This window comes from Symphalangus syndactylus, chromosome 11 (genome assembly GCF_028878055.3).
Source record: "Symphalangus syndactylus isolate Jambi chromosome 11, NHGRI_mSymSyn1-v2.1_pri, whole genome shotgun sequence".
NCBI lineage: Eukaryota > Metazoa > Chordata > Mammalia > Primates > Hylobatidae > Symphalangus > Symphalangus syndactylus.
In genome coordinates, this window is record NC_072433.2 from 132,275,728 (window position 1) to 132,347,816 (window position 72,089).

The following is a 72,089-nucleotide window of genomic DNA, read 5'->3' on the forward strand; positions in this document are numbered from 1 at the left end:
AGCAAGTGCCCCTCACCCTGGCTTCCTAACACCGCGTCCTTGCAATCATTTTATTAATCATCCATTACGATTTGTGTAGCACCCATCTCTCCCGCATGACTGTGAGCCTCCTGGGGAGGAAGGTCCACATCTCTTTGGTTTTGTTAGACCCATTCCAGAGCCTAACATGTGACGGGATCAATCCATACTCACGGATTGGCTATTGACATTATCTGTGCAGAATGGAATGGAAAAAGCCGCGTTGATGAGCAAAAGGGTAAACACAAATACGAATCATCGCTGTCTTCCATCTTGAGCTATGAGATTTTTTAAAAACCTAAATGACAGGCATTTGCCAGTAATCTAAAACCACTGGCTCCAATCTGCGGCTACAGATGTCACTAGGGGAAGGGGACAACATTATTTTAAGGAAGTCTGATTTTGTGGGCCAGGTATTATATTTATTTAAAATTATTATTATAAAAATTTCCAAACACTTAAAAGTAGGCAAATAGTCTAAGGAGCTTTAATAAACCTACTAACTACATTCAAGTTTTCAATACTCTGCCATGCTTCCCCAGTTTCACATCATTTCTTTCCTGAACACTTAAATAATCATCATTTTTATAAAACAGACATTTTCTTACCTAATAGCAAAAGCATCCCTAGAGAAAATAGTCTTGTACATACGAATTGGACTATTATTTTTAACAGTATAGGCTGTTCCCATTGCTGGTTTACTAAATTTAATTGAAGAGTGTTATGGAATTCACAGAAGGCATTTTTGTCAGTGCATTTTCTCAATACACGCATATTAAATCAGGTCATTAGGCCTTAAATCTTCAGGATTGCTATCTTGAAGAGTCCATGACATCTTTTTCTGACGTCATACTTGGGAAGATTAGAAAACTCTGATTTAAAACTTCATTTCAGCCACAACCCGATTTCTCCCCCAGCCGATTCGTGATGGAAATTGCATAGAGAACAAATTGGGGAGGCTGAGGATTCTTCTGCTTTGCCTGGTTTCTCTTGCTACTGTCCCATCTGGGTGTTCCCAGGATCAACTGGCATCAGACAAGGATGGCTAGAGGGGGCTAGCCCACAGAACATGGTCAGGGTGAGTACAGCTCGGAAATGGCTTTAGTTTCTGAGTTGTCTGGAAGGATGGACTTAGAGGTTGAGTCCATGGGATAGTTTGGGTCCCAGATAACTCAGCTTTCATCCCAATCTGCTGTTTGCCAGCCACAGGCCATTGCTGGAATCAGTTAACCCCTCTGAACTTCAGAGTTGCCACCTGCAAAACGGGTATAAGAATCCCAACCTCACTACCTACTCTCCTACTCTCCTTAAAGACCCAGTTAAGACCATCGAGAACAGCAGTCCCCAACGTTTCAGGTACCCAGTTTCATGGAAGACAATTTTCCACAGGCCTATAGGGAAGGATGGTTTTGGGATGACACTGTTCCACCTCAGATCATCAGGCATTCATTAGATTCTTGTAAGGAGCGTGCAACCTAGATCCCTCACACGCACAGTTCACAGTACTGTTCCTGCTCCTGTGAGAATCTAATGCCGCCGCCGACCCGGCAGGAGGTAGAGCTCGGGCGGTCATGCTTGCTCGCCCTCCGCTCACCTCCTGCTGCTCTGGTTCCTAACAGGCCATGCACTGACACCAGTCTGCAGTCCAGGGCCCTGGGACCCCTGATGTAGAAAGCCTTTTGCAAGCTCTTAAGTACTGTGCATGCTTTCCTGGGCACACAGGAGCTCTGCCTTTGCAGTCGCCTCTGTGCAGGACCCCCATCCTTGGGGATCTTGGAGCTGCAGCAAGTCCTGACGCTTCTGCCACCCACTTGCACTTTGCTGCTCTCTTGTCAGTATCTCCATGGGAGCTACCTCCTCAATGGTCCAGAGCACCTGGCTCTAAGGCAGAGGAATCCAATCCACCAGCAGCTTTTCCTAAAAGGCCAAACCACTTCGTGGGCTGATCGTTTTTCTCTGTAACAGGGCCAAATGGCCCCCAAATGGCCGGCCAGCTGGGGCCAAAAAGCCCCTTCCCAGCACACACCCCAAGGCTCCACATCTACAACCCTTACCTGGCAACGGCCTGTGGAAGGAGGTGCAGGGCTGATCTGTGTCCTGTGGTCAAATGCAGTGGTTCTCAGTCCTGGCTTTGCTCTAGAATCCCCTGGGGAGTTTCCCAGGCCTCATCTCAGAGAGGCTGGGTTGGAATCTCTGGCATTGGGGTCTGGGCACTGGGATTTGCTGGAAGCTCCCCAGGGAATTCGGATGTGCAGCTGGGGCTGGGGACAAGCATCTCATCCATCGTTCAGGTCAGCCACAACTTGCTGGTTAAAGTCGGTGAGAAATGAATCAACCAAATTACCCATTTGACAAACAAAATTTTAAATAAGTTTATCTGGTGCCACATGGAGATTGAGCCACAGAGGGCAGACAAAACCTCTGCTGGCCTCCTCCCCTCCATGGAAAAGGTCTTGGTGGAATAAGTCATGATAACAGCTCAGCCGGTTCTTGTACACATGCAGCTTTACCTGGGGAAGCTGTTGCTGGCTAAAGACAGGGCAGGCTTTGTCCCTGGTCTACTCTAACTCTTGGGATTTGGACCATTTCTGTGAGCATCCTGATGGGACAAACATCATTCATTCATTCACTCATGCCCTCAATTGTTTCCTGCATATCAGGAACTGTGTAAAGCCACAAATATATATAGATTGCTAGGACCTGGTGATCATCTTCAAGTGGGAAAAAATTATGGGAACACAACAATAATTAGAGCTAGTATTTACTGTGTCTTCTTCTTTCTAAGCATTCTGTGAAGAACTTGCCAGAATTGACTGTGTCTCCCTCTTGCTAAGCATTCTGCGAAGAACTTGCTAGAATTTACTGTGTCTTCTTGCTAAGCATTATGCGAAGAACTTGACATGTATCCTCTCATTTGATCACTCCGGCAATTCTATTAAGGAGGATCATAGTGTTGATTATGATAATAGTTCTTATAACCATTTCATGATTCTATCATCATTTTCTGTAGAAAAATCTGAGGCTCAAAAATGTTAAGTAATTTGCACAAGGTCACATAGCAAATAGTGGCAGAGCTGGGATTCCCGCCCAGGCCAACTCCAGCTGATGCTCCTCACCCAGCACATCACTGCCTCTCACAGTGGCATGACCCAAACACTGGCCCACTGGCATCAGGAAGCTGGGAATGAAAGAAGAGGTTTTACTCCTGGAAGCAGGAGACTTCCCTCCAAGTCTGCATGTTGCTATCGACTGATTTTCAAGTTCTGTTTGTGCTGACTCCAGCAGAGATGGGAAGAAACAGTGGTGCACTGGGAAGTGTTTGACAGCCTGGCACCCTGAAGAAAGCTCTGATTAGCTGAGTTTGCCGTTGTCCATTTGCCATTTCCTGATCATAGAATGGTTCATTATTCTGCGACCATGAAATGGTTCTAATAACTGTTATCATAATCGGCTCTATGATCCTACTTAATAGAATTACTGGAGTGATCTAAAGTGTGAATACCCCCACCATGGTTGATTTCGAATGGCCAGCGTCACATCACTGAACTCAGAGATGGGGAGAGATGCACATGGTCTGCTCTCGCCAGCTGGTGTGAGTAGGCTCCAGCACTCCGTGGCTCTTTCCATTCGCAGGTCTTTTGAGGACCATTAGAGATTACTTGTCCCTTTTAAAATTGTGGCTCATCCAACAGTTTATTAGACTGAAATCCCTATAACAAAAGGGGCCATGTTTATTCTTACCATTGCATCTGTCTACAGCTCCTGGCTTAAGCCTGGTAAAAAGTTAGTCCTCAATCAATATGTGTAGAGTTAATTCACTTCCAAGAGCAAGGGTCTTTTATTAGGGAAGCCCAAGATTTAGACACTTACACTATAATAGCATTATCTCAATAGATGCAGACAAATTAATGATGAAATTAAACAACCATCCATGACAAAAACAAACAAATGAGCAAACATAATATTTTTAAAACTAGAAATGAAAGGGAAAATTGTAAAACTGATGAAGAGTATCTTCCATAAACATCATATTTAATAGTGAAAATTTAGCAGCATTTCTGTTATATTCAGAAACAAACTCAGGATGCCAACCATCTGCCATTGCCCGCTTTTGACATTTGACTAGCAATCTCCATCAATACACTACTATGAGAACAAGGAAGGGAGGGGGAAGAATTAGAAAGAGAGAGACAAAGCTGTTATTATCAGTGGACAGCACAATTGTCTGCAATGAAAATCCAAGAGAATCTACAAACTAATAAAACAAATAAGTAAATTCTGTAAAGCTTGTGAATCAGAAGTAAACCTTAAAAATAAATTCATTTCCATCCACCAGTCATAACCATTTAAGAATATATAAGATCCCATTCACAATAGCAACAAAACTAAAGCTTAGTTATGAGTAATTTTCACAAAACTTTGAAAGACGATTTTTGAGACAGTTGTAAAACTGTATTGAAGGATGTAGAAAACCAAACTAGATGGAGATAGATGGGAAGACTTATAGATGGGAAGACTCAGTTTCACTGAGATGTCCTTTCTCTCTGAATCAATTTCTAAATTATATCCATTGGCAATAAAAATTCCAGCAAGACTTTTTCAATGGCACTTGACAAATCCATTCCAAAAAAAAGCAAAGATTTAAAACCAGAAAAAATATGTTTCAGTAAAATTAAACAATAAGATGAGGGGACTTGCTACCAAGTATTAAAACTTAGTACACAAATTATAGTAATGAAGGCAGATAAATAATTTTTTAAAAAACAGTAAAACATGCCCATATATTTATTCTTCAAGAGCTATTTATTGAGCAGCTACTACGTGGGAAACACTCCTCTGAGTGCTGGGTATATGATGGGGGACTGGCCACAGTCTGTGCCCACAGGGGGCTTCCATTCTCAAAGTGGGAGGTGGTTACTGATAATGAATGAATGGATATGCCAGTTAGGCCTCAGTATTGCTGAGAAAATTAAATCAGGATGGTGGAGAGGGAGGAGTATGTTTGTTTGGATGGAGGGTGTCTGGTAAGATGGCATTTGAGAAGTGTCCTGAATAAAGTGAAGGAGCAAGCCATGCAATATGCCCTGGAATGAGGTGAGAACACAAGTGCAAAGGTCCTGGGGCAGACTGGCGCTCAGTGTGTTCTAGGGACAAGGTGGCCAGTGTGGCTACAGCAGGATGAAGAGGAAGAAAAGCAGAGCAGAGGGCAGAAATGAAGTGGGGGGTTGAGCTGGAGCCCCACACAGGCCATGGGAAGACCATGGGAAGACCATGGGAAGGCTGTCGGAGAGCAAAGGCACAGCCTGCTCTGGCTTTCATCACTTTGCTTGCTGAGAATGTGGAGAGGGAAGGGTGCTAGTGAGGCCTGCCATGAGGCTACTGCAATGGTCCAAGCTCAAGAGGGTGATGGCTTGGCCAGTGTTATAGTGGTGAAAGGCAGAAGTAGTTAGACTGGGTTATGTTTCACAGACAGGGTGAGTGGTATTTGCTGTTTTATTGTACCTGGGAAGTGAAAGCAGAAGTCAAGGCTGACTCTGGGTTTTTATCCTGAGGACTGGAGTTGGCTTTAGCTGTGATATGAGGCGCTCGAATAAACAGGCCTGGGAGGATTGAAATGAAAAACTTTGGACCATCAGAGTTGCCTATTAGTTCTCTAAGTAGATACTGAGCAGGCGGTTGTATATACCCGTCTAAGGGACACTGGAGGAGTGGGAGGGAGAGTGGATTGAAAGACTGTGGAATCTATGAACAGTTGAAGGAAGGGAATGAGGTGGACATGTCGGAGATTGTAGTTGGTTATGAGATGTTTGGAACTGAAGGGGGTACAGTTATTGGTAACCTTGTGGTCTTAATTTGACCATGGAAGGAATAAATGAGGCAGTGTCAGGAGGAGAGCGTTGGAAGAGATGTCTAGGATCTCAGAGTCTGGGGTGAATCACTAAGAATTATGACATAATCAGGTGGGGGGAGAGTGTGAAACTTGGCCTGTGGAAGAGGTAGCTTTATAAACCAATGGGCTAAATGCTGGGCTTTTAAATAAATAGTCCTGGGGAAATTGGTTCTCTAACAGGATCAACAAATTAGATTTTTACTTTAGATCATTTACAAAAATAATGTCCAGATAATTAAAAATCTACAAATGCCTAAAGCAATGCTTTAAATCCTCTAGAGGAAAATGTAGGAGACTATCTTTATAATATTGGGGCAAAGAAGAATGTTATAAACAAGATTCAAAACTCATAGGCCACAAAGGACAATATTGCCAGGGATGATGCTGTTGAAAATTTAATATTACTACAAACTAAATAAAGCGAAGAGGTAATTCATGTGCTGGAAAATATTTGCAATGTATACAAGTGGCAAAGAATTAGGATTCAAACTATATATAAAGAACTCCAACAGATCAATAAGAAATGAAAAACAACACATCAGAAAAAAAGGATAGAAGATATGAACATGCAATCTACAGAAGAGAAAACGATACCATACCACCAGCAGGCAGGGAAGCGCCAATCATAACCAAAACGAGGTACAATTTTCCACTCATTCAATAATTTGGCAGAAATGAAGCTGGGAAGAGGGTTGCGGATCACACTCTTTGTGAGATTTGGAAGGTGGCACAACCACTCTGGAAAACCAATGTCAGTCTTACCTAAAGTCCGGCATGCACCGACCCTCCACCTGGGACGGCACTTACAGGACTTACCCCAGAGGAGTGCCTACTGCTCACGTGTGTGCAGCAGCAAAAAATCTGAAACAATACAAAGGTCCATCGACAGGAGTGTGGATAATTAAATCAGGGTCTATTTGCCCACTAGCACATTCTACAGTGGCCAGCGGGAACAATAGAGCTACAGTATCATCAAGAATGAATCTGGAAGCGTCACGATATGCAAGCAAGGACATTTGCAGAATGAAATGTGCAATTAGAAACCATTTATAAAGAGTATAAAGCATGCAAAACAAACACCATTCCACATTGTTCATGGATGAATACACTTGTAGTCTAGATGTAAAGACATGTGTGGGCACGGTGAACATTGAAATGAAACCACATTTGTGGTTAATGCTCAGAAAGGAAGATAGGACCATGGGGCCAGGGAGAAGAATAGAAATGATTTCAAATACATCCGCAATGTTTCTTATGTCTTAAATCATAAGGGAATAAACAGTGGCAAAATGGTAACATTGGCTCAAGCTGGGGGATAAATACATGATTATTGGTCACTTTATTCTCTGTACTCATCTGTATGCTTGCAGTATTTTTTTCTTTCTTTTTTTTTTTTTTTGTGAGATGGCGTTTTGCTCTTGTTGCCCAGGCTGGAGTGTGCAGTGGTGCCATCTCAGCTCACTGCAGCCTCTGCCTCCCAGGTTCAAGCGATTCTTCTGCCTCAGCCTCTCAAGTAGCTGGGATTACAGGTGCCTGCCAGCACACCCAGCTAATTTTTGTATTTTTAGTAGAAACAGCTTTCACCATGTTGGCCAGGCTGGACTCGAACTCCTGACCTCAGGTGATCCGCCCACCTCCACCTCCTGGGATTACAGGCGTGAGCCACTGTGCCTGGCCAGTATTTCATAATTTTAAGAGAGACAGCACTTCTTTCTTATTGAGCCCATTCTTCCCTGCAGCTTTGTATTCTAAGTTTCTATTCTCTTCTCCAGATGTACAAAAGGTAAGTCCACTCCCTTTGCATGAAACACTTCACATATGTGAAGACGTTCTCTGTTCCCTTCACCACGGGCTTCCCAAGCTGAGATGTTCCTATGCCAGGGAAAAACATTCACTGAATGTTTTATTCAGTGGAATAAAAGGAATAAATGGATATTCCTTTTATCCCATTAGTGGCCATGGGATCAAGAGTAATGACCTCCTTTCTGATATTGGTAATTTGTGTCTTCTCTCTTTTTCTCTCTGTTAACCCAGCTAGAATTTGATCAATTGCATTGAGCTTGCCAAAAGATCTCTGCAGGTTTCATGGATTGCCTCTGTTGTTCTCCTGTTGTCAATTGCCTTGATTTCTGCTCAACTTTTTATTATTTTTTTCTTCTGAAAAATATTCACTCCTCAGTGCACAGGTGAGGTCTCCCTCCACATCACCTTTCTCTGTGGACATCCAGGAGACCATTCTTTTAAAGACAGTGCCTGGAAAACAATACAACACCTGGGTATGTTCTGTAGCTGCCCAGGGCCCACTGGGGACACTAGATGTCTAGGAAGCTGTGCTAAGATGGGAGTCGTTCTCATAGCAGCCACAGCCCACTCTTTGCTCAGAATAAACTTGTTGCTAGTTAAACACTCACAGTTGCTTTTTAAAAAATACTTGATTTCAACACAGGTCATCTGCATTCTGTGCTAGTGCAATCAGATTTTAGATGTAGATGAAGGACTGTACATTTGTCTCTGTGGAAGTCTGAGCCCTTCATGTCTACTGAGATTCTTTATTTGATAAACATTTATTAAGGACGTCTTAAATGCCAGGTCCTAAGTTGTGGGCTTTTATAAATGCACTGAGCACAACTGGCTACCATCTCTTGAATCATTACCGTTCTCACCCATTTCATGAGATTTTCTTCTGAGTTTTGTGAATCTAACAGTTTGATGCAATAGTCTGTCTTCAGCCAAGTTTTTTGTTTGTTTTTGTTGTCGTTGTTTTGTTTTCTGAGACAAAGTCTTGCTCTGTCACCCAGGCTGGAGTGCGGTGGCACGATCTCAGCTCACTGAAACTTTCAACTCCCGGGTTCAAGCAATTATCCTGCCTCAGCCTCCCGAGTAGCTGGTACTACAGGTGCGTGCCACCACGCTTGGCTGATTTTTTTGTATTTTTAGTAGAGACGGGGTTTCACTGTGCTGGCTAGGCTGGTCCCAAGCTCCTGACCTCATGATCCACCCGCCTCAGCCTCCCAAAGTGTTGGGATTACAGATGTGAGCCATCACACCTGGCCTCAGCGAAGTTTTTATAAAAAGAGTGAGTAGCAAAGGCTAAGTGCAGAGCCCTGTGGCAAGCTATGAGGGACTTCTCTACGGATGAACTCTCATATCCTAATACACTCTGCGTGCATGTGTTTGCATCTGTACACACTACATCTCTCATACAGAAATGTTTTAGACGGCCAGTTCTAAAGAAAACCTTATGAAGCGTCTTGACGTATTTTTAAATTGTTTGCTACTTTAGTAGACAGAAAAAATATATTTGTTGAACACAGATTTTTCTGTGTCTATTATGAACTTTAAATGATACTATTAACGAAGAAGGGCAACCCTCCAAGGGCCCTGTTTTGGGGGGAACATTTGCCCTTTTTACTTTTAACTCGGTTCAGAGGCTGAGGCGCCACCATAGTTTTTCATTTTTCATCGTCCTTCTCACTTGACAACAAAATCTCCCATTGTGATGGTCTTTCCGTCATTTACCTCCCCTCTCTCCTCCTCCTTCTGTATTTTTATTTTCTTATGCTACTCATGTCTTCCTGTTGTTTTCCCACTAGGCTGCTTTATCAGTATTTAGTTTGTAAATATTGATTTTCTAAATTGCTGTGCTCGTAATGTTTAGCCAGGATACTCCATTTCAATGAATCACTTGTAAATTCATTCATTCATTTGTTCTCAGCCCTGGCTGCACACAGAATTGCCTAGGAAGCTTCCAAAAGTCACCTTGGCCCCACCACAGACCAATAAAGTTAGAATCGCAGGAAGCAGGGTCCAGGTGTGGATATTTGTCAAAAGTTTCCCAGACAATATTGTCATGCAGCCAAGGCTAAGAAATGCTGATTTCATAGATATTACTAAATGTTTCTATGACCAAGTAGGTGAGGGTCTTGGAGGAGTGGTAAGGAGGACTTCCTGGAAGAAGAGAAACATGTGTGGTGGGTTGGATTTCCCAGAGAGGAATACAGCAATATGACCCACCCCATAAGCCCCTCTGCAGCATGACCTTGCCAGTCTTCCCTCTTGAACCTGGCGTGGGCCGGTCCTGTGACTGCTTTGACCAGTAGAATGATGGAAATGACACTGTTTCCACTCTGGGCCCTTAATCAGGCTCTGCTGCCTCTCCTGGCAGTTCCTGTCTTTCAAGGTACTGGTCCATTTCACCTAAGTTATCAAATCTGTGGGTACTGAGTTGCTTGCATTATTCCTTTTATCCCATTAGTGACTATTGGATCAAGAGTAGTGACCTCATTTTCCTTTCTGATATTGGTAATTTGTGCCTTCTCTCTTTTTCTCTTTGTTTGCCTGGCTGGAAGTTGATCAACTGCACTGAGCTTTCCAAAGGATCTCTGCAGGTTTTATGGATTGTCTCTGTTGTTCTCCTGTTTTCAGTTGCCTTGATTTCTGCTCAATTTATTATTTTTTTCTTCTTCTGGCTTTAGGCTTGAATTTCTCTTCTTTCTCTAGTTTCTTAAAGTGGAAGCTTGTGTTGATTTTTTTATCTTTTTCTTTTCTTCTATTTTAGTTTTTGGAAACAGGATCTTGCTCTGTTGCCCAGGCTACAGTGCAGTGGTGCAATCCATAGCTCACAGCAGCCTTGAACTCCTAGGTTCAAATGATCCTCCTGCCTCAGCCTCTGCAGGTAACTGGGTCCCAAAGTGCAAAAGCAGAAGCTTCTAGGACCCCTTAAAATGGAGACTTGGAATGGACACAGCCCCCTGCCAGCCCTCTTATTAGTCAAAGTGGGTCATAATCCCAGCTGGATTCAAGGAGAGGGGACTGCGCAGGGCTGGGAATCCCTGCAGGTATGGCTCGTTGACAGTCACCAACCTCGGGAACCATCACTGTAACCCTTTTCACAGCCCATCCACCCTTGGCTGGAGCCCAAACAAGAACCTGGAGTCTTCAAAGAATGACAGGTGGGAAGCGGACACATTGACTCCTCTCTGATTCCAGCCTCAGGAAAATGAAGTCTGGGATCTCTCTCCCGACTAAGGTGTCACCCCCACAGCAGCAGCAACAGCAGCAGCAGCAACCGGAATTTGTCAGAAATCAGAATCCCAGGCCCACCCCAGACACAGAGACCCGGAATATGCATTTTAATGAGATCCCAGGGGACTCAAATGCACCTTAAGGCACGAGGAGAAAGAGCTCTAGACTCTCCACCATCTCAGAGAACTTGCAAACCACGTTTGCAGAGCGAAACCCAGAGAACGATGGCAAAGGCTGCCGCCACCATTGCTCAAAATAACTCCTAAGGGGACCCTGGAAGTGAGAAGCAACCTTTCTGTTCTCAGACATACGTCCCAGCATATAAGGCTCGGACGCGGCAGGGAGAGGGGACAGCTTGCTTTCAGACAGTGCATTCTGACCACTCACGCAAAAAGGGCCCCTTCCAACCCAAGACTCTGGGAATCCAGGAAATCCCGATTTAGATATGCAGCTTTGGAAACTGGCAGCAAATGGAGAATGGAATCCGGAAGGCCCTTGCCGTTGTGAACGCAAAGTCTAGACACTGGAAAGGGAGCCACCGAGGCAGGAAGAAGTGAAAGTCCCTTTCTCAGCGATCTACCTTCCAGGAAGCAACAACCCAGCAGGTCTCAACAAAGCCCCGAGGCTGTGATTCAGCTACCCCTGGGGCAGGTCCAGCGCACTGTTATCACACTCTCCGAGCCTCATCCAAATGCTCACACACCCAACCTAGTGCTTCCTCGCGATAACACCAGTAGCAGGGGCAGCCCAGTGTCATCCTGCACAAACAGGTGGTGTTTACGTACGGCATGTCACCGAGAGCCATCTGACCAGCCATGCCAGCCGGGAGCAAAGGGGGTTGATAAAGGCAGCTTATCACAAACGATTAGCAAGTGTTATTTTCTTTCTGTTTGTTTGAAGTTCAGTATTTGGACAATCGCTATGAACCACAGTGTGGCCAGGGCCAAGTTGAACAATGGCGGGCAGAGATTGCTCCGTGAAGATGAAATGACATGAGCGAGCCGGTGTTGTGCGGGGGAGACCCGCGGCAGGGATTTGTCAGGCTGGGTTTTGACGGGTGGAGACAGCATGAGGATTAATGAACCGCTTTGGCTTTAGACAAAATAACCATGTAAAATAAGGCAAAACTTCTGTGTGCACCAGATCCAGGCTTCTCAGCCTAGGCTACATGTTAGAATCACCTGGGGACTGTTGCCACTTTGCCATACAGCGGATGCCCCCAAAGCAATGAAACCCCAGTCTCTGGAGGTAGGAGTCCCAGGTCTATTCCTTAAAGGTCCCAGTGTGCAGCCTGGTTTGAGAAGAGGCTCCCTGGGGCGAGGCTTCCCCAGCTTTCATGTACATTCCAACCACTTGGGGAGCTGGTTAAAATGAAGATTCTGATTCAGCATATCAAGGGTGGGGCCTGGGGTTCTGCATTTTTAACCTCCCCCCACCACCCACCCCCAGCCGGGATGCTGGCGCTGCTGGTCCAGGACCACACTTGGAGCAGAAAAGAGAATTGACTGCTGTCCAAATGTCCCCAGCATCACCTCCAATAATCTGTGAGGCTATCAGAGGAGCACAGGGGTTCTCGTGGGTGGGGGAGGTGATGGCCAAGTTGCTAATTGACGGGAAAGAGATGAGCAGAGCTTGGAGCGAGGGGCTCCGCTGCAGGGGCTTGAGTTGTCCACTGCCAGGGAGACCACCACTGGGCGGAATGAACATGGCTGGGTTTTGTGAGTTAACCAGGTGTGGATTAGAGAAGAAAATCTTGGCCAGGCACGGTGGCTCATGCCTATGATCCCAGCACTTTGGAAGACTGAGACAAAAGGATTGCTTTAGCCCAGGAGTTCAAGACCAGCCTGGGTAACATAGTGAGGCCCCATCTCTATAAAAAAATACAAAAATTAGCTGGGTGTGGTAGCATCCCCCTGTGGTCCCAGCTGCTCGGGAGGCTGAGATGAGAGGATCCACTGAGTCCAGGAGATCAAGGCTGCCACTGCACTCCAGCCAGGGCAACAGAGCAAGCAAGATCCTGTCTTAAAAAAAAAAACAAAATAAAATATCATGACAAAATTTTAAAAACACATCTTTATTGGGATATGATTCACACACTATAACATACTCCCATTTAAAGAGCACAGTGCCATGGTTCTTAGCATATTCTGAGAGTTGGGCAACCATCACAACTGTCTAGACTTATAACATTTCTCACCTATGAGGGTGCCATTTCAGGCCACCTTCGTCCCATCACCTCTGGGAAGATTGCATGCAAGAATACCCCAGTAGGAATCGTAAGAGTTGAGCCCCTGGTTGGAAGCACAGGGTGTCATCACATCCTTCGTAATGGGAGGTTGTGGACACAAACTGTGTCACTGACTCCAGGAAGCCCTCTGTGATGCCCCCAGGCCAGATTACATTCACTTACACCATGTTCTCAAAGCACCCAGCTCACCTGCCACACTCATCATCCTCGCCAACCAGGCTGGGGATCCCACCAAGTCAGGACCTGTGTTTTTCATAAATGTAGCCCCAGACCAAGCCTCATTGCGGGCCACAGTAGGTGCAGTACATGTGTGGGCTGCAAGCTTGTGCCAAGACCCTGCTCTGCTATAGTGTGAACGTCTGGAGATGGGTAGGGTATGGTCTGCCCTTGTCCTCTATGATTTTAGTAGAAAGAACACTCAATTACCAAGAAGTCTGCATCTGAAGCTCGCAGCCAGCACCTCAGTGTCCTCAAATGTAAACTACAGACGGCATCGGCCTGGGCCATTAACCATCCAGGGCTTCTGTAACCTGGGACAGCTGAAGATTAGATCTCCTAAGGATGGAACTGGAGTCAGTGAGTGGAGTTCAAGGTTGGAAAATTCTAGCTGGATATGAAGAGATTCCCCTGAGGTTGGAGGTGTCTTTTAGGTTGGTGAGTCCCCATTGCTGGAAGTATTTTAAGTAAATGCTGATCCAAGATATTACCTAGGAAAAGTGGGTGACCTTGAGGATCTGCTGTAACCTTGCACTTCTATGGTAAAGTTTTTGCTTCAGGAAAAAGATGTATTCTTACCATGCACTGACCATGTGATTCTGAGTTTTAGAGGCAAGCTGACCAGGAGGAGACAGGTCTCTGACCACAGACAGAGTGAGAGGACCTCAAGAAAGAACAAGTTCATCTTAACCAGAAGCCCATAAGGTGCTCTTATGGCTCTAGGCAGTGTTTCTGAAACATCTCAAATACTGATGGCTCCCTCCTGATATTTTCACTAAGGGGTTTTGTTTAGGGTAGCAAAACTGAAATCTATATTTTCCAGAGAGTCTCATTAGTGGAAGCAACCGGGTGGAGATTTTGGAAACACATTTTAAAAAGAGAAAGACATGGTTGGTTTTGTGCTCTTCCCCTTTTCCGTTCCTCATGCCTGGATTGTGGAATCCATCCAGTGACAAGGACCATGATGGTCAATTGTCAAGGATGGCAGAGCAGGAAGTCCCAAGGACATGGATCCATGATGACACTTTTAGGTGAGCATAATGGCCCTGAAGTATCTCCAAGCATTTATGTGGGGAAAAAGTTAAAAAAAAAAAAAAAAAAAGCACTGATGCATTGACTTGTTCAAATCACGGTTGAGTTCTTAGTTGCAGCTCGAGGCATTCCCAACTGAAAGCAATCATCTTTCCTGGCCCCTCCTATATGCAGTAGAGATGGCAAAGATAGGAACAAATAAGTTTAGCCACTTTCTGTCAGATCACACAAGAACGCCCCACCCTATTCACTATTCCAGGCAGACAGCAAATGACAGCTGTCTGCCTGGAATGTGTCAAGCCTCCCCAGCTTTGTCACTGTTGAGACATTAGGCTGGCTGCTTCTCTGTGGTGGTGCTGTCTTGTATGTTGTAGGATGTTTAGCAGCACCCCTGGCCTCTACCCACCAGATTCCAGTAGCATCCCCCGCTCCCCATTTGTGACAGCCAAAACTGCCTCTAGACACTGCCACATGTCCCCTGGGGGAAGCATTTGAGAACCATCATTATAGACATTGTGGGAATTTGGCTTTGACTGTAGGATTTTGAGCAGAGGAGGAACCAGACCTGACAATATTTTAAGAGGATCTCTTGCTCTCATGTGAGAACGGACCAGGCAGAGGAGGTCCAGAAGGGTCAGACACAAATGAGGGGACTGAACTAGCACAGGGAAGGGGAGGGGGCCTGTCCAGGAGGTATCGGGAGTTGATGGGAAGGGGTGGATCCAAGATAGATTCTCACGGTGGAACTGGCAGTGTTTTCTGATGGATGGGGAAGGGAAGTGACCAAAACAGGAGACTTGCGGCAACTTCGAGCTTTTGGTTCCGTGCAGATGCCATTTTCTGAGGTAAGAAAGGTCAGGGGTGGACCAGGTTACCAGGTGCAATCAGAATCTGCAGAGACTGGTGCCGCAGCGGTGCTGATGCAGTGCCCATGGGGCAGTGTACATTCTTCACCTTCCATAGCCAAGATCTTTACTTCTGACCCAGTTCTTGGCATCAAAGATCCACCCACGTGCACAGGCCCCATGAAGGCAATCACCACATTTTACCACATGGTTTGTCTTTTCAGAAAATCCCTGAACATTCCCCTGAATGAGACTGAAATCCATTTTTCCAGATCTTTAGGGGCAGTCAATTAATGTATAAGTCAAAGTACTAGTCATCTATTCATAGACAATTCTATCACCAGGCTCCAAAGGCATGAAGTGAACACACCAGCCTGTGATACAGAATTCACATTTTCCCATTCCCATCGGAATGCTGTCAGGGAGGAGTGGCGATCACAGGCAGCACCCAGGGCTGGTGGGACATTGCTGTGTAAACCTCCACCCATCAACAGCCACGCAGCTGCCCACATGGTCCCCAGCATGGAGCAGACACCTCCTTTGTTTACAAGTTGACACATCTGGAATACACCCAAAGCAGGCACCAGAGATAGCCATTCATTTATCTGTACCGCCTGTTTTCAGTAGTCAGACTCTCACGAACAAACCTCATTTACCCACACCAAAAATAACATGAACGGTTTAGAGGAATGCAGGCCCTACTTGGTGCTGCACAGCGTTTCACGCAAGCCATCACAGAGGGCCAAACCAGGACCCTTCCTAGGTGATTTTATGAACAAGGCCGAATATTGATCCTGAGAGCTTCCCACGGGCTTTACGATGAAGACCAGCAGAGTCCAGCCAAGAGCGTTTTCACAGGCAGATTCAATTGTGATCAGAGACGCCCTCATCATGCCTTTCTGCTTTTGGTGATTAAACCAAAGAGAATAAAGACATTTAACCAGACGTGAACTGGAAGCAGATTCTGGTTCAAAACCCACAGAGAGAAGAGAAAAACACAGCAGATTGCTGGACAGAGCTTGAAGTGCCTCGCTCCACCTGATTTGACGGTTTCCTTTAAGTTATTCTACCAGCCAGGGTGGACTAGATTTGCCACAAGAACACACAACCCTCTTTTGTGCGACCTTGATCTTGTTTTTCTACCATGCTTCTGCGGAGAGCAGTAACTCCACCAGCATTCAGACATCGCCAGCCGCCATGGCAGAGACAAAAGAAGTGGTGGTAAATTGCATCCCGGACATAAAGCCTCCAGCCTGAGAGATATCACTTCTCCAAACAGTTAGTTGCCTTAACCTCAAAGCCACAGAGAAATTCTCCCTGGGCCCGGACATTGGCAATAGCCCTGATGGTTACGGCGGTGACTCATTTTCTTTGGCTGCCCAGATGCACACAGGCTGGTGGCTATTTTCAAGGCTGCATTATAATTATTTTATAATCGTCATGATCAGTCCTAATAACACATATTTAGTGAGTAGTTCCCAGGTGCAGGACACCTTGCCCCATGCTTTCTTCCCATGAATTCATTCTTTCATTCATTCAACAATTATATACGGGGTGCCTACTGTGTGTGCAGCGTTACGCTGAGCAACTCACAACCACTATTCTTCTTTGGAACCACCCTGTGAGACGGTGTGTGAGTCAGGATTTGTAGTTGCAATAACAGAATCCACTTGAGGAAGCTGACACAGAAAAGGGAATTTATTCAGGAGTTCCTCTCACATGGTCTGTGGGATGTGTGGAAACCAGGAGCAATGCCTAGATCCCACTGGAGCGAGCTCCAGCAAAGACGTCACGGCTGAGGCCTCTGCAGGTGGCATCACGGCGCTATGATCGGCCGCGGCAGTCGTGACAGAACCCACAGAACCAGATCCCTCCAGCACCACCCTCGCCTGAGCCTGCACCCACGCTGCCTCCTCCTGAACTGGGGCATGACATGCTCCTGCCTTCCTGCAAGAGGCATTGGGAAACCTTGGAAGCACGAGGCAAAGGGAGATGCTGTTTACCTGCTGCTGGGAAGCCTAAACAAGGCAGGTGCTCAAGACAGGAAGTCTGTTCCGTGGACGACACAACTGAGCCTCAATGAGCTTTAAAACAAACCAACAAAACCACCAACCACCCCCACCCACCAGGTTCCCCAGCTAGAAGGGGCGCAGCAGGCACAGTCCAGCCCTGTCCTACTCCCAGCTGATGCCAAGCGGCACAAGGGTTCAGATGAACGTGGCGTCAGGTCATCCTGCGTGTGAGCGGCACAGAGGGCTCAGATGAATGTGGCGCCAGGTCATCCTGCCTGTGGCACACATCCCGGTGGGGATTTTCACAGCAGGTAATTAGATGTGTGTCTAGACGGACCATTTCCGCCACTGTCGTTGCGACATCATGGGTTCTCCAATCAACAAGGACAAGGAGCAGAGGGCGGAGAGCCTGGCTGGAAGGTGACACCTCCCTCCTCAGCTATTCTCAGCCTTCGACCCTCAGGGTCCCACGTTCCCCGGCTCCCTGGCTGGTCCCTGTCCGGTCTCCCCGGCTCCCCCTGCCCCTCCCTCTCTCTCAGGGAACTGAGCTGCTGCGGTGGACAGGAGGGAGGTGCTGTGGTGGGAGGGTCTTGCTCTCAGGTCTGTGCCTGGACTGCCTGGATTTCTGATCTCACTCCCACCACACTAATAAGTGAGGATCTTGGGCAAATTCTTCACCTCTCTGAGTCTCAATGTCCCCTTCTGTGAAATGGGATAAAGTAACCCATGTTTAGCAAAGTTCTGATTGTTATTATTAAATGGGATGGGAACATGACAGCTATTTCCAAGCTCGGAGGGGCTTTCTGCAAATTTGCTATTTTAGGGTAACCCCTCTAAATGAATCCGTTTCAATTTTGCTACAGGCATTTGCTAATGAGCCCCCTGGTAGAATAGTTATGTTAATGAGTAATGCCGTAACCTGGAGAATGCAGTGAATGACACCTTAGCTGGGGACATATTGTTGTTATTGCCAAACCCAGAAAATCTACATGTAACTTTGCCCAGATGGTCAGGAACGTGGATGCTGGAGCCAGGCCTGAGTTTGAGTCCCGGCCTTGCCATTTTTGAGCTGTGTGACCTTGAGCAAGTGTCTCAACATCTCTGAACTTCCATATCTTCATTTGTAAAATGGAGATAAGCCTAGCCTGTGCCTCGCGAGATTTGGAGGCATACATGAGGCCATTTGTAGAGCCAGCCACACACTGAGAGCTCAGGGGAGCCACTGTGCCCAGCATTTTTTTTTTTTTAATCAGCAGATCATTGGTGCAGGAGGAGCGAGTGGACAGGCAGCTCCCAAGCAGATGGAGGAGAGAGGGGTGGCTGCGAACTTGGCTGTGAACACACAATGGAGGGGGTGCTGATGCAGAGGTGAGAGGGTCTTCTCGTCCCTCTGCAACCACAGGGAGCCACGGAGGGCCCACAAGCCCACAGCACCCAGATTGGGCTCTCGGAAGTTCCAGCCAGAGCACCTGGTGTGGGACTCATTTCACCTGAGCAAGGACTTCAGGTGGAACACTCGGCAGTACTGAAAATCGCAAGTGAAGTTCTGTAATTACGAGAGCCCAAGCACCTCCCCACGCCTCTCTCAAGCATCCTAGTTGCCTGCATTAGCAAGCTAGAGCAGGCTTGGGCTGCAAGCCTTGGGCAAGCCGCAGTGTCTAGGAAGAGTTTAATAATGGCGGTGTGGTTTCTTGCCTTTATTTTTATAGCAGCTTCTGATGGCAATGAGAAATGACTATTTTCACGAAGGTCTGTGCTGTAAAATTGTTCTTTTAAAATAAGATAAAGTAAGAAGAAATATTAGGTGGAGGATAATAGTATAAATGAACATGCAGTGCCAGTGGAAACTGTGATGTGGAAGTTTGGAGAACCGTTTTCTTTCAAACAGATTGAGGGAGGGCAAATAAGACATAGCAGCCATTGCAAGGATCTAATCGGTCATCAATATGTTCATTTACATTTTCAATTCTCCCCTACTGCATGAGTTTTATTTCCCACCAAAGCAATAAACACACACCTGGGTGAGTGGGGGGGGGTGGGGGGTGGGGGGTGGGTATCAATAAGAAACTCCTATAGGGGACAGGAGTGTTTTCGACTCTGACCGTCTGCCCTGATTGGAGACACTCGGAGACCACAGGTTGCTCTCAGCTCTGTGGACGTCCAAGACAGCAAAGCTGGGGGTGGGTGGCTGAAACGGGGATGTTGAGATGATGGCACTGATATTTTATTTCTAAGACCCCCAGGTCACCAGCACCCAAAGGCCACTGCTGTGTGCAGACCAGATGAGGGTTATTGTGGGGTGAGTAGGAGTTTGCAACACACATCTTTTCTCACTGACTCTTGGCCATCTCCTGGTCTCCCCAAGCCCAACCCCATCCTTGGAGAGGTGCACCCATCAGGGACGTGGAAGTCGGAGAACTTGGGAAGAGTGAAATGCGGGTGCCGGGAGCCAGTCTCAAGGAACGTGGCTAACAGAGGCTCACATTGCATTTTAGGGCAGCAAGCATCTATTCACACTGTCACCGCAGCAGTAGAATGAAGGCCACACCTGAAGAAGTTTGTTATAATCTGGGGCTTCATTCTAACTTTGTATCAATTATCACACACTTCCAGAAAACAATACAAACTCAATACCTAATCTCCGATTAATTACTATGTTAATATATCTAAAGATTATCCTCAGAAATGCCAGACAATGCAACCAGTGCTTCAACACACTGTACTAAGTATTTACTATGGAACACCACACAATCAGTACAAAGTTAAGCCTCTCCAAAGGCACTGCTGAGAAAAATGACCACCTCCTACTGTTAAAAAGACCAGCTCGCAGGGCATTCGCTCACCCAGCCAACAATCTCTCCTCAGTGTCCGCCGCATCGCAGGCACTGTTTTAGGTTGAAGATACGGTAGTGCACAGTGCACGTGCCAGGGAGGGAACACGAAAGGAATCAGTTCACAAGTAAACAGGAAAATGAACACCGCCACTCCGACAATGAATAAAACAGGATGTGGGAAGGAGTGACCCGGGCCCCCCTGGCAGATGGCTATGGCCTCACTGCAAAGGTGAGATTGGAGCTGAGAAGTGAAGGATGAATAAGAATCAGCCTGCAAAAATGTGGCACGGAGGGCCGGACTTACCGCTCAGACGCAGGCCAAGCAAAGCTGCCGAGAAGAAATCCCGCGTCTTCCAAGACTGGAAAGAAACAGCCCTCGGCATCTCCCCCTGACAAGCCCCAGCCAGGTGTGTGGAGTTTCCACTAAACCCACTGTTCTCTCGTGAGCTCCGGGCGGAAGCCTTCATCATCCTTCCCTAGAGAGATTGAAGCAGACAGCACTATATGGAAAAGGTATTTTCTCACAGGCATGAAAGTCACCTGTTAGGTGAGGTCGTCCTCACCCCTGACGTATCTCTGGAATTAATCTCTCTCTGTTCTCTTGATAGAACTCAGCACCTTATCTTTGCCTGGATTGCTTACACGCTAAAACAGGTCTTTTTAAGAAGCATGATATTGAGAACAATTGTCCTAGTTCCCATGTCTTAGACATCCTCGTAAATGCCTGCTGGGCATGACCTCCTCTTTACACGCCCCTTTCGGAGAGGGACTGAAACCTCTCTTTTCACAAACAAGGAACAGCAGGCGGCAAACGGCAGAGCTGGGATTTGAACTCAGGTCTCACCAGCTGCAGGGAGGCAGGGCCGTTAACTTTATACTGAAAGATATGCATTTTAAAATTGAAAACAAAGTATGCCAAGAACTCATGGAAAGCCAGAGAGGAAACAAGCAGATGACACGGAACAGCAAAAGGACAGATACTAGAAAATGCAAAATCAGAAAATAAAAAGTCTATTTTATTTTATGTCGAACTTGGGTTTTTTGCAGTCTAAGCGGCAGGAGCAATTCCTCTCTTTTCGCTAATGAGACTTCTCTCTGCTGGCAGTTGGAGGCATTGCTTTGGACGCCACATTTGACAGCCCCCTCACTGGCCTTCCGGCCTCCACTCTGGCCCCTGCAGACCACCCTCCCCGGCTGCCAGGATGTCTTCCTAGAATGCAAACGTGGCCCCGCCACTTCCCGCTGCACATTTTTCAACGGTGCCCACTGTCAGCTGGGTCAAGTCCCAGCAGGCCCCAGGCAACCTCTGCAGCCTCTCACCCCCCATCCCTCCCTGCGAGGAGCCCCCATCCGTCTCTGCTGGACGCGAGGTTTACTCTCCCACGCACCCCTCTAGAATCCCCCTGCCCTGACCCCTCTTCTCCAACTCAGGAAATTCTTGGGCTCCTTGGAGGGTCGCTGTTACATCGATAGCTTGTTCTTTGCCCCTGTAGCGGCGTTCCCAGGTCTGTGATTGGCTGTGCATGAATCTGTCCTCTCGGTTCCTTCCAGAGCGCCGTGAGAGCAGGGCCAGTGTCCTGTTCATCTGTTTCTCTGATGGCTCATTGGAAAAGAGCATGGGAGAGGCCAAAAAATGAAAAACAAAATGACAGAACAGCTTGGTAAGATATCTCTTATGGGGGTACAGGATCTAGGGGAAGTGCATAAAGAGTTACCAACCAAGTGTGTGGGATGGGCACGTCAGGGAAGGCTTCCTGGAGGAGGCGGTAGGCAAGCTAGAGGTTGGGCTGGAGCCAGTCAGTTAATGTGGTGGAGAAAAGAAATTGAGGCAGGGCTGAGGGTTTGGAGAGGCAAGGAACTCTGCGTCTTTGAGCATGAGGTAGAGGATGGTGAGAGATGGCCTTGGATAGATAGATCATGGTCTGGGGCCCCTGTTACAAGCTTTAGGCTTCATGGTGAGAGGAGCAGGGATGCCAACAGTTGTTTTCTTACAAGGAGGGAGTGGTGTGGTTGGGTTTCCATTTCAGAAAGGTCACTCTGACCACAGAGGGGAGGACAGATTAGGAAGAGAGGTGGCTGGCTGTCATGTTTGGTTGTATAGGTGGGGCACTGCACAACTTTAGGGGTAAGATTTTCCCCTCTCTGGTGGCCTGGGTACTTGAGAGTGGCTGACATCATCCGATGGCAGAGACTGTCATTGGACAGTTGTCATGGTAAGTTAGCAACTGATGCTGCGCACGGTAACAAGCAGAGTGCTATGGACACAGAGAGAGGGACATGTTGGTTCAGAGAGACTCACAGATGCGTCAACAAGGGCTCTGATCCTGCAGCTTTGAATGAGGCCTGGAGTGTAACCTGTTTGCCAGCTGGGTACCTAAGGGTGGCATCTGTGGACCACCTAGAGGTGGATTTATCGTGAAGCTAATGCAACTGAAGCTTCAGGACCTGAATTTGCATAGTCCTCTTCCAATATGTCCCCAAGGTCATATGTTTTTGTGAAATTTGCAAGATATTTTCATCACAGTTGGCTAAGACAGCTGTCTCCTCCTGCTCTGACTTGCCCTCCGTCACCTCTGCTGGTGGCATGGGAGGGGCCATGATTTGGCTAAGGGGAGGCTGATACCTGGATCCTGGGCTGTGAGCAGTAGCCTGGCATCAGCAACATTGCTGGTGCCATCAGGATACAGACACCAGGTGTGGTGGCTTCCAGCATGTTCCTCCTGCCCCTCTGTCAACTTCCCTGGGTCATGACATGGAGGTGCAGCAACAAGGGTGGAACATTGAAGCCACCATCCCGGTGATGCCAGCAAGAACACGAGCAGGCGAGCATGGAAAAGGTTGGAATCTGCAGAGCCTGGTCTGTGGAAAATTCCTCCAAACAGATACACATGGCTGTAAGCAGAGGACTGGATTCTCTTGGACTCCATGGAAATGGAAATTCATTCCCATCAGGAGTACCCTCAGCAATGCAGTGCATAGGATGATAAGTGTGCCACAGCTCATAAAAATCACTTTGGTGGGAATGGTATGTTTGATCAAGCTTCAGTATCCCACTATAGTTGAAACTTAGAAAGGGATTATGGAATATTCGAATAAAGAAAGTGAGAAATCGCAGACTCCTAATTTAGATGTATTTGAAGGGTACCTTCTTTTATCTTAAATTTGTTTATTAAAAAACAATGGATGACTTGCATAATAGAATATGAAACAAAAGAGATGAACATGAAGCATGGCACAGATCTTCCGACACTGAGAAGCGAATTATAACTGAAAATGTCCACATCATAACGGAAGCAGAAGTCCATTAAGAAGAGGTCAGCTAACACAGTGAAACCCAGTCTCTACTAAAAATACCAAAAAAATTAGCCGGGCATGGTGGTGGGTGCCTGTAGTCCCAGCAACTCGGGAGGCTGAGGCAGGAGAATGGTGTGAACTCGGGAGGCAGAGATTGCAGTGAGCCGAGATCACACCACTGCACTCCAGCCTGGGTGACAGAGTGAGACTCCATCTCAAAAAAAAAAAAAAAGGAGGTCGGCTGGGTGCAGTGGCTCACGCCTGTAATCCCAGCACTTTGGGAGGCCAAGGTGGACAGATCAAGAGGTCAGGCGTTTGAGACCAGCCTGGCCAATATGGTGAAACCCTGTCTCTACTAAAAATGCAAAAAAAAAATTAGCCAGGCATGGTGGTGTGTGCCTGTAATCTCAGATACTCAGGAGGCTGAGGCAGAAGAAACGCTTGAACCTGGGAAGTGGAGGTTGCAGTGAGCTGAGATTGTACCACTGCACTCCAGCCTGGGCAACAAAGTGAAACTCTGTCTCAAAAAAAAAGAAGAGGTCAATTTCAAATGGAAGTGATAAATTAGCACTTAGGTGACATGATAACCTAGTTCAGGGGTCCCCAGCTCCACAGCTGCTGATAGGTACTTGTCTGTGGGCTGTTGGGAACCAGGCCGCACAGCAGGGTGAGTGCCGCGTGAGGGAGAATTATCACCTGAGCTCTGCCTCCTGTCAGATGAGGGGAAGCATTAGATTCTCATAGGAGCTGGAACCCTATTGTGAACTGCACGTGTGAGGGATCTAGGTTGCGGGCCCCTTATGAGAATCTAATCCCTGATAATCTGAGGTGGGACAGTTTCAGCCTGAAACAGTCCCTACCACACACTCCCGTCCGTGGAAAAACTGTCTTCCACAAAACCAGTCCCTGGTGCCAAAAAGTTTGGAGACTGCTGACCTAGTTATTGAAGAGAAGTGAGTAATATTAATGTATCACACCAATATTTAAATTTCTTGCTGGTTGGATGGAAAATAACTGACATTCAGGTAGATAGAATAAAATCCACAAATAAAATCACCGATGACAAATTCAGTACTGTCAGTTCAAAGAGCATGTGATGTTATTAATTGTACAAGAAAACCGGAAATGACCGGAAATCTTATAACTCATATATGAAGGAAATTCAATAGAAGTTTTCCCAAATTTGATTACAGTCTTGAATTTTTTGCAACAGTCTCAGTTGGGATCAATGGGCCCGGTAGAAGCATAATTATATCATTGTGAAACTGAAAGACATTTTTTCTAAGCTAACTTCCACCAAAGACACACAAAATCACAAAATCACACTGTAGCCAAATACACCACAGCAGCTGCTGATCTATCTTCCTATTCTCACTGTAGAAAACAACGTTGACAAAATTGTCATCATATGAAAAGGGGTTCCTTTGGGTATATCTCTAAGAACTTGTTTTAGGAATCTGGGTGCTCCTGTATTGGGTGCATATATATTTAGGATAGTTAGCTCTTCTTATTGAATTAATCCCTTTACCATTATGTAATGTCCTTCTTTGTCGTTTTTGATCTTTGTTGGTTTAAAGTCTGTTTTGTCAGAGACTAGGATTGCAACCCCTGCTTTTTTTTTGCTCTCCATTTGCTTGGTAAATTTTCCTCCATCCCTTTATTTTGAGCCTATGTGTGTCTTTGCATGTGAGATGGGTCTCCTGAATACAGTGCACCAATGGGTCTTGACTCTATCCGATTTGCCAGAAGTAGCTTACCCAAAAGATTCTCTTGCCACTAAAATAAAGGCAGCATTCTATCTAACACATGTAGCAAAATAATGCTGAATGTGAACCTACCAGCCACTGCTGGTCCTGCAAAATTCTTGAACATACTTCACAGGTGCCATCTGGAATTACACCTGTACAAAAATCATCCCAAAAACAGTTTTCAATCAATATACACTTGTGATTATATTTAAAAAAAAAAAAGGAGATCCAAGAACATGCAGCAAAAAGAAGATATCGCGGGTGTGTGTCTGTCGGGCAATGAACTAGTGAAAATATGTTATTTGTAGATGTAGTGATATTTGCAGTGTTTGTTAGCTTTTCAAAATATGCAATTTGTTACGGTTTCTTTTCTGAATATTCACTTTTGTAACTATTTTTATATTTATAATTTTGTATTCTTTCCTTAAAGAAAGATCTTCATATTGTATTAAGGCTTGAGCCCACAAAACCTGGATCTGGTGGTGGGGGCCAGGAATATATGTTTGCAATTTCAGACCATTTGGAGGTCATATGGGGTAAGACTGAGGCGCAAGTAGTGACGGCTGCCCAGCTCCAGGCTTGGAAACTCGCATTGGATCCCAGCTGAACCAGTGCCACTCTGGGCGGATGCTCTGACCCGGGAGCCTTCACAGGCGGTTCACTCATTCGTATCGCTGGGCTCAGATCTGGGAAACCCACGCCTCCCACACGAAGCTCTGTCTTCCAGCCAAAATAACACACTGTAAGCTTGGGTGTAGTTGAAAGTGAAACCGCGTATTTTTTAAAGGTTTAAAAAATACCTTGAAGAAGGGCAAAGGGTCAGGAAAGAAAGAGTTCCATTTACAGAGACTTGGCAAATCTTTCCCGAGGAAGATGCCCCACATACAACGTGTACTTTCCACTCTGTGCACCGCCCCCAGGCTGGGGCCAAGGTGGCTGGTCAGTGTTCTTGTCCACAGTGGTGACGAAGGCTTGGCTTCTGAAGTTTGCTCTGGGGAAAGAGGTAAACTTGAGCGTTTCAGAGGTGGAGGGAGGGCTCTGCGAGGGGTCAGGGGAGACAGATATGGGGTACAGCCCGGGGAACCCTGCATTGCATACCTGCAGCTATCACCGCTGGATGGGCCTGAGGGAATGACTTACTCCAAGCGCATCTCATATGCCAAAGGGAAAAGAAACGAAGGCCGGAGAGTTTACGTCTCTTGCCCAAAGTCCCTGTGAAATGTGTGTGGGGCCAGAGGGCGACAAGCATTAATTGGAAATCTGCCTTTTAACAGGAGCTTTATTCAGATTGACATTCTGATTTTCCCATCTGGGCTCATGGCCACAGTTTGAGGCTCCCCTGTTTGAGGTTCCCCTGTCAACATTTCAGATTTTAAGCCACCACTTTTAGAGCTTTTATCATTATCTGCAGCAGCAGCAGCAGCAGCAGCAGTAGCAGCATTAGGAATGCGTTTCCTCCTGTGCTTTGAGTCTCACGTAGGTCTTTCTTCTGCATTGTTTCATGAAATTCTCACAAGAACACTATCAGGTAGGTGTCAGATGTCCATTTGACAGGAAAGAAAACAGATTTAAAAAAAAAAAAAAGAAAGAGAGAGAGGAAAAAGGGCTTTATTCAAAGCCAAGTCAGTTAATAGGGGCAGAGCAAGGACTTGAACGCAGGCCTCACAGTCTTAACTCCAATACTTTCAGCTGCCTTGGGAACTTCTTGGAAGAGCCCATTCCATTTTCCTGCCATAACATCATGGAACAATGGAACAGGTGTGGGTGCTGTGGATCCCAGTGACGATGTGTCCCAGCTGCCTCCAACAGGTGCTGCCGGGACACGACTCAATGTCTGGGTCGGGTGGACAGGAACGTGCTGTGGGCCTGGCCCTCTGCTGCAAGCCTTCGCAGGTGCCATTCATTCTGCCCAGGTTGCGTCTCTGGCCTTTCTGCTCAGGTGTTGCCCCCTCAGGAGCCCAGCTGACTCGTCTCACTGACTCCCCCTGCAGCCCCCTCCACCATCTGAAATGAGCTCCCCGGTGTCTTCCATCGCTTCCTCGACATCTGACTCGCTGCGGTGGGTTCTAAGCTGCGGGAGGACAAGGGCCTTATTCCTCTGCTCACCACTCTGTCCTCAGCAGGCACCGCTGGCACTCAGTGTGTTCTCAATAATCGTGTGGCGCTGAGATGCAGGCGGGAAGCAGAAGGAAGCCTTGTCTGCTGCCATCAGGCCGTGTTGTAAGTGCAGATGGCCCTGGGCTGCAGGTTTTTAGTGGGGGACATTAATCCCAAAGTGACGTCCTTGAGCATCCTTCTACTCTGCAGCACTGCAGTGTGCTACGAAAGAGCCGGGACAGAAGGCCAGGGTGCAACCCAAGTCCTTCCATTTTTACTGTAGAACCTGCGGCCAAGTGATGAACCATCTTTGAGGCATGGCCTCCATCTGTGAAATGGGTCTGAGAGCAGTGCCACAGGGCTGCGTAGCCCTGAAGATAGCCCCGGAAGTAGGGTACTGAAATACCCACTCAGGACACCCCGAGGAAGTGCCCAGTCAACCCCCAGCCAGAGAACAAATTGGGCAGTGCAGGTAACTCAGCTCTGGGAGGTCCCCCCTAGTATTTTACTAATAATTGACACTTAAACATTGCTGTCAAATCACAAATACTGTAAGCAAACATCACTCTGCCGTTACTTGCAGAATGAATGAATGCAAGGCTGGCGATTTGGGGAGCCCATCTCAGTCACCAGTTCTCTCCCTTCAGGGACATTGTTTCACACGGCAGAGTTGTCACCTCAAATGCCTTCAAGGGCAGGCAGGTGCCCAAAGGAAGGAGGCAGCAGGGGTTAGATATGACCTTGCTCCCAACCAAGGACACCAAAAAATTGAAAACACAGTGGTCACTCAATAAAATCTATCTCTAGGTCATCCTACAGGCTAGCACTTTGCAACTCTGACACATTGCATGGGGACACTTGATTACTGCTGACAATTCCAACTGAGATTATTTAAGGTCCCCAAACCCTTATTTGAAACCCCTGGGGCCAGATGCATGCATAATTCAGAACTGTCATGGGTTGTGGAAGGTAACATGGTGCACAGACCCCACATAATATAACTCCCCACAGGGTTTGGGGCAGCCTTTCATGAACAGTTCTGCAGGGAGTGTTTCAGCATTCAAGCTAAGAGGGAAAAACTGAAATTAAACACAGTCTCACGCATGTTCAGGGTGGCAGGTTTTGCTGCCAGTTGAGCTTTTATTATTTTTTTGTTAGGTTTTCACGTTTGGGATATTGGAATTGCTGAAAAGAGATTGTGGATCTGTGCGGCCAGGTTCCCAGTCTCTCGGGCAGATCCTGATGCACCGGCTGCCTCTAGTGTCCCTGTGTCGGTTTCCCCGTGGCCTGGGGAGGAGGCTCCCTTGTTCTCCAGTGCCACACCACCTCCTCCATTCTTCCCTCATCAGTGGCCTTCCCATCCAGGCTTCCGAGAGCTGCGGAGATTTTTTCCTCTCTGCATATCTTGCAGTATTCAGACTCTGAGCGCCAAGGCCAGTTTAGCTGCCAGCTGGGCGGAACAGCACCAGATGAGCCAACTGATATTCAACCAGCAAAGGCAGGTTCCACGCTGGATCACCAGTGAGCCACGGTGATCGGGGCTAGACTTGCATCTGATGAGCAAAGGCGGGTTCCACGCTGGATCACCAGTGAGCCACGGTGATCGGGGCTAGACTTGCATCTGATGAGCAAAGGCGGGTTCCACGCTGGATCACCAGTGAGCCACGGTGATCGGGGCTAGACTTGCATCTGATGAGCAAAGGCGGGTTCCACGCTGGATCACCAGTGAGCCACGGTGATCGGGGCTAGACTTGCATCTGATGAGGAAAGGCGGGTTCCACGCTGGATCACCAGTGAGCCATGGTGATCGGGGCTAGACTTGCATCTGATGAGCAATGGCGGGTTCCACGCTGGATCACCAGTGAGCCACAGGGATCGGGGCTAGACTTGCATCTGATGAGCAAAGGTGGGTTCCACGCTGGATCACCAGTGAGCCATGGTGATCGGGGCTAGACTTGCATCTGATGAGCAATGGCGGGTTCCACGCTGGATCACCAGTGAGCCACGGGGATCGGGGCTAGACTTGCATCTGATGAGCAATGGCGGGTTCCACGCTGGATCACCAGTGAGCCACGGGGATCGGGGCTAGACTTGCATCTTCTGAGTCCTACTTTGGGGTGTTTTTTTCTCCGTTGCAAGAGGCTCAAGAAAAAAAAAAAAAAAAAGCCCGGGTATCCGGCAGAGGACAGCACAGCAAGGCTGGATCTGGAGAGGAGACACGTGGCCCCAATCCACGTCCATCTTACAGACCTCTGTTCTTTGGCAACCCTTCTTCCTGAAAGTGAAAATCCCTTTTGTCTGTGGGAAAAACCTCATAAAAAAAAGCCCAACTGAAAAACACATTGGTTTCTATTTATAATTGGGCGTGGGGGGGAAGGAATTTCACACAGATTCAACACATACATGAAAAATAAAAAGAACCCATGACTCAGAGGCTGACGTGTTTCCCATTTCCTAATAGCCTTCATTTTTTAGGTCACTGCTCAGCTATTCAAAGATTGTCTCATTTAAACATGATTTATTTATCAAGGACATTGGGAGAAGCCCAGTGAGTGTTGAATCCAAAAATGCCACAAGCAGGCCCCTCTCTGCTCACAAACAGAATGGCAACCGCCTATTTCTCTAGTCGTTTCCAAAGAGCCGCCATGTTCAGAAACCTCAAAGTGGTGAAAACAGGTGGAAAATGGTGAATATTTTGAATTTCTTCCCTACAGATAGGAAGAGGGGAATCAGAAGAAGAGGAACCAATTTCAAAACAGGCAAAGCTGGGGCCTGACTAGAATTTCCAGCCACTCTTTCAGCATGGCGTGTTCTGGCAAGGTCTGTGGAAAATGAAGAAACCTTCGAATAAATTTCATTCCATGGTAAAATACAATCTCAAGCCCTGAGGAATTTGGAGAGATTTGGAATTTTTGACCCCTTGGCTAGGTCTGTCCGTCCAGTAAGTGTGAAGGAGGAGGTCAGCTCCAGCTCCCAGTCAACCATTTAGGTCAGAGAATGATTTCACCAAGTCAGCGAGGTTTGCCACTGTCAGCTGCAAACCTCCGCAGAGGAATGAGTGGCATGGGTGCAGCCCTCTTTGCTCTTGTCAACAAAAACCTATTCCGTTGACAACAGAGTAGAGAATAATGGAAACAGAGAATATGACTGGGGGGTTAGCACCTTCAGAGGCTGCAGGGCAGGATTTGACATGAATAAGCCAACTTCTCTTATGGATTGCATTCTGTCCCCCCAAAAAAGCATTGAAGTCCTAACCCCCGATACCTGTGAATGTGGCCCCATGTGGAAATAGGGCCTTATGTAGATGATCAACTTGAGACAGCGTCACAGGGTGGTGGGCCTCCTATGTATGACTGGGTCCTTATAGAAGGGGGAATTTGGATGCAGAGATGGACATGCACAGAGGGGAGGCGATGTGAAGACTGGGAGGAGACAGTGCTCTAGGAACCACGGAACCCCTGAGGCTACCAGGAACTGGAGCGAGGCCTGCAGCAAAGTGTCCCTCGAGCCCCAGAAGGAACCAGCCCTGCTGACACCTCCGTCTCAGACTCGTGGCCTCCAGAACATGGGAGAATAAATTTCTGTGGTTCTAAGCCACCTGGTTTATGGCCCTTTGTTGTGGCCGCCCCAGCAAACTCTTATACCCCCACTGTGTGAGGTGGGTGTCTCATTATCCCCATGTCATGAACACAGTGCTAGAGAGAAATGTTACAAAAACCAGAGGTTCAAACAGCAGGTGAATAACACCGTCAAGATTTGAACTCAACTCTCTGTGACCATAAAGCTCCAATTCATCGCCACATCACTCCAAGGTCCTTGTGAGTTGTGTCTCAGGAGGGGACATCTGCTTCAACTCCCTCAATGTAAGAAGGAAGTCAAGGACACCAAAGAGGTCAAAGATCACACTCAACGTCACCCAGCCCATCAGCAGTCAAGTTGACGTTGGGGACACAGCTCACTACCGGGCCTCCATCCCGTCTCCTAGCTGGCCCCCATCATGTTGGCCAGGGAGCCACTCTCAGCCAGGCAAGGAAAGAGCACATTTGGGTCTGGAGTTGTAGGTGGAGCTCCAGGGGTGCTAGCTCCATCAGAAGGGCAGGGGGCAGAGCAGGGGTGGTTCAGAGTGGAAGTGTAGGCCATGGCCCCCAGCATACCAGGCTTCTTTCTCTGGAGCATGCATGCCAGGGAGGGACACGGTGAACTGGGGGACAGAACACCTAGGAGAGTGAGGACACTTATTTCCAGACCATTAGTTTGCTCCATGGTGAGTTGTTGCAAATATTTTTACACTGAAACAATCATCATAACTGACCTCAGAATTGTACTTAGCTGCGGATAATAGAGACCTAAAATACAAGTGGCTCACGTGAATCGGGAGTTCCTTCTTCATGTGAAGGAATGGTGACCCCTTGGTGTCATCAATACCCAAGCTTATTTTCCTTTCTGCTCCACCATCCAAAACATGTCACTTCACTTAGAGATTGCCTCATTGGCACAAAATGGCTGCTGAAGTGCTTGTCATCACATCCAGGCAGGAGGAAGGAGGAAGGGGTGAGAGGTATCTTCCAGGTGAATTGGTTCTTCTTAAACAGCCTTCCTGGAAACCCCTACATATTGACTTCAGAGTGTTGGTCATGTCTATATGCAAAGGAGGTTGGGAAGTGTTCCTAGATAGGCATCCAATTATTAAGTGACTCTTTGTTGTTCAGTGATTAACCGTCAAAGCACCCAATAATTAAGAGATTCTGTAAATGAAGGAGAGAAATGGACATTGAGTAGGCAAATAACGTGTCTATGACAGCAATAGATTATCAGCATAAAAAATGGTGTGCATTTCCAAGATAAACCCTATGACTTGGGAATGAATTTAGGTTTCTGATAGTCTGCTTTTGTCTGGGAGCTCCTGGTAACCCTATGCTTTCCCCTATATGCACTATTAGCACAGTGTGAAACATTAAGAAATGCTACAGAGGCAAGCTAAATAACCTGACCAAGGTTATCCACTTAAGCAGTGGCTGAGCTGGGATTTGAACCTGCATTTCCTCAGACCAAAGAGACAGTTCCCACATTTAAGAAAATGTTCATGTTTTATACTGGGGTATCCATATAGGAAGGGGCCATTGCAAGAGCTCAAATAACTTTGATTAGAAAATAAGACTGACCGGGCGCAGTGGCTCGTGACTGTAATCCCAGCACTTTGGGAGGCTGAGGCAGGCGGGTCACTTGAGGTCAGGATTTCGAAACCAGCCTGGCCAACATGGTGATACCCTGTCTCTACTAAATATACAAAAATTAGCCGGGCATGGTTGTGGGTGCCTGTAATCCCACCTGCTTGGGAGGCTGAGGCAGGAGAATCTCCTGAACCTGGGAGGTGGAGGCTGCAGTGAGCTGAGATCGCGCTACTGCACTCCAGTCTGGGTGACAGAGTGAGACTCCGTCTCAAAATAAATAAATAAATTAAATAGAAAATAAGACTAAGACTGTACCTGGGGGTTCAGAATGGGACAACCAGGTAGGAAGGGAGGGTACAGAGGAAGGAAGACACCGTGTGGGATGATCACCAGGCACCAAGAGAGACGAGGCAGAGACGGGTGAGAAACATAGAGACGTGACAGGTCAAGATATTTACCAAAATGAAATTTTAAAAGAGGGGAAGTTTACTTAAACCTCTTAGAGTTATCCCTCCATAAATAAGTAACCAGTTTCCAAGCCACAGCATCCTGATCTATTTCCCTTGGAGCTGCCTCAGGAAAAGGTCAGAGCTGATGGTGGGGCTGAGTATGCACGCAAACCCCATCCCTGCTGCTCTGGTCCTCTCAGCTGGACTGGGCACAAGGCAGTCCCCTTGATGGATCTCAGGAATGTAGGCAAAGGAATGATTTTGTCCAACCTGGGGGCCTTCTTTATATCCATGACTTAATTTTTGTTCTCTTTAATTACAATAGCACTGGTGTTTCTTATGAAGAACGATCCAAGCAAGATCTCAGAATGCCAGGTGCAATGGTCCTACCAGTCCACACCCGCAGAGGGCCCATTTTGGACCCAAGAGCAGGGACAGGGATGCATTCCATGGCATTTATGTGCAGATCTCATCTCAACGGACCTGGGCCTCCTCCAGGGTGGGGCCCCTCCCTTGTTCTTCCCGTGAGCCCCAACCTCTGTGATTGGCCTCTGGCTGGTTAGTCAAGAACAGGAGCACTGAGGGCGGTGCATTAGTCAGGGTTCTCTAGAGGGGCACAACTAATAGAACACATGTATATATGAAAGAGAGTTTGTTAAGGAGAATTGACTCCTATGATCACAGGGTAAAGTCCCACGAAAGGCTGTCTACAAACTGAGGAGCTGAGAAGCCAGTGGCGAATCACTCTTAGTCCCCAAACCTTCAAAGTAGGGAAGCTGACAGTGCAGCCTTCGGTCCGTGGCCAAAGGCCCGAGAGCCCCTGGAAAATCACTGGTGTAAACACAAGAGTCCAAAAGCTGCATGTTCGAGGGCAGGAAGCATCCAGCATGCGAGAAAGATGGAGGCCAGAAGACTCAGCAAATTTGCTTTATTCTAGCTGCGCTGGCAATGGATTCGATAGTCCCCACCACATTGAGGGTGGGTCTGCTTCACCCAGGCCACTGACTCAAATGTTAATCTCCTTTGGTAACACCTTTACAGACACACCCAGGGACAATACTTTGCATCCTTCAATCCAGTCTGGTTGACACTTAATATTAACCATCACAGGTGGCTCTGGGTGTGTGTCCTGAGCTGCGCAGGTGGTGCCTGGCACTCCTGGCCATTCTGCACCTCTGTTTCAGGGAGGGTGGTGCTCTAACTCTCCTCCCCCGCACCAGTCTTTCTCTTATTTATTGAGCAAATGCTAAGTGGCAGGCTCTGGCCTGAGTACTGGGAACACATATCCTATTCAGCCTTTTCCACCACCCACCAGGTGGGCGCCATTACTACCCCAGTTTAGAAACGGGACTCGTTAGGTTCAGGACAGCTATGTGTCTTGCCCAAGGTCAAATTCCAGCAAGGACAGAAATCTGAGATACTCCTTTGGGCCTGCCTGGCCCTAGAGTCCCAGCTGTGACGCCTGCGGTCCGCTTTGGGTGCCAGCCGTTTGAGGGGAATGGGAGTAGCTTCCAGGGGGTGGCTAAGCCCATCTTGTGTCCTTAGAATAAACTAGCAGGAAGTAGCTGCACTAGAAAACCAACGTTTCTGTAAGCAGGAGACCAAAGAGGGCCCCCTCTCCATCCTCTTTCTTTCCCTGGGGTGTTCTTCTTTGCTCCACTGGGCGCTCATATTGTGAGCTGCAAGGGTCAGGGAGCCGCACTCTGAAGCCATCTAATGGCTGCGTCAGGGCCTCCAGGCCTCCCTTCCTGCCTCCATTCTCCTCCCTGGGCACCTGTGTGGCCCCCAAGGCTCCTCTCCACTTTCCCCACTTGAAGCTGAGCTGCAGACCCCTCCCAGGTCTCTGAGGATGGACCTCGCCAAGCCCCTCCAAGCGTCCTGAAGGCCCCACTGCCTCTCCTGCCGAGGGCCGTGGCGAGCACATCATGCCTGGCTTTGCTGAGCAGAGATGGTTTGAGCCTTTAGTCTGGGACAGGTGCTCTGTTCCCAGAACCTCGAAGTTACCCCAACCTGTCTATGCTGGACTCTTGTCCAGGGGCCCACAAGGAAGCCCTCAAGGAAGTCTTGATGTTGTAGTTGGGGGGAGAAGAGCTGACCCCAACGTCTAGAGAAAGGCCCATGTTTCTCACACAGGGCCAGAAGCAGGGTGAGAGGTGGCACCCAGGAGGCCTTTGGGGTGGAGTCCTACAGGACAGAAGAGTTTGGCCCTGTGCATGTGCTTAGAAGGGATGGGAGGAAAATTCTGGAGGTGTGAGGACCCTTGAGGGAAGGCAGGGGTGAGGTGTGAGGACCCCGAGAGAAGGCAGGGGTGAGGTGTGAGGACCCCGAGAGAAGGCAGGGGTGAGGTGTGAGGACCCCGAGAGAAGGCAGGGGTGAGGTGTGAGGACCCTTGAGAGAAGGCAGAGGTGAGGCATGAGGACCCTTGAGAGAAGGCAGGGGTGAGGTGTGAGGACCCTTGAGAGAAGGCAGGGGTGAGGTGTGAGGACCCTTGAGAGAAGGCAGGGGTGAGGTGTGAGGACCCTTGACAGAAGGGAGGAACCGTCCAGGGGTTAGTGAGAAAGAACCCGAGAGAGAGACACCCTCCTGGCCAGTGTGAAGAGACCAAAGCTGGAGGCAGAATGTTTGATGGAACAGTTGGGTTGAGACTCAGGCATGCATGGTGGCTGAGTAGAGGCGTGTCCTCACCACACTGAGGGTTAGAAGAGGAAAACCCGGCAGGTGCCTTTCATACACCCACACCCTCTTTTTGGGAACAGTGACAGACACAACACATAAGACGAGAATTCCTCATGTGTGACAGTCATCCCCCCACCACCCAATAAAGAGGATTCCATTCACCACCAGAGAAGGACCCTGATTTCCCACACCGACAATTTGGGCTTTTATATGTCACATGAGACAAAGAGAGGTGGGCCTTGTTTCTGCGTTAGGAAAGGCAGAGATGGGGCAGGCTTGGTGGGGGTGAATAGCGCAGGAATGGGAAAGTGTGAAAACGCAGTGCTCTGTGTGGCCCCGGCATGCCCTTTGCGTTGGTTGAGAGATGTGAGTGAGCAACTTGGCTTTTTTTTTTTTTTTTTTTAAGATGTCCTCTGGTTGCTGGATTTGGCTTCCGGGGCTTGGCGACTTCTTTTTTTTTTTTTTCAGACGGGGTCTCACTCTGTCGCCCAGGCTGGAGTGCAGTGGCACGATCTTGGCTCACTGCAACCTCCGCCCCTCCAGGTTTAAGCAATTCTCTGCCTCAGCCTCCGGAGTAGCTGGGATTACAGGTGCATGCCACCATGCCCGGCTAATTTTTTTGGTATTTTTAGTAGAAACGAGGTTTCACCATTTTGGCCAGGCTGGTCTTGAACTCCTGACCTCGTGATCCACCTGCCTCAGCCTCCCAAAGTGCTGGGATTACAGGCGTGAGCCACTGCGCCTGGCTCGCGACTTCTATATTCCTTTTAACTTTCTAAGGTGGGTAAGAGAGAAAGGTCAACACAAACCCAGCCGTGGCACAGGCCTCGAGGAGAAGGCTGACCGTCCATGGACAGCAGGCCCATGGCTGTTCTCACTCTGCTCCACTGCTGGGAGTGAGTGGCCGGGTGGCAGGCGCCCTCCAGGGCATGGATGAAACCTCACAAATGGCGCTTTGTCGTCCCGCCGAGGGATCTGGGACGTCCCGTGAGTTGGAATATACAACGCCCACTGGATTAAGAGCCATCAGACTGGTTCCCAAAGCAAACACTGAGCTAATTTTTCCAGCATATGCCTTTCATGTCTGGGCTGCTTCAGGCTTTGCTGGGTCACTGAGCTCTTTGTTGCTGCCTCCGCCGAAGTCCCTGGCCCCTCCGCCTCGCTGGCTCCTGGAGTCACCCAAATCCTAATACAGTGTTCCGTTTCACTTGAGGAGCTGAAAGAGCCCCCGAAGAGTTCCTCCAAGATTGGCCTTTGAAATCCGCAAGTTAGTGAGTAGGAACCCCTGGAAGTTTTGGATCACATTTCTCCAAGCCCACAGCACATGCTGGCCTGGAGAAGTCAGGTCCTCACTTCAGGATGTGTCCCAGATTCTGTCACACGTGACCCCTCCTGAGGACTGTCTGGTGGTGCTACCCAGTCCTCTGACCCTTGTGAAGGTGCACGGGGGCCCCCACTGTGTCAAGCTGGTACCCAAACTCCTCCTGTGGTGCGTGAGGCCCTGCCTTGTCTAGCCTCACACTCGCCCCTGTAGTGAGTAAGGCCCTGCCTGGTCTAGGCTCCCACTGGCTTCCGTAGCTCTGAATTTATTTTTGTTCCCTCACTGTTCCTGTGCTCCCTATTCCTATGACATAAGTGGAAACCTATTTGCTGTTTGTATTGGTATGAATCCAAACAGGAAAAGGAGAAAACACTCTGAATATTGAAAACAGAGAGAATTTAATGCAGGGAACTGGCTACATACTTGATGGCTTTGCTAAGAAACAGACCAGATGACAGGGAGAAACCCATAGGTGAGTGGGAGCGAAGGCCTCCCCCATCACACCATCCAGAGCTGGGGCAGAGGGAGGAGGCACTGCAGGGTCACCCTGTGGATGTGCTCATCAGGGCCCTGGTTGCTGAGGCACTGGTGCTGCAGGGGAGACAGTGCCTGTGGCCGAGGAGGAGGAGGAGATAGAACACCCTGGCCCCTCCCTTCCTCCTACCTCTGCTTGTCCCCACGGTCCCTTATTGGCTGAACTAGCTGGAAGCCAGCAGACATGGGGGGGACTGGAGTACAGCCCTGAGCCACCCTGCAACAGGCAGCAGAGTGGGAGGAGGCAGAGTGCACCCGCCAGTGGACCAGTGGATGGACACACAGCTGCATGCCAGCCCTAGAGTCAGGCTGCCCACTCAGATGGGAATCCATCCTTCTGCATCTCTTCTCTTCTCATCATCATTTCCATGTATTTCTCAAACTCTATTGATTGGAAGTGACAGAAACGTACCTAAGCAAGAAAAGGAATGAACGGATTGGTTTGTGGAACTGAAAACTCCTGTTGCTGGATTCAGGTAGGGCTGGATCTGGGGACTCAGACAAGTCAGCAGGGTTCCATGTGGGCCACTTCAGCCCTCAGTTCTGCTTTCCTCTGTTGGGGTTCCATGATCAGCGTGGGCCAGGTGGCAGCCCCAGGCCTGAGTCTCATTCTCCCAGAAACCTCAGTGAAAGAGGCAGCCCCTCCTTCCCATTTGCTCCAACTGAAGCCCTGGAACTGAGTCTTCTCGGCCCACTTGGACCAGTTGCTGATATGGGAACTGGCGACTGTGATCTGAGTGGTGAAAGGCTCCGATTGGCCAGGGCTGGATGCAGGACCAGGGTGATAATCCCACTAAAACTGTGGGCTAAGGGAGGAACGGAGGAGGTAACACCGATAGAGAAAGTAATGGATCACGAGGGGACAAAAGAATCTTTGCTTTTTCATGGCACTGGTACCCAACCAAAAGAACCGGGCAACTTGGCTGTATTTATTCCTCTGGCTACATCATCTGCCTTTCCGAGTCTTCCAAGGAAGACAGAATTTAACCCTGAAGGGTCTGCACATCCTGCTGGAACCTCATCCTGCTTCTCTCTAGGAGCCTGGCGCTCTCCTGGCTGGATGCTGTGGAGCTGAGAATGGGGCTCCTTCTGAGGGATGTTGCCTGCGCTTTGCTTCGTGGTGTTCCAGGCTTGTCTGAGGATGTGGCAGGAAGGGAATTTTGCCAAGCTGGCAAGACCATGTAAAGGGAGGCCCCACACATAAAGTAAGCCTGGGGGGTCTGCAGCCTCCCTCTCCCAGCGCTGCCTCCATTCATGCATTGATGCACCAGGAGACACCTTGCTAAAATGGAACAATCTACAGTGGTCTTCAGATTTTCTGCCCAATTTTACTTTATAGGCAGCAATGAGAAGAGACTCAGCAATGAGAAGATGACCCAGTGAATGAATGGCTGGAACAGGACCAGAGACCAGAGAACAGGACCAGAGACCAGCTCTCCTGGCAAGCAGCCCACTCCCCATCTCTTCCCATTCATTCCTAGGAGGAGAAGGGCACTGGGATTCCAACAGGAATCCTAGCGCCAAAAGCTCCTATCAAGGAGTTAGAGTCATGCTTTTTATAGAAACAGCCTCAATGGGCTGTGGTTCCCTGCCTGGGAGGGGTGACGATCGGGTCCCCATGCAGCTGCACCAAGGCTGACGGCTTGCTATGCATCACTGAACCTCCATCTCTCCATCAGGGCAAATGAATCATAACTGATGCTCCGAAGGCAGTTTACATCTAAACATACACGCTCCTGATGAGCTGTCATCTCCCTCCTCATCTTCCCTCACTCCTGCCTCATGCTGCATGCTCCAGTGACCCCAGCCTGCCCAGAGTTCGTGGAATGCTCCGTGCTGTTTCAGGATGCTGTCACTGTGTGGCCATCCCAGCAGCCTGAAATTGAGCCATCCCAGCCTGCCTTTTCCTAAGCCATCCTTTAAAACAGGCTCAGATTTTCCCTTCTCCTGGAACCTTTCACACACTGCCTCACCTTCAGCTGAATCATTTCCCTCTGCTTTGTGGTCCTAGGGCACCTGCCATTCTTCACCTGGAGCTCCTGCTTGGGTGCCTTGCACACCTGTCATCCCAGTGGGCTGTGAACTGCTTGAGGACTGGGCAGGTCCCTTTTTCTCCCACCTCCACTGCCTCTTGCAGGTACTGGGAAGACAGTAGGCGTTCAATAAATATCAATGGAAGCCCGCAGTGAGCCCTCAACAAACACTGACATAAAAACTAAACTTGGCTGCCTGCACTGTGTCAGGCACGGTGGGACAGGGATTCTCTGCTCTGGCTGCACCTTAGCATCCCCTGGAGGAGGGTGGCTTTTAGAAATGTAGCTGGCACCTCACCCAGATGAAAACATCAACAGAACTTTTTAAAAACTCTCAAGGCAAACATAACCAGCCAGAGATGAGTCTGCTGGGCTAGGGGATAGACAATGGCGAAGGCCAGGTTCCCCTGCCTTTGAGATGTTGACATGACCAAACTGATATTTTTTTTCCAAGAAAGAAGAGTGATTCTTAAAGGAGGTGCTGGGAAGAGCAACAAAGGCTCCCCTGAGACCCTGTTGGAGATGCAGGTTCTGGAGCTCCACCCTAGACCTGCTGAATCAGAGACACTAGCAAGGGTCTAGCCATCTGGGGGTGAACACGCTCTGCAGGGGGTCTCAGGGTGCTGGAGTTTGAGAACCGCTGCTCTAAGACCTTGTCTCTCAGAGTGTGACCCACTCACCGCCACGCCAGAAACACACAGCATGTTGTTAAAATGCAGATTCCCAAACTCCTTTCCAGATGAACTGGCTTGGGACCTTGGAGTTGGGAGAGGGAAGTAGCATTTTATAGAAGGCTCCCCAGAGATTGTTAACCTCACGGAGACTGGATAACTAGTGCTCTAATCTAATGACAATTCTGATAAATACTATGCGCCCCACTCCTCCCCTTTCCAAGCCAGCACTTGGGTGATTAGGGCCTAGCTGCTCATCACACACTCATACTTGGGGGTCTCCTGGGCCTTCCGTCTTTTGGGCCTCTTGGAATGCAGTCATGGTTGCCCATGACCCTGTTTCAAAGACTCTTTGGTCTGGTCAGTGTCCACCCTCCACTGACACTCAGGAGCAGAGGAACCCCAGAGCTCCCCTAACCCTCATTCTCCTTGCCAGTGTCTCCTCTGCACCATCCCGCCGCAGAAAGGGACCTTGGAAAGTCATCTTCCTCCTGGGACGCCCGGCCCATCATCACCAACAGACAGCATAGACAACGGAGTTGCCACCTGGGACTCTGCGTCAACTTCTAGCTCTACCTCTGGGGCCAGAGAACTGCCAAGTCTTCTAACCAACATACGTTCGGTGATCAGAAAACACCCTATGGTGAGAGGGGGTGGGGATCAGCGGCATGGAGGGACCTCACCTTGTGCACGTTTAAGCAAACACATGAGCTTTCCAGCTGCTGAGCCGGCAGTGTGATCACGCCCCATTCCACTTTTCTTCCATCAGCAAAACAATGCCAGGCCTGAGGGGAAATGGAGAGCTGTCCTGCCCAGGACGACAGCAGCCCCTGCTCAGTTTCCTGTTGTTCTCGCGATGGCGACGGCAGCCAAGTGGCCCCTTCGGATGCTCCGGGGGAAAGCTCGCTCTGGGCTCCGCCAGCTGCCTGAAAAGCACTCGCTCTGTGCGGCACCTGCAGAGCCTTGTCATCGGAGAATTTTCTTCGGCCTCAGCCTTAGTGGGTGGGCCAGCACCTGCCTGTGGGGAAGAAGAATTTATTTTCTAAATTCTAGATTTATGAAAGAAAACATTTTGCCTTCAAAGCCCCTGGTGAGCCCCATTGGGTACAGGGTGTGTTGAATTTCATCCACTTCTTACCATCTCAGGACCAAAACAGAGGACTAAAGTTGTAAAAATAACCACATCACAGGCTGGAAAAGCCCATAAGAGAGAGACAAGGTCAGTGGTTTTTGAACTGGGTTCCAAGAAACCTAAAGGTGCCTCAAAAAGCCCACGGGGAGAGGAGACTGTGGGGTGTACTGAATATTAGCAGGGTGACTTTGGACAAATGAAGTCCCTTCTGGAAACCTCACTTTCCTCATCTGTGAAATGCAGGTAATGTGCCTACCTTTCCTATGTCATAGAGTTATTGAGAGGATGAAATGGGACACTGTTCTAGGCACACGGTGACAGCTCAATGCACTTGGACCTAGTTTCAACCTGCGGGATGATTTGGTGGAAAGGACAAAGGGCATTTCAGGACAAAGGTCATTTCAGGACAAAAGCTGGCAAAGCAAAGGCCAGCTGGCAGGTGTGTGTGCCATATGTGGGGAAGGAGGAGCCGACCCCAAGTGGCCGGGCAGGCGGTGCTCCCTGGCTTCCAAGTGCTGGCCTCTCTCACTGCTCCCCTCAGCTAAGCCTCTATTCCAGGACACACAGACTTCTCTTTCCATCTGCCTCAAGGCATTTCCTTCCTGGACCCAAACTGATTAGAGTCTGACAGTGAGCTTCTTTATAACATCTTCCACAATTTAGGGTGATGATGTATAGAAAAGAAGCGGTCTTGCCGCTGGAAATATTCAGAAACCCTTGTGACTACAGATTAACTTGCTTCATTAGTTCTAGTAATGGTCATGGTAATAAAAAAGAAAAAACTTATCACTATCATTATCATCATTACTACCATCATCATCACCATCGCCACTGGAGAAAAGAAGCGTAGCCAGAGTGTAGATGGAGGTCCCAACTCTAACCCACCCCCAGAGCTCAAAATATTTGCAAAATTATTTCAAAAATCTATCTGTAAAAGCTCACGCCTGTAATCCCAGCACTTTGGGAGGCTGAGGTGGGCAGATCACAAGGTCAAGAGATCGAGACCATCCCGGCCAACATGGTGAAACCCCATCTCTATTAAAAATACAAAAATTACCTGGGTGTGGTGGCACGCACCTGTAGTCCCAGCTACTTGGGAGGTAGAGGCAGGAGAATCGCTTGAACCCAGGAGGCAGAGGTTGCAGTGAGTCAAGATCATGCCACTGCACTCCAGCCTGGTGACAGAGCGAGACTCCATCTCAAAAAATAAAAAATAAATTACAAAAATTAACTAAAATGTTAAGTATTGAACAAGGTGCATATCACACAACCCCATAGGGAGAGGAAGAGGTAGGATGTTGTCAGGCACTAAAAATATCCCATAGGCCCTCTAATACATCACAATTTTCCAAAGGGTGGACCCACTGGGCTGATTAGAGACAGGAAGAGGCATGGGGGTGGCGAATGTATATGTTCCATTTCTAGAATTCAGATGCCAGTTTCCTTGTTTAGGGGTGCAAAAGTGTTTAAAATAGATAAATCACAAAGAAAAAATGAAAACTGTTCAATTTTGTTGTCAAGGTTACAACTCCTGCAGCACTAAAGCTGCAAGGCTTTGGCCAGGCTCAGTGGCTCACGCCTGTAATCCCAACATTTAGGAGGCTGAGGCAAGAGAATCACTTGAACCCAGGAGTTTAAGACCAGCCTGGGCAACGTAGTGAGACCCTGTCTGCTCAAAATTTTTTTTTTTAATTAGCTAGACATGGTGATACACACCAGAGCCTGAGGCAGGAGGACTGCTTGAGCCAAAGAGGTCAAGGCAGCAGTGAGCTATGATGGCACCTTTGCACTCTAGCCTGGAAGACAGAGCGAGGTCCTGCCTCCAAAAAAAAAAAAAAAAAAAAAAAAATCCAGAAGAAGAAGAAGAAAGTTGCAAGGCTTTGCTACAGAAATTTTCCTGGCTCTTTGTGGAGCCTGTTTGGAGTTTCTGACTGCTGCCATCATGCTCATCACCACCATCATCATCGTCTTCATCACCATCATCATCATCTTCATCTTCATCATCACTGTAATCATCACCATCATCATCAGAATCACAGGTGTCATCCTTCTCATTAGTGTGACTCATGTCAACAAGCAGCCCAGAGTGACTCTGTGGTTCCGAAGCTGCCGGGTGCAGGCCGGCAGCAGCAGACTTTTCTGGGAGGAGCTTCCCAAGACTTGGACGCTTTTCTCTTCAGCTCCTCTTTACGCAATTATGGGTAACCAGGAGCCCAGCATTTTATGCACCAGCTGTAGCGTCACCTCTGTCCCCCAGTTTTACCCAGAGCCTGACCTCACAAGTCAATTACAGCTGTTTTCATTGTGCTCATCAGCTTCCAGCATCCACCCTGGCCTGGCTTTCAACAGAGGGTGGATTCCCATGAACTCTATTCTTTATGACCAGCTGGTTCCGATTAGAGATGAACCACTAAAGCAGGGAGTAATACAGTCGCAGCATGTTCCTGAATGTAGCACTTCTCCATGTGCTTCCATTTACCCGCTGACCAATAAAACCCAGCCTTTCAGCAAGGTGGATTCCATACCTCACATACTTTGCTCATTTTGGTACATGCAGCTTTTTAGAGACTGAAGAAAAAGGCGGGGGATGACATAGGCTTGGTGAGTGCGTAAGTGTGTGAGCTTTGTGGGGGTGTGAGAATGTGTGTGTGCGAATATGTGAGTGTGTGCATGTGTGTGAATGTGTGTATGTAAAAGTGTATGAATGTGAGAGTGTGTGATGTATTGGGTCAGATGAAGCATCTCTCTGACGGGCAGTAAGCATTGACTTCAGAGCATGTAAGATTTCTATACAAATGCTCCTTGTCAGCACCCTTGGTTAAAAGGATTGTGAACATAAGAAGAAATATACAATATGGCATTTTCCTCCCTCATTTTATAAGAATGAGAACTATTCCTTTCCCTCCTAAATATTTACTTTCCACCTGTTTTTTCCTTTCCCTTTAAAGATGGCCATGACTCATCAGTTTCTCTTGCCTTTGTGCTGGATGGAACTGTTGACTATGAAAACGGCAGTCATGTTTTAAGTTAGGTAAGTCCCACATTGTAGCTTTGTGGCCTGGGAGAAATTCTGTAGGAGTTCCAAAAAGAAGGAAGACAACCTTCCCATTAGGCCAGCCTGTCAAAAGAGGGCACTTTATCTTTTTAAGGTAGTTCAAAGGTGAGTATAAAAAAATCCTTGGAAAACAGGCAGGAGTTTATCACAACCCTGCAGGGTACAAAGGTGCAGACTTGGTGCTTCTGTCTCAGGCTTGGTTCCTCAGTTAATTTCTTCCTCTCACACATGGAGAGCTTGCATTGGCTGCAAACACCAGGCAGACAGAGGCAGCAAAAGTTCATCTTAAACAAGAAAACGGCCAGGCACGGTGGCTCAGGCCTGTAATCCCAGCACTTTGGGAGGCCGAGGCGGGCGGATCACGAGATCAGGAGTTCGAGACTAACCTGGCCAGATGGTGAAACCCCGTCTCTCTGAAAATACAAAACTTAGCCGGGCACAGTGGCAGGCCCCTGTAATCCCAGCTACTCAGAAGGCTGAGGCAGGAGAATCGCTTGAACCCAGGAGGCAGAGGTTGCAGTGAGCCGAGATCATGCTACTGCACTCTAGCCTGGGTGACAGAGCGAGACTCTGTCTCAAAAAAACAAACAAACAAACAAAAACACAAAAAACACACACAAGAAATTGGTTTGAGAACAGGAGCACTAGGATGCTTCCGTTACCACTCAGCAGCGCAACTCCATCTAGGTCAGGAGATGGGTGATGGGAGGGATGGTCTCTGGCCCTGCCAATCTCTGGTGCTGTGGCTCTTTGCCTCTGTGGTTCTGCACCACAGGTCTGGCTTGCTCCGCGATGATGCTGTTCACAGCTGAATCCCCACCTAAGCACTGTGGCTGGCATTCAGCCGGTGCACAATAAATGTGTGTGCCTGAATGTGTCATCAGGGAGCGTGTGAGGAGGGTCCTGGGGAGGCTTGCTGAAGGAGGCAGGTTGGAGCCTGGTGGTGTGGATTCCATTCAGGAGAGAAAAGATGGTTTTAGACGAGACTTGGAATTGAGTGTTGGAATCACAAAAGCAGAAGAGTGGAGACCACCAGCCTGGCCTCCTGCAAAGCAACTGGCACGGGGCCCTTAAGAGCAGGAGCACTATGAGCCGTAATTTACCATTCATTCATTCATTCATTCATTCAGGAAATGAGGCCACAATGGCGAGTGACATCCATCCCTGCCCTCCTGGAACTCACCTTCCAGGTGGGAAAGACAGAAAATCCACAAGCAGACAAGACTGAGATTGTGGCTGGTGGTTGATGAAACAGAGCACTGCTGGGGTCATCAGAGAAGGCTCTTCTCAAAAATTCACGATGGAGTTAAACCTGAGGGGAAAAATGAAGGAACATCATCCCCATGGAAGAGACAGGAACAGCATTCTAGGGAGAGGCGGCAGTGTGTGTGGAGGCCCAAGGTGGGCTCTACTGGCCATGCCCCCTGATTAGAGAGGAGCTTGTGTGGCTGGAGCTCAGTGAGGTGAGATTCTAGCGCTGGTTTCTCAACCTGGGCTGTGCACTAGAAATCCAGAAATCCAGGCTGCACCCCCAGAAAGCAGAATCTGGAGGCAGGACTGAGGGGGTCAATGTTTTTTCAAGGGCTGCCAGAGATACCCATGGGCTGCCAGGGTTGAGCACCCCGGTGCTGGGCTGGGAGGAGGTGAAGTATGTTAGAACAGGAGAGCAGTGAGCTGGATTGGACACAGATGATGTCTGTGGAGACAGACAGAAATGGTGGCATCAAGGGAAGAAGGTCTGCGCAGATGCTCTAAGGCTGAGAAACCAAAGGGATGGGCAGGAGGACTGAGGAAGGCTGCCCTACACAGGGGCATTACTTGGGGTCTGAGGATGTGTAGGATTTCGACAGTTAAGGGGAGGGGAAGGACAGGAACGGTGCTCGAAGCTGAGCACTGCATCCAGAGGCACAGATGAAGCTGGACACTCAAGGCAGACACAGGAAGCTCAGGTGGCCAAGGGGAGGAGACCCAGGAGGGGACACCCTGCGAACAGGTTGTGCAGTGCTGCAGGCTCACTGGAAACTGTCGAGTTTTCTTCTAGGGACTGTGCGCAAACCCAAGACGAGCATTGAGTGCCAGGAGTTTATCTGGGTGGATCCCAAGAAGCTTAGTAGGAGCGTGAGGACGTGTGACAGGGAAGGGAAGGAAGCCAAGGTGGGGAGTGCTGACAGTCAGGCTTCCCTGGGGACACCTGGACTGGGACCCATCAGAGGCTTCCTGGAGACAGTGAGGAGCACCCCTCAGGTGGTCTGCATGAGCGGTGAGGGAGCTGGAGTATTGATCCTTCAACCCGAGCTGGCAGAGGCTGTTCCTGGGCCATCGACCACACAGCAACTCTTTCTGCCCCTGCGTGGGTTGAGCGTGCTCCCTTAGCCAGAGACACCCATGGGATGGGGCCACCGGTGCTGGCAGCAAGAAGCCACCTGCAAGTGGACTGAGGCCAGCAGCTGTGATACTAGCCTGGTTGCATGTTAGAGTCACTTGGTGACCTTAAAAAAATAATAATAAAAGCATATTAGAGTCACTTGATGAATTTTTCGAAGAATCAAAGCACACACGCGCACACACACACCACACACACAACACATATCACGTTGATACATCACGTACACACAAATCACACACACACATAAACACACATGGACACATACCACACACATATCACAGATCACATATACACATCACACACTACACACAAATCACACACACATATAAACACACATACACACTACACACAAATCACACACACATATAAACATACATACACACACATCACACACATACACACATACCCAACACATATGTCACACACATACACCATACACACATCACACACACATAAACACACACCACCCACACATCACATACACACATCACACATTACACACAAATCACACACACATACACACACATCACACACGTACACACCACACATACCACACACATACACCATACACACATCACACACACATAAACACACACCACCCACACATCACACACTACACACAAATCACACACACATACACACACATCACACACGTACACACCACACAAATCACACACATACACCATACACACATCACACACACAAACACACACCACCCACACATCACATACCACACACATACACACACCACGCACAAACCACACACACACACCACACACATATACGTACACGTACACGTACACCTGGAGGTTCAGGTTGGTCTGCGAGGCCCAGGCTCAGTATTTGTATGAGTACTCCAAGTGATTTCCAGATAAAACCAGACAGAGCTCCCCTGCCTAAGTAACAGGGAGGATTAAAGGGTTGTAAGCACGAGAGCCAACTTGACCTGAAATCTGTGTCCTAAAACTGTGCTCAGGCTCTTCATCTGGGGTGGTTATGGGTGCTGGGCAGAGGTAGCCCTGCCTGGGGAAGTCAGCAGGCACTTCCCTTGGCTTGAACATGATTGTCCACTAAGATTTAATAATCCAGGCTTTTTCTCCGTTTCTCTTAAACTGAGTAAGTTTTTGCTGGCATGCAAGGAAAGAAAAACAATCAAGTACAAATATTCCTCACTTGGAACTTTTCAAAAGAGACAATGTGCAGAGGAAATGTTCAGTTGCTTCCTTTTGCACAGGGTCACTGCAGCCGCGTGAACTCCTGCCTCTGAACTGGTCACACAACGTCCCTCCTTGGCCCGGCGGCTGCATTGTCACTTTTCGGTAGGAGAGTGGAAATCAGGTTAACCTTCCCATTAGGCCAGCCTGTCAGAAGAGAACACTTTATTGTTTCAAGGTAGTTCAAAGCTGGGTGGAAAAAAATCCCTGGAAAAACAGGAGTGCATTGCAGCTCTGCACAGTACAAAGGTGGACGCTCGGTGCTTCTGCCTCAGGCTTGGTTCCTGGGTCAGTTTCTTCCTCTCTCACATGGAGGGTCCTCATTGGGTGCAAACACCAGCTAAATGGAGCCCGGAAAAGATCCCCCACAGGAGGGAGTGGGCGGCCTTGCCAACCAGCAGGTGGAACGGCTTCCTTCGAGGAGGCGTGTTTTCTATGTCTGCATGAGGAGTGTTTTAATTTCTTCCCGTTGCTAGGACAGCATCATCCACGTGGCTAGGGGTGGGCTTTGGGCTTTTCTTTTTTCTTTTTTTTTCGATACAGGGTCTCACTCCAGTTGCCCAGGCTGGAGTGCAGTGGCACCATCTCACCTCACTGTAGCCTCAAACTCCCGGGCACAGGTGCTTCTCCCAGCTCAGCCTTTCGAGTAGCTGGGACTGCAGGGGCACGCCACCACAGCCAGCTAATTTTTTGTATTTTTAGTAAACACAGAGATGCAGTCTGCTATGTTGCCCAGACTGATCTCAGACTCCTGGGCTCAAGTGACCCGCTCACCTAGGCCTCCCAAACTGCTGGGATAAGAGGCATGAGCCACCACACCTGGCCCTAAGGGTGGGCTTCCCAACTTTCTGGTGAATACCATCATTTAACATTCACCTGCCATGTGCCAGGCAAGAAGTGACACTGGGGACACAGCCTTGAGTGTCTCATGCAGGAGGATTGGGGAACGCTTTCTGAGGAAGGTGGTGCTTTGGCTGATGCATTCCGCACCTTTCTGGTTTTATTCTCTTGATGACAAACGCTTAGAAAATAGAGATGAGCAACACCACCATAAGAATCTCTCAAAATTATGGTGACCATGTAATTTATTAGCCAAATTGGGACACTTCGGAAGTGAGAGAAGACAGTATGATTAATTGATTAATTACACCAGGAAAAACCGGGCAGGAAGCAGTGCTATTTGGAGCCAAATGGGCCATCTGGGAGCTCTGCTCCTAACACCACTCCCAGCGGCAGTCACCACCAACATCTGGAGCACATTCTTCTGGTCATTTTTCTATGAAGAAGTACAGACAATGTTTTCCATGAAGATGGAAACTTGCTCTGCATTCTAATTTTAAGGTGACCATGGACTTCATAGTCCTAACTGGGAGTGTGAAGAGTGACAGGGGAGAGTCAGATACTCCTGCTGGGACAACAGGATGTAAGGCCACCCTCGTTACTTTGAATCCTGTCTTTTTTCCACTTGAAACATCATAGCATCTTTCTATTTTAATAAGTGTTTTTTTTTTTTCCCACAAAAACATTACTGATAGCTGCCTAGTATCCCAGCATGCAAGCATCACATCTCCTCAGCTGAGCATTTTGGTGGTCTCCCATTGTCCTGCTGTTAAAACAGTGCTGGGGTGATCATCCTTTGAGCCAGTGCCTGCTGTGAATCCATGATTATTTCTCCAGGACAAATTCTTAGAATGTAAAGTTTTTAAAATGTAAATTTTAAAATTAAATTGCTAGACAGAAAGGTATGGGCTCTTTTTGAATACTTCAGCCCTGCTTTACCCAACCATCCCTTGTGAAAATTAATCCCCCTACCTCCACTGCTGGGTGTAAAGGGACAATGATGGGGTGATCATGTTTTAGATTCTTGGACTATTTGGTAAGTGAAAAGTGACCATGCTGAGCATGGAGGGTGAATGGGAACTGTCAGAAGAAGCAGGGAGGTGGGGTATTCCAAGTAGGTGGAAAGACTCACCCAAGGCCAAGGATAATGGAAAACTGCCCAGTTTGGAGGTTCTGTTTATCATCAATGTTTCACATTTTAGACAACAAGACCACCTTCATTTCTGGGCCCATAAATAGATTGAGAACAAACACAGATTATAAATATATTAACTAATCCCACTTTGACCCTCTTTTCCAAAATAAACATTACTATTAACAATAATGGCTCTAACACCTTCCTGTCTGCAGCCGTGGAAATAGTAACTGCATGGCCATATCTCAAACACCCTTAAGCTGGTGGCACGAGCTTCTGCTGTCTCCATTTCTGCAGTTGGGGAAACTAAGGCCTAGAGGAAATTCCATACTCTGCCTGTAGTCAACTTTGGGTTTCCAGTTTCCCTTTGCTGGGTTCCTCACCTGATTTCTAATCACACCAGATTCCCAGGTTCCTGTATATGGTGATGATGGCGATGATGATAATAATGATGGTGATGGTGATGATGGTGATGATGGTGGTGGTGATGATGACAATGGTGGTGATGGTGATGATGGTGGTGGTGGTGATGGTGATGGTGGTGATGTGGTGATGGTGGTGGTGGTGATGAAGATGATGATGGTGGTGGTGATGGTGATGATGATGGTGGTGATGATGACAATGGTGGTGATGGTGATGATGGTGGTGATGGTGATGATGGTGGTGATGGTGATGATGGTGGTGATGATGGTGATGATGGTGGTGGTGGTGATGGTGATGGTGGTGATGGTGGTGATGGTGGTGATGGTGGTGATGATAATGGTGGTGATGAAGATGATGGTGGTGATGATGACAATGGTGGTGGTGGTGATGATGATGGTGATGGTGATGATGGTGGTGATGATGATGGTGGTGGTGATGGTGGTGATGGTGATGATGAAGATGATGATGGTGGTGGTGATGGTGATGATGGTGGTGGTGATGGTGATGATGATGATGGTGGTGGTGGTGATGATGGTGGTGATGGTGGTGATGAAGATGATGATGGTGGTGGTGATGGTGATGATGGTGGTGATGATGGTGGTGATGATGGTGATGGTGATGGTGGTGGTGATGGTGGTGATGATGGTGGTGATGGTGATGGTGGTGGTGATGGTGATGATGGTGGTGATGGTGATGGTGGTGGTGATGGTGATGATGGTGGTGATGGTGATGGTGGTGGTGATGGTGATGATGGTGGTGATGGTGATGGTGGTGGTGATGGTGATGGTGGTGATGATGGTGGTGGTGGTGGTGATGGTGATGACAATGGTGGTGATGGTGATGGTGGTGGTGATGGTGATGATGGTGGTGGTGGTGGTGGTGATGGTGATGGTGGTGATGATGGTGGTGATGGTGATGGTGGTGGTGATGGTGATGATGGTGGTGATGGTGATGGTGGTGGTGATGGTGATGGTGGTGGTGATGGTGATGGTGGTGGTGATGGTGATGATGGTGGTGATGGTGATGGTGGTGGTGATGGTGATGATGGTGGTGATGGTGATGGTGGTGGTGATGGTGATGGTGGTGATGATGGTGGTGGTGGTGGTGATGGTGATGACAATGGTGGTGATGGTGATGGTGGTGGTGATGGTGATGATGGTGGTGATGGTGATGATGGTGGTGGTGGTGATGATGGTGGTGATGATGGTGGTGGTGGTGGTGGTGATGATAATAGTGGTGGTGATGGTGATGGTGGTGGTGATGACAATGGTGGTGATGAAGATGATGGTGGTGATCATGGTGGAGATGAAGGTGATGATAATGACAGTGGTGATTACAGTGATTATGATGATGGTGATGATGAGGACAGTGATGACTAACAATTATATGGAACTCACCACACGCTGGCCCTGATCTATATCCTTCGCATAACAATTCATTTCATTCTCATAATTACCCAAGGGGTGAGGAATTATCAGTATTCCCATTTTACAGATGACTAACTTGAGGCTTAAAGAGTGAAGCCCTTTGTTCAATCTCAAAAATGACATTTTAGAAATACTCGTTCCGGGAGTAGTGACACACAGAAGTACTCATTCTGGGAGTAGTGAAAATAAGAAGTTCTGTTTCTTTGGAAGCAGAAAATATTACTATATAAACTTGTTTTTAGCTCATTTGGGAACTAAGGTCAGCAGGGTCTCCTTGCCTTTTCTTTTCTTTCTTCTTTTTTATACATTTATTTTTAAATATTTGAGTCTCCATTTCACTCACAGTCTGTGAAAAACATTTGTCCCTTTGGAGGTGTTTATTCACCCTGGAAACCTGGCTGCCATCCAAGCGCCATTTTCCAGCTCTCAGTGTAAACCAGGGATGCACGTGCTCAAAACAGAACACAGCAAAGTAGCGTTCATTTGTTGAAACCCCCTCAAACCCCACATTGTTTACTTCCTTGCTTTCACCTTGTTTATGGTACCAAAAAAAAAGCAGCACAACATAAAATGAAAACCAGACAGAACAGGCCGAGTATGTTCAGGATTTTCCATAGGTGCTCAGCATTTTCTGATGACTTGGCAGAGGGAGGAGATGGATGAAGAAATGATCCATCACAGCCATGCCACACCAGGGGAGTCGGCTCTGTGGAGGCATGGAGGTGCTCTACAGCCGGGTGGGTCATGTGATAGGCTCTTCCTGAAACTTCATGGGCCTTCAAGAAGGGCACTGTGCCAGATGCCAAGAGTCAAATGGAGGAGAAGCCTGAAATTTATGAACGTAAGGAAGTTCAGTCTAGGGTGTGGGGTGGGCAGAGAAGCAAATAGACAACTACAGTGTCACATGGGACAGTCCATGGTGGGGTAAAGCGGAGTACATTCCACTTTATATTCACTTTCTTGAGGATACACAATGAGTTCATGCTTCCCTGCCTCTCTTGCAGGCAGCTGGGACCAGGTGATTCGTTCTGGACAACAGACTGTGAGCAGTGACACGGGCCACTTTGGATCCTGGGCAGTTGAGGCAGGAATGAGTTCTCTCTACTCTTTGCTCCCTGCTGTGCCCAGGAGTGGTGCCTCCTTCAGCCTGAGTCCCTAACAATGGTGTGGAACGGGGACCTGGGCTTTCTGGAACATGCCATGTGAGTGAGGAGCAAATGTGGGTCGCATGAAGTCCCTAAGGTTTCAGGGTTTATTTGTGACTGCAGCCCAACCTCGCTGGTCCTGGCTGGTACAAGGGAGCAGTTGCACAGTGCTCGGGGCAAGAGGCAGATGGCAGGGTAGATGGGGCTCAGCAAAGGCTTCCCCCGGACAGGAGAGGTAAACTGAGCCCTGATAGAGCTGGCCAGGTGACCAGCACAGGAAGAGCATTCCAGACAGAGGGAACAGCACATGCAGGTGCTGGCGGGGAGGATGGTTCTGCATGTCTGGGACCGGGCTGGAGCGGCCAGAGCAGACGGAGCAGCACGTGCAGGAGCAGCCTACAGGGGAGGGAGTTGAGCCCTGGGTTGCACCCTACAGGGGTGCTCTTTATCACTGCGACCAAGGAGAGTCACTCAGGCATATATATATATGCCTGATATATGTATGTGTGTGTGCGTATATATATATATATATATACGCACACACACACACACACACATACATACATATATATCTTTTAAACCAATTCAGCACTTCTTTAATAGTCGATGGGCAGTTAGCTTTATACAGATGCCTAGTGTCTTTGTCAGGCTTATAGAATGTTATTTTCATTTACATTTGCTTGAGGTTGCCTTTTTTTTTTCTTTCTTAACTTTTAGGTTCAGGGTACAGGTACAGGTTTGTTATATAGGTAAGTTGTGTGTCACGGGGGGTTAGTTGTAGAGATTATTTCATTTAGTCATCCAGGTGATAAGCATAGTACCAGATAGGTAGTTTTGTTTTGTTGTGTTGTGTTTTGTTTTGTTTTGTTTTTTGAGACAGTCTCACTCTTTAGCCCAGTCTGGAGTGCATTGGCGTGATCTTGGCTCACTGCAATCTCCCCCTCCTGGGTTCAAGCAATTCTCCTGCCTCAGCCTCCCAAGTAGCTTGGATTAAAAGTGCCCCACCATACCCAACTAATTTTTTGTATTTTTAATAGAGCTGGGATTTCGCCATGTTGGCCAGGCTGGTCTCAAACTCCTGACCTCAGGCGATCCACCCCCATCGCCCTCCCAGAGTGCTGGGATGACAGGCGTGAGCCACCACACCCTGTCCCAGGTTTTTGATCCTTACCCTCCTCCCTCCCTCCACCCTCCAGGAGGCCCTGGTGTCTGTTGTCCCCTCTCTGTGTCCATGTGTACTCAATGTTTATCTCCCACTCATAAGTGAGAACACACAGTATTGGGTTTTCTGTTCCTGTGTTTGTTTGCTTAGGATAATGACCCAGCTCCATCCATGTTGCTGCAAAGGACATGATCTCATTCTTTTTTCTGGCTGTGTAGTATTCCATGGTATACATGTACCACATTTTCTTTATCCAATCTACTGGTGGGCATTTAGGTTAATTCCACGTCTTTGCTATTGTTAATTCACTCAGGCATCTTCAGCAGGGAGGTGATACGATCACATTGCATGACAAAGAGTTACTTTGGCTCCAGAGTGGCCTGGAGATTAGAAAGGAACAAGGCTGGAGGCAGAGACCCCACTGAGTCTCCACTCATTCACACATGTATTCAACCAACATGAATTGAAAACCTGCAGCACGCGGGGACAACCGTAGAACTCACGTGTGTAACACACATGGAGAGGAATGAGACTGGGTGTGGAGTTACGGGGCCAGGCTGTAGTTTGTGCCCTTTCTGTGTGTGCATTTTATGTCAACACAAAGTCTAAAACATTTCAAGAAATTCATGTTCCAAATAAAAGTCTCACAATGCACCCCAGGCTATTTCCCTGAGGAGGTGGATGCGATCGATAACTCCTCCTCAAAACCCAAACACCGCCTTCCCAACCAACCCCCTGTGGGGGCTGGGAGGGCACAGAGGGCTCCAAGGGTGGGGGACGGAGGCGCATGGGCAGCAGCCCCTAGACGAAGATCACCTAGACACAGGGACGGCTTCCCATGGGGTGTGCACATTTTCAATTGTCTTGTATTTATAATACTGTGTTTTAAGAAAAAGATCCCATAACCAACACAAATAATTGTGTTGTTTAGAATAAAGCTGAGTAAAAAGACAAAGAAGAGGGTGTCATGTCAATTCAAAGTTGATTCCAAGAAAATATTCATCAAAATGGTAAGCAAAGGCAGTCGCAGGACACCCAAACTGTAGGGGAGAGTGCCCAAGGCAGCGAAGTCGGCAACAGCCATGCAGGGAAAAGGCAGGACTCCCCGGTACCCTTTCCTCATCTGTGGAATTAGGAGACCAAACTCTTCTCTATTCACCAAGGTAACCGTACGCCATCAGCATGTCTGTGACTTTCTGTTGTCCAGACAAAGCCATTTTCAAAACTCACCCCACAAGGGGCACTGGCACTTCTCAGATGGCAAGAAAAATACCAGGGAGGAAAAACAAAATCCGAGGATTCAGGCTGGCCCGGGCAGTGGTTCTCTGGCAAGCAGACAAAGGCAGGAGGCTTGAGTGACTGGCATCACAGTACCTGGGCGTGAAGGTCCCTGGTGCCCGAGGGAGAGTGGTGGCCGTAACAGAGCACTGCACCCTCACGGTCAGCCAGGCCCCGAGACTGCCTTAGGAAGCCCCGATGGGCTGTGTGTGAGGCCAGGCTGTACACTGTTCTCTTGCTTTGGCCCCAGCCTGGGCCCCGTGCCCACGGATGGTACGGATATCATCAACTTACAGTGTTTATTTTTGGCTTTTTCCATTTCACTCAGAGCCAGCTATCAAGCCAGACACATTTTGCTTTTTTTAACTTCGCCTGGCTTATGAGTCCAATGTTGAACCAGGATATGAGGGAAGGGTGCGTATCTGCATTGACACAGAAGTCCCAATTGTGTCTCTTGGATGGCAAAATAAAAACAGTTTGCAAAAAACGGGGAAAGAACACAGGCAGAGCAGATGTGGCTCCCGCAGGGGAGGCTCTGGCGGTGGGCTGGCTGAGCCCACGTCTGCATGAGATGGGGGGACATTGGCACCACCTGTCAGAGTCTGGACTAGCTGTCCTTCCTTCCCACCAACGTGCGTGACAAGCCGCTGAGCCTCCCGGTGTGCAGGAGCTGAGACTTGCAGCCTACTGAATGCACGTGCTACTTCCTCACCAGCCCCAGACCTTCATGGATGATCATTGTCTTGTTACCTTGATCAGCCACATTGGCGTATATTCATCCGACAAGGTCTGCTACACCCCTTCTGGGCCAGGTCCTGTGCTCAGTTCTGGGGACCTAACAGAGAACTTGATGGACTCACCCCTGTCCTCATGGAGCTTCTAGACTAGGGAAAAGAGAAGAAGATGTGAGCCACAGAAGGTCTCAGAGTGAGAACAGCCTCGTTCTGTCACTCACCTCCTGGCTTCTTCCTACCTCTGTAGCTCCCCCCATGGGGTCATGTTTCCAATCCTTAAATATGAAGGTTTCCTGGGCCTGGTCCCTGGTCCTCTTCTTCCTCATACTATTTCAGGCCTACCCCGCAGCTCCCAGACATTCACGTAGTGTCTGAGCTGATCATTTCCAGGTCCAGAGCTCAGGTCTCTGGCCTAACCTCCTAGCAGGCCATGTCCACTGGCGTCCATCCCACCCACACATCCACTGCCTGGTTCTGTGCACCCAATGCTGCAGCCTTGCCCAGGTGGGTCCACTTCTTCCACCTGCAAATCCACAGCTACCCAGCGCAGGCCGCTAGCACCTCCAGCCTGGCTCTCCCTGGAGCATTGTTGGCCTCCTTCCTGTCTTCCTGTTCCCCTGCCTTGTCCACCTGCACACTACCCTTAGCCCAGTAATCACAGTGGCCCTTGTAAATCCTGAGTAGAGATCCTCCCTCTGCTGAGAACCCCACCACAGCCCCTTGTCCCTGAGTCAACGCTGAAGTCTTTACAGGCTCCCAGGGCTCTCTGCTCTCCCCACTCCCCTTTAGCCCTTTGAACTCCCTCATTTCCACTGCTCCCACTCACCACATCACAGCCAGGCTCATCTCTTATTCCTCCATAAGCAACCTGACTCAAGACCCTTGCTCTTTCTGCTCCCTCTCCTGGCATGCTCTTCCCCCAATATCTCTATGGCTCCCATCTTCCCTTCCAGAGGCTTTTACTTTTACAATTCTGCCCTCTCTGTAGCCTTCAGTGACTTCTCTATTTACAATGCAGACCCCACACCCATCCCCCCTACACCTATTTTCTCCCCATGTGTTCATGTCTGTGTACTTTACTTACTGATTGGATTGTCTGAGTCCTCCCTCCAGAACATAAGTCCCAGGGGGCAGGAGTCTGTGCAGTTTTGTCCCCTGCTGTGCTCCCGGAGAGAATGCCCTCAACCTAACGTGCCTGGTTAGTTCTGCTTGCTTTGAACTTCATGGAAAACGACGTGTATTTTCGATATCTGGCTTGTTCAGCTCAGCGGCTCTACGGTTGTGGATTACTCACCCCCGGGCTGTACCAGGCTCCATGCTGTGAATAGACACATTTATTCACCCATTCTACTGTGGTGTGCGTTTGAGTTGCTTTCAGCTGGGGTTCCTACGGGTAGTGCTGCTACGTGCACCCCAATCCTTAACTGCAGGAATGGATATCCTTCAAACTGGAGGCTTGGACACAGGTTTGCCACCATGTGGGTGTGGGCTCAACCTCTCCTCCACCTGGGCAGGTCCTGCTCGCCCAGTTGCCATTTTTGTTAGCTAGAAGAAACGGCCATTCTTTCAAATGACGTCGATTGCCAAAAATAATAACCCAGCCAATCTAAGGGGTGATTTTAAAATCCCCATGCCAAGACTTCTCAAATCCAAACTCGGGGTGATCCCCTTTGGATGGTGGAAAGGGGACTGCGCCCTGGATGGCACTTTTCCCAGACCACTGCCCCCCAGGTCCAGCCACTCGTAGTGGCCGCTGCCCACAGCTGGCAATGGTAATGGCATCTGGAGACAGGGCGGCTGACACCCTCTGCCCTTTGTGTGAGGGGTGAGGAAGGGACCAGGGCTGGCCCAGCTCCGGGGCAACCGTGGCCCCTCCCTGGAAGGATGGGCTTCCCAGAAACCCCCCCGGGGAGAGCCCATCACAAGGAGGTCACGCTCCGGACCTCGGAGCAACTTCTGCTGTTCTCCTTTGTTTAGTTCTACGTTTTATTTTTAATTTGAGCCACATTTTTCTAAAAATAGGAGATGTCGCCAACCATTTCAAACTTCTGGCTTCTCTTGAAATGCGGGAAGATACGGCCAACCCAGGCCAGCATTCGGCTGTGGCCACAATGGGCTGTAGCTGACTACTGGGCTCTCCACTGAAGCAGGGGTAAACTCCAAACATGAAATTACTTTATGCTGCCATCATAACCTATGTGCATGTGAATTCGCTTCTAGGTACTGAGAAGAGAGACGGGAAAGGAAGACAAAGATGGCTAAGACAGAGACAAAGAGACACAGAGAGAGACAGGGAGAGGGAAAGGAAGAGAGGGGGTGAGTCAGAGAGAAGGTAAGGCAGAGAGGTAGAGGGGAAAATGATTCTAAAAGCCTGGGGGGCTTTGCCCTCTGCTTCACCCAGTGGACTTAACGCCTGGAGATGAAACTGGAGATCCGTCCTTTCCCATATCCCACGGCCACCCAGAAAGCGCAGCCTGCAGCCCTGAAGGCGAATGTGAGTTCCCGGTCTGCAGACGGATCCTTACTGTGCACTGTGAGGCTCTGTGGAAGCCGCTGCTTTTGCTGGTTCAACAGCGGAAGCAGCATGATTTATAGATGATTTAAGTGTTCTTTCAAGGATTATTTTTTCTATACAGTTCTTAATTGGGGGCTTACGTGCTGACATTAGAACTTAATTCCCATTGAAGTGGCAACTCGGTTAAATGATATCAAATGTCTTTTTAGCTGAGCTGCATCCAGCCCCCAGCCCTGACCCCGGGGGGTGTCTCCTCCAGGTAGCACTGGCTGAAACCTGAAATGTGCCCACCTCTTCCAAGAGTGGCATGAGCAGGGGCCACGCAGCTCCTTCCTCACAGGTTCCAGGACCCAGGCTGAGAGGAGCTGAGGGAACCAACATCCCAAGGAAAGCAGCGCCAGCCCAGCCAGCCTGTCCCCATCCAAGTCCCCAGGAGGCCAGGCCAGCTGCCTGCGGGGAGGAGGAAAGCCATGGCATCGCAGGTGGTGAGGTCAGCCTCCCACTGCACCTGGGGCGGGGCCAGGCCCTCTCCCACAGTGGGCAGGGAGCAGCAGGCCCCCCACGGCTGTCACTCACAGCCAAATGGGTCCAGCAAACAAAATGTCACTCACTGTCCCCTAACAAGAACAAATAAATGTCCAGGGAGAGGTAGGAATAACAGCAGGGCTGACAGCTTTACCTTAAGGGCCCATGTGGCTGCTCGGCAAACCTCAAAGTCCTGCAAGTGCTCACAGCCCCTCAGGCTGGCACAGGCATGACCCAGATGCACCCACATGTCCACAGACAGGCACACCCACGTGTCCTCCACTCCCTGAACACACAGGGCACAGGCACAGTTCGGAACTGCGTAGAGGTGATGGCCACACAACATTGTGATGCATTCAATGCCACTGAGTTGTTCGCTTTTAAAATGGTTAATTTTCTGCTATGTGAATTTCATCTGAATTTTTAAAAGGCAACAGCAACAATACACATGCACCCCATCCATGGAAACACCACACATCTTCACAGATACACACATACGTGTGCACCACCTAACTTCCCAGCACCAGGGAGGAGGCTCCAATTGTGGGGGGTGTGGTTTGGGGACCTAGATTCACCTGATTTCCCAGACCCACCCCCATGGAAAGCTCAGACATGGGTCGGGGGATACTTTCATCTTAGATCCTCCCAACCACCTGTGGTGGGTTAAGGTCTCACCCATGTGACAGCTGAGACAAGCCAGTTTGAGCAGAGACTCTTGTCTTTATTGTTCCATCGTCAAGGTCCCCGGAACCCTGTCCTACCCTCTGCACATCCCTCTGGCAAGCCTTCGATCCCCTTCTCAGGACTCACTAAGCTGCTGCCTTCTCTATTTCAGTGCCCTGGTTAGCGAGGGACATTCGCTGGACTACGCCGAAGGCTATAATTCCAATAGCTCACAGACAGCGCAGCTTAACAGTGACATTGTTTAAATAGATAACTTATGGTCCTGTGTTTTGAAATAGAAGCTTTCTAAGTCCCGGTGGGATTTAAAGACTGGATTGCTCAGGGGCAATGCTGTCAGCTGCAGCAGGCAGGAAAGAGCACCATGGAGAGATGATTCAGTCTTGGAGCCACATGGCCACCTCGCTGATCACGCACACCTGGTGGCATTTCTCTGCCTGTCGGTGCGTTTTGCGGCTGACTGTATGAAGACATAGGATGTGGCTGTGGCCAGCATCATACACCCACCTTCTCACACTGCAGCCCAGAAAGAGAAGCAGAGCCTGTGCAGACCTGGGAAAGCCAGACCAAGGTTCTTCCTCAGGCTGTTGCGCGGGTTTAAGCTCAGGGGTATCCCAGCATGTGGACATGGTAGGGGTAAGAACCGTGAATGGCTCTAGTCCAGTCGAGGACAGCCTGGATGTCGATGGTTGCCACATAGCTATGGGACAACGGGTCACTCCTCTGCAAAGCCTGAGGCCAGTGTGGAAACCAAGGCATGGTCTCTGCTCTCCATTGAGGGCATCTGTGGGTCCACAGCTGGGTGCTGACCTCAGGACCATCTGCTGCAGGCCATGGCTGTGCCCACCAAGGGGGTGCTGGGGCAGATGGCCGGGTCCCAGCTGCTGAGCCGAAAGGTTAGGCCAGCGCCTAATTAAAATGACTCATGGTGAAAAGGAAAAAGCACTTGGGGGTGATATGGTTTGGTCATGTCCCCACCCAAATCTCATCTCAAGTTGTAATCCCCATAATCCCCACGTGTGGAGGGAAGGACCTGGTGGTAGGTGACTGGATCACAGGGGCGGTCTCCCCCAGGCCATTCTCATGATAGTGAGTGAGTTCTCATGAGATCCGATGATTTAAAATCTCTGATAGTGAGTTCTCATGAGATCCGATGGTTTAAAAGTGCTTGGCAGTTTCCCCTGGGCTTTTCTCCTTCCTGCCGCCTTGTGAAGAAAGTCCTTGCTTCTTCTTCACCTTCTGCCACGATTGTCAGTTTCCTGAGGCCTCCCCAGCCATGGGAACTGTGGGTCAATTAAACTTCTTTCCTTTATAAATTACCCAGTCTTGGGGAGTATCTTTATAGCAGTGTGAAAATGGACTAATACAGGGGTTTGCTTCTTCCTCCCTCCTTCCCTTCTCTCCCTCCCTCCCTCCTCCTTCCCTCTTTCTTCCCTCCCTCCTCCTTCCCCCTTTCTTCCCTCCCTCCTCCTTCCCCCTTTCTTCCCTCCCTCCTCCTTCCTCCTTTCTTCCCTCCCTCCTCTTTCTCCCTTTCTTCCCTCCCTGCCTGTTTCTTTTATTCAGTCATTCGGCAAAGAGAACTCCCGTGAGCAGCAGTTCCCTTATGCTAAGGGCTGAGAGAAACTTAGAGATGAATAAAAGATGAGCTCTGGGCCAGGCGCGGTGGCTCACGCTTGTAATCCCAGCACTTTGGGAGGCCGAGGCGGGCAGATCACGAGGTCAGGAGATCGAGACCATGGTGAAACCCTGTCTCTACTAAAAATACAAAAAAATTAGCCGGGCGTGGTGGCGGGCGCCTGTAGTCCCAGCTACTCCTAGAGGCTGAGGCAGGAGAATGGCGTGAACCCGGGAGGCGGAGCTTGCAGTGAGCCGAGATTGCGCCACTGCACTCCAGCCTGGGCGACAGAGCGAGACTCCGTCTCAAAAAAAAAAAAAAAGAGATGAGCTCTGGCTCCGCCCTCTAGGGGCTTACACAAGTATGTACGGTGAGGACCCTATCTCCACGTCATCTCCTCGTCCCTCCCTCCCTCACTCATCTTGGTGCCAGGACCCACCCACCCAGCTCCCTGCAGGGCCGTACCAGGTGGGGCACAGCCAAGCCCAAATGCAGCTGCCCTGAGCCCTGAGGCCACGACCTCAGCACCAGCCTGTGTGCAGACCCTGATTCCAGGTGATCTAGCTCAGTCCCGAGCTGGCTGGGCAGGAAAGAGCCCTCCAGGAACACTTTCAAGGGCTCCTTTCACGTTTAGCAAATGGCTCTTTCAAGCCCAGTGTTCTCGCTTGCTCAGCAGAATTCCAATGTTCTTGATTTATGCTGACAATCACACATTCTTTTATCGCTGTTTAAGCCCCTGAAAGCACTGGAGGGGAAAACGTGATGAGAATCTGTGGCCCACTGTCTCCCTCGTCATCTCCCTCACTCACTCTGCTCTTCTGAACAGTGCTTCTCTCTGAGTTCTGGTCCCTACTCAGCTGACCACGGAGGAGGGGGAGCTGGCGCCGGCATCTGTGCATAGCCCGTATTGACACAGGAATGGCTGCATGGGAAGAAATTGGCCAGGCTTTCCAAAAACTGGGATGCAATTTCCCCCAACACATTTTAGGGAACATTGAATCCTGTCCCTGAGAATATCTGGAGAGCATGAGAGGTAGTCCAGGCCACACATGTCTGCTCCGGGCTTGGTTTTGGCCGGGAGTGGGGACAATCAAGGTCAGCTGGTGTCTGAGATGTAGGGAGCACTTCGGTGTGGCCTGGTTCTGCCACCCCCTGAGTGTGTGGCCCCAGGCAAGTGGCTTGCCCTCTCTGGGCCTCAGATTTCCGGTTATAAAGTGAGAGATTTGGATAAGCTTGGGAGTTCAGAAATCACTTAGCCATAGACCCCTGCTCACTGAGTACCATCAGAAGCCCATTCTCACACATTGTCAGTGGGTATCACATGGGTCCTCAGGAAGGAATGACACAATGGAGTCAGGAATGTGAGCTATGTATTAGGGAGGTGGTGCCAGTGCACTGCATAAAACAGAGGGGGAGCTGGAGGGCGTGGGCATGCCTTCAGATTGCGATGCTGGTCCGACACCCGTGAGAGGGGAGGGGAAGGAAGGAGCATGCGGTAGCAAGAGCCTCGGCCTGCAGTGCATCTCAGAGGATGTCTCAGCCATGCTGACCAAGAGCCCCAGACTGAAGGTGCCCCCTAGAGGACACCCCTGATAGGCAGAAATGGAGGGGCCCTATGCTTCTGCCATGCTTGTCCATTAGCTGCCCCGGAGACACGGGGCCTTGACTGAAGAGCGGAGGCAGAGCCAGAGGGCACTGGAAGCTGGAGGCTCCAGCCACCCTCACTCCACAGCAGGGTTTCTCCTGACATGAGGGACATCTGAGCCATGCACCCCATGGGCTCTTGCCACAGGAATGTCAAATCGGTCAACTTCTTTCAAAAGTGTTTGGACACCATTTGCCAAAAACTTAAAAACATAAGATTCTACCAAATAAATTCCACTTCTAGGGATTTATCCAATGGATCAATTCATGCCTCTGTACAAAGAGATAAACATTTTGTTATACCCTTGTTTGTAGTAACAAAAGATTGGAAACAACCAAAATGCCCAGTATTAGAAGACAGATTAAATAAGTCATGGTATGTCCACATACCGGAATACCATGCCCCCCACACTGGGGTACCATGTCCACACACTGGAGTACCATGTGCACACACTGGAGTACTATGTCCTATGTTGCCATGGTTAATAAAAAGGATGAGGCATCACCATGCGTATGGACAGGAATGGATTCCAAGAGAATTGCTGAGTGAAAAGGGAAAAGCATTGGAGGCATCAATAGCAGGCTACCACTGAATAAGGAAAGTGGGTCTTTTCTTTGCATCTGCTCAGATACAGAAAGAAAACATCAGAAGGGCCCCTGAGACACTCACTCAGTGCTCTGGGGAGGGACTGGGAACTGGACTCCAGGGAAGAATTACTTTCCATTCATTGCCCTTCTGCTCCATTGACACTGCTGTTATGTTTAACACACCTGTGGATTGTTTTTTAAAATCCTCATGCAGATACTCAGCCTTTAAATCAATATCTGAATCTGAAACCTTGGTGCCCCCTTATAATTGTTGGTGCACCCTCTTCATCCCATGATGTGCCTCAAGAAAGACCATTTACTGTGAATCCCTGTGGCTCTAACAGAATCAGCCCACTGCTAATAGTGGACAAGGGATTTGGTGTATAAATACCTCAGCTCCCTCACTCATTCACTGGGATAACTCTGAGGCCAGCTCTACACTGACTCCCAGAGGTCCCCAGTGGGACTGAACCCTAGGTGCCCAGGGCAGTGGCTGCCTATGAACTAAAGCTCTGCTGCTGTTCCCCTTCCCTGTCCTGCCTCCCCACTCCCTTGGGGGGTTCCTTGGGTCACGTCCCAAATAAACAGCTTGCCTATGACTCCTTGTCTCTGGGTATGCTTCTGAGGAGCCCAAACTAAGACCCAAGAGAGGCCACCAAACTCCCAGGAATTCTGCAATAGCACAAAGCCCAGCCTGAAGAACACTGGGCTGGAAATTGATTTCCTCTAAGACCTCTTCCAGCTCCGACCTCCTGTGCTGCAAGGCAGATTGTCTCTTTTCTGGATAGTTTCTAACTAACACCAGGATTATGGTTAAGTGCAAAGAGAAGTGTATGAGACACAGACGAGTCTCTTACATAAAATAAATGAAATAGAAGGACTTCCAGGGCCCAGCAGCCCCAGGTAAGCCTGTTCTCTGGAGAACTGGATGTAGAAAGGGGGGGTCCCCACATTATTGGCACCCTGAGCCCTGCAGGGGCTGCTTGGTCAGCAGCCAGACTTAGGAGCAGGAGGTGGCAGAGTGCTATGCATGTTGAAAAGTAAAGGTGCCAACAATATTCAGACCCATAGAAGATTCCTCCTCTCTGTTGTGGGGTGAATTATGTCCCCTCAAAAAGATATGATGGTATCCTGACTCTGGGTCCTCAGAATGTGATCTAATTTGACAACAGTCTTTGCAGAGGTGATCAAGTTAAAATGAGATCAACAGAGTGGCCCTATTTAATATGGGGCCCTTTTGACTTAATCGGATCAGCATCTTCCCAGCTGTGGTGCTGAGGCAGAGGCAGGACTTGAAGAGATACACAGAAATAATCTCCACCCTGCTCTCCTTTCTACCTTACCCCATCCCTATCTCTCCCTTTCTGTTTCTCTTCCTCTCCACCACCCATTCCCACTCCCACCCCACCCCAATTGTATACCATGAGGATTTCAGCAGTAGAATTGCTGAAACCCTAAGAGAAAAGTCTGGAACTATGGGACACCCAGCAGAGGCTGAGGAAGAAGCCCATGCCCTGGAAGGCAGAGTGAGGAGACTCAGCAATGACGTTTTGTGGCTCCTTAGAACCCCTGGATCAAGCCTTGCCTGAAGTCAGAACCTCCAAACTGTCCAGTCAGATAAGGTAATAATTTGTTTTACTTCAGAAACCAATTCAGGACTTGTTTTCTATCATCTGAAACTGAATGACTCCCAAGTGAAATAACATTCCCTCTTAGGAAAAAATGAAATTGCCAAACTGAGGGATAGTGGTCATGTTTGATGTTTTCTTCATCCCTAGAGGCCAGGTCTATAGGCACTTTTAAGACCACATCAGAGAACAATGACTCTCTCCCCACCTCATGAGGGCTTCTTTGGTCAAGGTTAAGAAGGAATCTCATGGGGATGCAAGATGGTGCAGCTGCTGTGAATAACAGTCTGATGGTTCCTCAAACACTTCAACCTAGTTACCCTACGACCCAGCAATTCCACTGCAAGGGATATCCCCAAGAGAAAGGAAAACATATGTCCACACAAACACTTAAACACAAATGTCCACAGTAGCATTATTCATAATAGCTTAAAGGTGAAAACAACCCAAATGTCCCTCAAGATGAATGGATACACACGATGTGGTCTGTCCATACAATGGAATATTATTTGGCCATAAAAAGGAGGGAAACACCCGCACATGCTGCAACAGGGGATGAGCCCAGAGGATGTGATGCTGAGCTACAGAGTCCGGTCACAAAGGACCCAATATTCTACGGTCATATATAGAAAAGATTAGATGACACTTCATATGCTTCCATTTCTATGAAATGTTCAGAAAACACAAATCCATAGAGACAGAAAGTAGACTCATGGTTGACAGGGGCTGGAGGAAAGAGGAATAGAGCTGACTACTGATGGGTACAGGGTTTCTGCTTAGGGTGATGAAAATGTTCTCAGGCTGGGTGGGCACAGAGGCTCACGCCTGTAATCCTAGCACTCTGCAAGGCCGAGGCAGAAGGATTGCTTGAGCCTAGGAGTTGGATACTGGCCTGGGTGACAGAGTGAGCCCTCAGCTCTAAAATAAAATTTAAAAAAAAAGAAAGCGTTCTAAAGCTGACTGTGGTGATGGTTGCCTACCCAAAATTATGCTAGAAACCACTGAACTGTACACATTAAATGGGTGAGTTGTACAGTATGTACAGAGTAGCCACAGTATCAGTATGCCGTGCATGTCAATCTTGTGTGGAACGGAAGAGGAGCTGCATGCCCACTTCACAGCTCAGAACCTCGAGGTTTAGCGACGTTAAGTAACTCAGCCAAGGCCCCTTGGCCTGTGGCAGTGACAGGCCAGGGCTGCAGCTCAGAGCTGCCAGATGCCAGTCTAACCTGGGAGCTGCTGCCTCTGTCACCCAGGGCAGGTGTCTGGGAAGCTGAGCGCTGCACTCCCTGCAGAATCACTTGACGACAATATGGATTGTTACATGGATAGGGAAAAAGTAACAACAACATGATTTTACTCAGAAGACTTAAGACTCTGAAACAACTTTTATTTCTCAGTTGAGCCTGTGCAGGCCTTTTCTTTACACAAATCAATGGCCAGAAGGTTCGGTTAAGGAAAAGCCCATTACACTTCAAATCAATACATTTTATTTTCAAGAAACTCCAAAGGACAGTAAAGCAGTTCGCTCAGGTCAGACTTACTTCCGTTTTATCTTCAGCATCTCAGCATTTCTCCTTTTTCTTCTTCTTCTTCTTTTTACCCCAGATACGTCACATGGAAGAAACAGATTGTAGTATTTATGGCGCACGAGCCTCTGTTTATTTCTCAGTGTAGTTATGGTTTAATATACATTTACACGTGCTTGCAAAACTTTGCTTTCCCTGGTGTCCAAAGGCCTGACAAGAGAGGGACAAACTGTCTATTCAAAGCTGAGAATGTCAAAGAATGAATCATTGTCATGAGTGGGGTCCAGAACATGCAAAAGATGAACCTTCGCAAAACAGTCCCGGCCTCAATGCCAGAGAGCACGTTCCAAAGACGGGGGCACTCGCTCGCTCTGGCTGTGGCTCTGGCTCTCTCTGGTCTGGATCACTCTCTCTGTTTCTCTGTCTCTCTGTTTGCTGTCTCTCTCTCGTCTCTGTTTCTCTCTGTGGTCTCTCTCTGGGACTCTGGGATCTCTGTCTCTTTCTGGCCTGTCTCTCTGTCTCTCTGGTCTCTCTCTGGTCTCTTTCTGTCTGTCTCTCACTCTCTCTGATCTGTCTCTGTCTCTGTCTCTCTCTAGTATCTCTCTGCCCCTCTCTGGTCTCTCTCTCTCTGTCTCACTGGTCTCTTTCTGTTTCTGTCTCTCTCTGATCTGTCTCTGTCTCTCTCTCTGGTCTCTCACTCTGTCTCTCTCGTCTCTTTTTGTCTCTCTCTTTCTCCATCTCTCTCTCTGTTTCTCTGTCTCTCTCTGTCTCTCTGTGTGTCTCTGTCTCTGTCTCTCTCTGTCTTTCTCTCTCTGTGTCCATCTCTCCCTGTCTCTGTCTCTCTCTCTGTATCCATCTCTCCCTGTCTCTGTCTCTCTCTCTGTGTGTCCATCTCTCCCTGTCTCTGTCTCTCTCTCTCTCTGTTTTTCTGTCTCTGTTTTCTCTCGGTTTCTCTCCCTGTTTGTCTGTATATGGTCTCTCTCTGTCTCTGTCTCTCTCTCTATGCCCATCTCTTCATGTCTCTGTCTCTCTCTCTGTTTTTCTATCTCTGTTTTCCCTCAGTTTCTCTCTCTGTTTGTCTATCTCTGGTCTCTCTCTTTCTCTCTCTGTTTCTCTGTCTCTCTATGTCTCTCTGTGTGTCTCTGTCTCTCTCCCTCTCTCTGTGCGTCCATCTCTCCCTGTTTCTGTCTCTCTCTCTCTGTTTTTCTGTCTCTGTTTTCTCCTGGTTTCTCTGCCTGTCTCTGGTCTCTCTCTCTGTCTCTCTCTCTGTCTCGTCTCTGTGCCCATCTCTCCCTGTCTCTGTCTCTGTCTCTCTGCCCATCTCTCCCTGTCTCTCTCACACACTCTCACTCTCTCACACACACTCTCACACTCTCTCTCACACTCACACACACGTAGACAACAAAGACTCTACTGTCTTAACTTGCAATGGGTTTTCCCCTAATTTCATAGAACGTTCCCATTAATTTCCTGTCCTTGGGAAAGGGAAATCTCCAAGTCCTTTTGGGGTTTCTCATTAAGATCCTGACAAATGAGAGAGAAAGAAGACCTGAAGCCCACCACATCACCAAATATGGGATAAAAATGTGCCCTTTCCCCGCCTGCGTTCCCCATAAGTCATGACCACAGAACTACCTAAGGGCCCCCAGGGGGCTGTTCCTCATGGCCCGTCTCACCCAGCTCCCAACAAATGCTAAATTGGCCGGTGTGACCACACAGACTTCCCGATGAAACCCAAGATGCAAACGAGTTAACCTTTAAAAACAATACCGGGCTTTCTTAAACGCCGGCCTGACCCGTCCCCACTGCTCCTGCAATGTCTGTGATTGACAGGGCCCCTGGGACCCTCAGGGTGAGGCCTCTGGCAGGCCCTGGCCTTTCCTGGGGTTTAGAGGCCCCCAGCAGATTATCTGTATGGTCCAGTGGGGACCTATCTTTCAGCTTTTCCTGTCAAGAATTCCTGCCTCCTGCTTGGGACACAGCGAAGGAGGTTGACAAGCGAGACAGCCTGTCCCCTTTGCAGCCGCCTGAAAGTCACTCGTTCTGAGCCAGCCTCCATCTGTCCGACAGGCACACAGAGCATCGCCAGGCACGGTCCTCATTCTTCACCCTGAGCTCCCGCACGGTCGGCGAGGAGGCTGGAGCAGCAGGTAGGAAGCTGGCCGAGGCTCCCCCGACCCTGGGCCGCAACCGTCATCACAGATCCCTGAAAAACGAGCTCTGTAATCTTTGCCGTCAGCGAGTGCACAATTGCAGCCTTATGTTTCCTGCAGCTGTTTACCTTCCCGAGCGGTGCCCGAAGGTGCACACACGCTGCCCTGAAGCGGGACGTGACCACTGGGCACCTGTGAGGTCCTGGGTGAGATTTCATGGGACACTCACAGCCATGGGGGGCAGCTCTTAGTGCCACCCTACAGATGGGGAAACCGAGGCCCAAGAGGCCAAGCAGCAGGTCAGAGTCTCAGAGGCAGTGAGTGGCTTCCCTGTGACTCCAATCCAAGCAACGCGGCTCCCGATTGCAGGTTCCGTCCCAGTCTCGTCTCCCCAGAGGAGCCCCAATGTTCTCTTGAGATGTTTTCATGGCAACAACAAAGAGCGTGGGGATGGCCTGACACCTGCGGAAAGGCCTGGAAGTGGACGGGCTCTCCTGCCTGTGCACAGCCTGCTGGACTCAGGTGTCTCCTTCATCCCAGGCCCGCCGGCCAAGTTCCTGTCTTCAGACACACATGTGCGCCTGCCACAGGGCCTTGGCACAGACTAGGTCACCTGCCTGGAGTGCGGTCCGGCTCATCCCTTTCACTCAGGTCCTCAGAGAGGCCTTCCCCACCTGCCTGGGCCAAGCCATAGCTGCCCTGCTGCCCTCACGGCCATCTCACCTTGCTGAGCTTCTCCAAGCACTAAGGACTGTTCAGTCATGGGTTTACTTCTTTATGCAGCCTTTCCTCTACTTGGTTATAAGTTTAGTAAAAGAAGGAGTGTCCATATATTTCATCCACCGATGTAGACCCAGACCCTAGAACAGTGAGTAGCCACTCACTGTTCTCGGCACGAGGTAGGAGCCCAAGAGGTATGTGATGGACAAGTGGACAAATGAGGAAATGGGAATGTGTGGCCTGTGTCCCCTTTACCTTCGCGTGGTGAGCAGCTTTGGCAAAGGCTTCCCGGCTCACGACGGAGTTCCCTAACTGCCAGGCTCACCCCTCTGTCCCCCAACTCCCACCCTAAAGCCTTCTTCTACAATGTGCCTGACACCCTCACACACAGCTGTTGGGCTGGAGGGAGCAGCCTGACCCAAACGGAGATCAGCATCCGCCCCCCAGGGAACTTGGACTTGGGACCGAGAAAGAATGCAAGCTGTGTTAGGTTGCTAGATACGCACACTGCTGGGAAAGTGTTTCCCAGACACAGATGACATGGATGGAGGGGAGAGGAACCATGAAGAAAAGCAAGAGGAGACTGAGAGAAGAGAGACTGAAAGAGAAAGGAGAAAGAGAAGAAGAGAGAGAAACATAGAGAGGAAAAAGAGAAGAAGGGAGGGACAGTGGGAGGAAAAGAGACAGAATTCCTGCACCTTCCTGCGGCCTTGTCCCATCCCTCTCCAAGATTCAGCTCCATCCCTGTATCCTTATAAATTCCCCAATTGTCACCTGAGCCAGAACCACGGTGTCTGTGCTGCTTGCCAGCAAGAGCCGAACTCATCCCACACCAGCCGGCCTCACTTCTTGTGCACCCCTCACAACGCAGGTGTGCTGGGCCACGTGCAGGGAGGGAGACAAGGATGTGGTGAGGAAGACCCTGACCTCCGTGTGTGCAAGGAAACCTGCCTCGCACACGTGTCATTCAAGATGCCTACATCATGTGGAGCCAACAGCCTGCCCGTCCATCCAACAGCATCTTTTGAATGGCTCCCCTGCACTGGCCTCATCTCAGGAGCTGATGCTAAACAGACCGACACGACTCAGCCCTTGTGGTGCTCATATTGTGTTGGTAAGAAAGTGACTTCATAAAGCTGAAAAGTAAAAGTCAATTATTATGCTGTAAGTGACAGGAGTTGAGTGACAGGAGTGCCCAGGGGTAGGGAAGGGGTTGTAACTTTCAGTAGGGCACTCAGGGCAGGTGTCACTGAAAGGCGGCGTTTGAATAGAAGTGTGAAGGAGGTGAGGGAGGGCACATTCCAGGTGGCTCCAGCAAGTGCAAAGGCCCCAGGGCAGGAACTGCCTGTGTGAGGCACTGAGCCCCAGCCCTGTGGCTTGTGGGGGGCGGGTGGTGCACGAGGGAGAGACTCAGGAAGGAACCAGGCCAGACAGCAGCAGGGGACACATGGGGAGGCCCTCGCCAGCCATACATGTGATTTATTTTGGCCTCACAGAATCTTGGGAGGTAAAAGATGAAGAACAAAGACACAGAGGTCGAGTGAATTCCTGAAGGTCACACGGCTACTACGCGGGAGGTCTGAGGCTCCAACAGGCACAAAACCCCCACTGGCTCCTCCTCCTTCAGCCTGAGCGGGCCCAGCCAGTGGCTAAGTCGTAAGTGATTGTTAGGAAGTGGTGGCTGTCCACAGCGGTGGCACCATTTGGCCCTCACCAGCTGTGAACCTGGGCTCTGGTTCCCCCACATCCTCTCCAGCGCTGGTGATTTTCCATTCCCGGATGACAGGCATGCTGGGTGGTGTGAGGTGGCATCTCCTGGTGGTTTTGATTTGCATTTTCCCCAACAGCTAGTGACGGTGAGCATCTTTTCACGTGTTCATTGGACACAAAAGGCCACACAGCACTTGATTCCACTTCCAGGAAATGTCCAGAAAAGGCAAATCCATAGAGACAGGGGGTGGACACGTGGTTGACAGGGGCTGGGGTGAGGGGCCATGGGGAGGGACTGTGAACGGGTGCAGGGTTTCCCCTGCAGGCGGTAAACATGGTCGGGAGATGGCGGTGATGGTTGCCCTGCGTGGTGAACGTACTAAATGCCACTGCATTACACACTTCGAAATGGTTAAAATGGTGACTTGTATGTGAGGTGCACGTTACCAACGTAAGAATAGAAGCAATGGATTGCTACGGGCTCTTTTGGAAGGGGGTTGCCTAATTATAATTTTATCATCTTCTAGCCTGCTCCTTTTTTCTAGATTTTGGCATCTGTATGAGCAGGCCTGGACTCTTGCTGGGGTTTTTAGGAATTTACCTTAAGGAGAATGTCTTGAGAAGGCCAATGGGGCTTTCCACATGTGTCCTGCTCAGATGTCAGAGCCAGCGGGGAGCATCTGCTGACTGCCAGCTTCTCTGTGCACAACAGAGCCCAATGTGTCCATGTCGACAT